The sequence below is a fragment of the Tenebrio molitor genome, chromosome 6, assembly GCF_963966145.1.
Source record: "Tenebrio molitor chromosome 6, icTenMoli1.1, whole genome shotgun sequence".
NCBI classification, from domain to species: domain Eukaryota; kingdom Metazoa; phylum Arthropoda; class Insecta; order Coleoptera; family Tenebrionidae; genus Tenebrio; species Tenebrio molitor.
Window position 1 is genome coordinate 798,971 of NC_091051.1, and position 68,869 is coordinate 867,839.

The 68,869-nt window shown below is 42.3% G+C and overlaps 7 protein-coding genes and 1 long non-coding RNA gene across 19 annotated transcripts; 6 read left to right on the forward strand and 2 right to left on the reverse strand.

The window, feature by feature from the left end:
• The first annotated feature begins 846 nt into the window (after nt 1–846).
• Nucleotides 847–5,551, forward strand: Nna1 (Nna1 carboxypeptidase). Of its 5 annotated transcripts, none has more exons than XM_069051810.1 (13): nt 849–1,218; nt 1,795–2,159; nt 2,205–2,434; nt 2,487–2,633; nt 2,687–2,942; nt 2,994–3,428; nt 3,476–3,703; nt 3,840–3,931; nt 3,977–4,157; nt 4,408–4,700; nt 4,750–4,914; nt 4,965–5,081; nt 5,147–5,551. In XM_069051810.1, the coding sequence occupies exons 1-13, from the start codon at nt 1,188–1,190 to the stop codon at nt 5,376–5,378; spliced, it is 2,772 nt and encodes a 923-aa protein (XP_068907911.1). In that variant the 5' UTR covers nt 849–1,187; the 3' UTR covers nt 5,379–5,551. The 5 variants fall into 5 exon arrangements, with proteins under 5 accessions (XP_068907908.1, XP_068907911.1, XP_068907912.1 ...); XM_069051811.1 differs by having other exon boundaries at nt 2,210–2,434; nt 2,988–3,428; XM_069051809.1 differs by having other exon boundaries at nt 850–1,218; nt 2,991–3,428.
• Nucleotides 5,552–5,650: 99 nt separating this feature from the next.
• LOC138133842 (uncharacterized) lies at nt 5,651–7,703 on the forward strand. Its single transcript, XM_069051812.1, has 7 exons — nt 5,651–5,950; nt 6,038–6,158; nt 6,209–6,276; nt 6,329–6,539; nt 6,588–6,877; nt 6,927–7,200; nt 7,540–7,703. Exons 1-7 carry the CDS (start codon nt 5,751–5,753, stop codon nt 7,654–7,656), a joined length of 1,281 nt encoding a protein of 426 aa, XP_068907913.1. The 5' UTR covers nt 5,651–5,750; the 3' UTR covers nt 7,657–7,703.
• A 302-nt stretch (nt 7,704–8,005) lies between these two features.
• LOC138133844 (uncharacterized) lies at nt 8,006–9,804 on the forward strand. The gene is made up of 6 exons (XM_069051813.1): nt 8,006–8,283; nt 8,469–8,589; nt 8,637–8,704; nt 8,755–8,965; nt 9,013–9,570; nt 9,622–9,804. Exons 1-6 carry the CDS (start codon nt 8,087–8,089, stop codon nt 9,736–9,738), a joined length of 1,272 nt encoding a protein of 423 aa, XP_068907914.1. The 5' UTR covers nt 8,006–8,086; the 3' UTR covers nt 9,739–9,804.
• Nucleotides 9,805–9,953: 149 nt separating this feature from the next.
• LOC138133845 (PHD finger protein 21A-like) lies at nt 9,954–14,963 on the forward strand. 5 transcript variants are annotated; one of them, XM_069051815.1, is made up of 8 exons: nt 9,954–10,515; nt 10,718–10,750; nt 10,807–10,872; nt 13,468–13,604; nt 13,657–13,918; nt 13,972–14,221; nt 14,276–14,382; nt 14,649–14,963. In XM_069051815.1, exons 1-8 carry the CDS (start codon nt 10,414–10,416, stop codon nt 14,811–14,813), a joined length of 1,122 nt encoding a protein of 373 aa, XP_068907916.1. In that variant the 5' UTR covers nt 9,954–10,413; the 3' UTR covers nt 14,814–14,963. The 5 variants fall into 5 exon arrangements, with proteins under 5 accessions (XP_068907916.1, XP_068907917.1, XP_068907919.1 ...); XM_069051816.1 differs by having other exon boundaries at nt 9,956–10,515; nt 14,276–14,455; XM_069051818.1 differs by having other exon boundaries at nt 9,963–10,515; nt 14,578–14,716.
• LOC138133848 (uncharacterized) lies at nt 10,900–11,748 on the reverse strand. The gene is made up of 2 exons (XR_011160545.1): nt 11,219–11,748; nt 10,900–11,164 (listed from the first exon to the last, which is right to left on the reverse strand). It is a non-coding gene; the product is annotated as an uncharacterized lncRNA (long non-coding RNA).
• A 254-nt stretch (nt 14,964–15,217) lies between the features above and the next one.
• On the forward strand, nt 15,218–16,362 carry Polr1D (RNA polymerases I and III subunit AC2 l(2)37Cg). Its single transcript, XM_069051820.1, has 3 exons — nt 15,218–15,901; nt 15,952–16,052; nt 16,103–16,362. The coding sequence occupies exons 1-3, from the start codon at nt 15,887–15,889 to the stop codon at nt 16,293–16,295; spliced, it is 309 nt and encodes a 102-aa protein (XP_068907921.1). The 5' UTR covers nt 15,218–15,886; the 3' UTR covers nt 16,296–16,362.
• Nucleotides 16,363–16,387: 25 nt separating this feature from the next.
• On the forward strand, nt 16,388–17,957 carry LOC138133846 (testis-specific serine/threonine-protein kinase 3-like). The gene has a single exon (XM_069051819.1). It carries the CDS (start codon nt 16,401–16,403, stop codon nt 17,493–17,495), a length of 1,095 nt encoding a protein of 364 aa, XP_068907920.1. The 5' UTR covers nt 16,388–16,400; the 3' UTR covers nt 17,496–17,957.
• On the reverse strand, nt 17,642–30,473 carry Liprin-beta (liprin-beta). 4 transcript variants are annotated; one of them, XM_069051806.1, is made up of 9 exons: nt 29,461–30,473; nt 29,227–29,393; nt 20,616–20,996; nt 20,480–20,563; nt 20,232–20,427; nt 19,767–19,989; nt 18,913–19,720; nt 18,734–18,862; nt 17,642–18,266 (listed from the first exon to the last, which is right to left on the reverse strand). In XM_069051806.1, exons 1-9 carry the CDS (start codon nt 29,792–29,794, stop codon nt 18,150–18,152), a joined length of 2,439 nt encoding a protein of 812 aa, XP_068907907.1. In that variant the 5' UTR covers nt 29,795–30,473; the 3' UTR covers nt 17,642–18,149. The 4 variants fall into 4 exon arrangements, with proteins under 4 accessions (XP_068907907.1, XP_068907905.1, XP_068907906.1 ...); XM_069051804.1 differs by lacking the exons at nt 29,227–29,393; nt 29,461–30,473 and adding exons at nt 21,712–22,307; nt 24,742–25,834 and having other exon boundaries at nt 20,292–20,427; XM_069051805.1 differs by lacking the exons at nt 29,227–29,393; nt 29,461–30,473 and adding exons at nt 21,712–22,307; nt 24,742–25,834 and having other exon boundaries at nt 18,766–18,862.
• Nucleotides 30,474–68,869: the final 38,396 nt, after the last annotated feature.

Here is a 68,869-nt window from a genome sequence, read left to right on the forward strand (position 1 = left end):
TGATCAAAGACATGACTTTCGATGAATACATCTTGCAAAGAATCAACTTGAGGTTCTTTTTTTTAACCGCTTATGAGAAACGATCCCTTTTTGGATATTTTTCTAGTAGTCAGGACAGAAGTTAAGTACCTATAGTCTATTTTTTTTTAAATCAGCTGTCAGTGTCAAAACTTTGTAAAATACCAGACTGTGTTACCCTAAAACCTGTACTTTCCGACCAACTGTATAACAATTCCCCCCACGTCAAAATTGAGGTTATGTCTGTCAGTCTGTCTAACGTAACATTGAAGTGGACTTTGGAACACAACGATTTTTTGTAATGAAACACAGTTGCAGTTTAAACAATGAAGAAAACATTAATTTTTTCGGAGTTGAATACATTTTGTCGTTTTAAAGCCATCACATATGATTGCAGACGTCTAACGTATCTATTTTAGAAAAGTATTTACGGAAATAAATGAGAATTTAGAAAATAGGTATTTAATACGATACATTGAATATGTTTGAAGCTTTCTCACAAATCGCCTTTTTACTAAATTCAGGGTTGTCACCTTTCAACTCTTCGCTGTACCGAATCAGGGCCATTTTTTCACTCTCTGTGCACTACAAAGGCACCTTTTCAAATTTTGTGCGTTAATTTTTCAACGCAAACGCAAATGACAGTTATGCGCAATGACAGCGCCGATGACCTTACACGGCTCGACGTTGCCAACCTATATTGTGAAATGCACTTTCAATTGCTCATACCAACTTGACAACACTTTGACAGCTGATTTAAAAAAAAAAGAACTGTATGTCTTTTAAATTCCTTCTCCGCCGCTGCTTTTCTGTCGCCCCTCCGCCGCCGCCGTTCCTAGTGCACCATCGACCCGATGTAGGCCCGTGTGTTTTGTCGAAAATGAGCGGGACGTCCCATCATAATGATAAATTATTTATAGAGTTTGGGCAAAAGTGCGAATCCGCACCGCCAATAATTCAGTTCGGGATCTCGTGCCGGGAGTTTTCCTTTCGAAAGCGAAACCGCCGCCACCGCCAAACCCCTACGAAAAAGTCAGCGCGAACGTATCGATCACGTCCATCCCCATGGAAATGAAGTGAAGTTTACCCGAGACGTCGAACTGTCAACTTTCGCAGTCGGACGCGACGGTGAGATGGAGTGCAGCTGATCGGGAGTTTTTCCGACCAAAATGGAATCGGAAAATGAAAGCACCGCCAAAGGTGAGCGAACTTGACCATTGCGATCACGACCAATCGGACGAATCGTGCACAGTTATCGAGCTTTTTGTCAATTGTTTTGGACACCTGTTTCCGAGATGTTGGCCGAAGTGGGACCTGCCAAAAAAGTCGGGGGACGGTGCCAGAGGAGGCGGATCTCTATGCAAACGTGACGAGTTCGGTGGAGGCGATTCGAAGAGAATGTGTCGACGGGACCCTCCAAGCGAATCTCTTTTTTCCACCGTTTTCGCTTTTCTGCAAGACTCTGGAAATGCGAAAAACCGGAGTCGATGCATCGAACTCCGCCTCTTCTTGGCACCGACTCGTTCATTGTTCTCTTGACCTTCAGATGCGGGGCGATGAGTTATTAGCACCCGCCGTGCCAAAAGGAAAGATAAAATAACCAGCAAAAGTGCAACACAACATTTTTTTTATTGTCACCTTGGCCTGATCATTCTTCTGGAGCTATTTCCGTCGAGCAATATCGAGTTATTAATAACAATGTCTGAATCGATACTGACTATTCTTGTTTCGCGTGCACAACTTTTGTGTGGTAAAAGAATGCAATTTCCTCTGCAGACGTCTCAGTTAAGGACCTCCAGTCTTCACTCTTCCCACCGACGCCCAAAACTTCCACCAGCTTTTTCTCGAATTTTTACATCAAGAACAACTTCGACGACGATCTCGTCGACGACGGTATCAAGAAGGAGACGACGTCGAGGGAGTTGTTCTCGTTAAATCGCGAGACGAATTTTGTACCGCAGCCCCCTCGATGGCCCACAGAGTGCCAGGTTTTGGAGGAGAAGGTCAAACATATCAGTTATCTGCCCCCCACCCCCGAACCGTACTATGTGCCCTCGGGGAAGGAACCCCAACCCAAACCCACCGGAGACGAGTGCGGCATCATCGTTTATCAATACACACCCATCAGTGCTGTTAATTATGTAAGAGTCTCCCTAGCTCCCACTGGGGTACCATTCCCAATTTAGTTTAGTAGGTCCAGTGTGGGAGGCAGCAGATACCTCCTCCCGGCTTGTCTTTGTCCCGAAGAAGACACGCTTCGCTTCGAATCCAGGTTCGAAAGCGGGAACTTGGCGCGAGCCATTCGCATCACACCAAACTTCTACGAACTGTACTTGCGTGCGGACATGTACACCAACCGCCACATGCAATGGTTCTACTTCCGGGTGACCAACATGAAGAAAAATTTCTTGTATAGGTAAACCTCCGACGACGTCTCCAGCGGTACTTTTTTAATTCTATGCAAAAAGGTTTTCTATTGTGAATTTCTCCAAAGAAGATAGTCTGTACAACGAAGGGATGCGCCCTCTGATGTACTCGACCAAAGACTCGCAACTCCACTGCATCGGCTGGAGGAGGTGCGGCGACAACGTCACCTACTACAGCAACGACAACGTGTAAGTCGCGTCGAATCCCGAGAAGACGAAAAATTCTTGTGGTGTTCCTTCAGAAACCCCGACGACCCCGAAACCCAAATGACCTACACTCTATCCTTCACCATGGAGTTCCCGCACGAAGACGACGTCGTCTACTTGGCCCACTGCTACCCTTACACTTACTCGGACTTGGAGGACTACCTCACCGAGCTGTCGAACCATCCCATCAAATCCACATTCACGACGATCCGACTCTTGTGCAAGAGCCTCGCCGGCAACAACGTCCACTACATCACCATAACCTCGCCGCCGGTTCCCGGCGAGGCCAAGGTAAGCGACGCAACACCACGACCACCGAGTGATTCACTCTTGCAGAAGAAGCGCTCCGTCGTGATAACCGCTCGGGTCCACCCCGGGGAGACCCCCTCGTCGTGGATGATGCAAGGCTTCCTCGACTTCCTCACCAGCGACTGCGGCGTCGCCAAAGAGTTGCGCGACAAGTTTATCTTCAAGCTGGTGCCGATGCTGAACCCTGACGGCGTCATCGTCGGCAACAATCGATGCTCCCTCTCGGCCAAAGACCTGAATCGCCAGTACAGGACGGTGATGAGGGACGCCTACCCCTCCATCTGGTACACCAAGCTGATGGTGAGGCGCCTCTTGGAGGAGTGCGGAGTGGCGATGTACTGCGACCTCCACGCCCACTCCAGAAAGCACAACATTTTCATCTACGGCTGCGAGAATCGCAGAGGCGCCGACAGAAAACTGCAAGAGCAGGTGTTTCCGCTGATGCTGCACAAGAACACCGCCGATAAAGTGAGCGAGGGTCTCTGTGGTGGACCGGTTTGATCGGGGTTTTGCAGTTTTCCTTCGAGAGCTGCAAGTTCAGGATCCAGAAGGCGAAAGAGGGGACTGGAAGGGTGGTGATGTGGATGATGGGCATCGCCAATAGCTACACCATGGAGTCGTCGTTCGCCGGCTCTACCCTGGGCACCAAGAACGAGACACACTTCACCACTCAAGACTTTGAACAGATGGCCAAATCCTTCTGTCAGACGTTGCTCGACTTCTACGACGACGACCCCAGAAAGGTATTGGCAAAGAATAAGTTTCACATTCCTATGTTTGTGTTTTTGACTATTTCGGCCATCTTGGCGTATTTCTACCATGTATGATCCCACCTGGTTGAATAAATTTTTTTCCTGCATTAAGAGAGTTTTATTTTAGGAGAGACTGAGAAATAAAATAATAAATAGATTAGTTAAGGAAGGATCGAACGCCGACGAGCCCACCAATATCCAGCTGAGCGACTACTCGAGGTAGGTCCCAGACTTGTTCGAACACAACTCACGTCTTTTTTTCAGCGACGAAGGCGACACCTCGAGTACCAGTTCCAACGAGGTTGGACGCGACGACGAAGAGATTTTTTACCCAGCGGTGCCGCCCCCATCGCCAATCATCTACAAGAAATTCAAACCGAAAGTGTACCGAGCCAAGACGAGAATCCTCACGAGGAGTCCCAACATCGCCAGAAAGCCGCTACCTGTAATTTAACACTCGTTTGCGTATTGGGGTGATGTAACTGTTGAGGTTTTTCGTTTTTTCCGCTTGATTAATACTGACGCTGTGACAAACGCTTTTTTTACAAAGGGATGTTACTCTTAACACTTTTTTGCCGGAATATTTTTGGACAAATAAATTGAAACACCAATTTTCGACGAGGTTTTTACTTGAACAGTTAACTCCCTCCGAATGCTGATCGAGAATTTAACAACCCTGACCCCGAGCCTTGTAGATCTGTAAAGCCACTCTAGGACTGTATCTATCTGAGAAAGAATCGAGATACAGTTCGGACAGCAGCTCCGACGACGAAGACTACAGAATTGAAAAGACCAAGACGAAGCAGCGTCGGAGACTGAAGAAGAAGAAGAAAAGTACCAAAAAGAAGCAGCCCGTATGTGCCTTGTCCGATTGTGAAATCCAGTACAAAACTGGTACCGTGCGGAGCATCTCGGTTTTTGATTTGGTACCGAACGACAAGATTCGTGCGCAGAACCAAACCAAACGGTCAAAAACGCCGCAAGCAAGGTTTCAAACAGACGAATCTTTGACGTCACCACTGAGATTTTTCTTTCAGAGTGGAAAAGAAAAACACAATCACTCAACAACTTGCTGAAGTGCAAGCGAAGCTCCTCAGTTTGAAGAATAAATTGTGGTTTGGTGTCAGCGACGGCGAGAACGTCCCAATATCGTGGGGTCGGAGTCACTTCAGCTTTCCCAACAGCAGTCCCCCTCCGGTCAAGTGAGTAATCCGATACGAGAGACAGAACTGTTCAGATTTGTCTTCTCCAGGAGTTGTCACAAAAAGCACCGGAAAAAGTCGGCCTGCAAGCCGGAAAAACCGGAGAAGAAAAACTGCTCCGGTAAAGAATCGAGAAGTAAAGGCGAAACCAAGAAGCCTTCGACCGGGTACTATAAGACAATAACGTTGAACTTCCCTGGCTATTTCGGGGGCTCCCGGTGAATTTTTTTAGATTGAGGAGACAGACAGCGGTCGAGTGGGGGCGCTGCTGTGACCAACTGAAGAAATCGAAGAGTCTCCCTGAGAACAGTTTCAAAACTGTCGACGTCAAATCGAAATTGAACGTGTTGAGTTGCGACGAGGACGACAAAGTCGATGCGAAAAAGAAGAAGAAGAAGAAGACCAAGTTCGGGAAGAAAGCCAAAACTGTTTCGCATGCGAAAATTTTCTTTAACAAAGACTGACAGTGCTTAAGCGTATCTTCGACAACACCAATCAACTCGTACTGCCGTAGATGTGATAATAAATTAATTAGTTGGCTGGTTTATAGAGCGTTGTAATATTCGTAGGCCGTGCCGTGTATTCCTGTTTTTCTCTACTACTATTGTTCCTTTTTTAATAAAATTTTTTACTGAAATTGAGCGTTTTTTAAGCCGCCCTGACAGCGCCTTAAGTCATGAATGTTATCTTTGATTGACACATAATGGGTCCGCTCTTCTGTCTCTTTCTCGAACTGTTCCACTACACCCACCACCAAACAAACACTGACGTGGACCAAACGACTAGTTACTCTATAATTATTCTATTGTAGTGTGTTCCCGTCAACTAAATCAAAAATGTCCATTGCAGAGCTCCAAAAAATTATTTCTCCAAAATTTACCGACCGAGTTGTTTTGGAGATTGTCGCCAAAAAAAGTGAGTTGAGTGACGTTATCGTCGAAACTATTCAAATCGGTGAAAGTTCGACAAAGAAAGGAGATTCGTACTTGGGTCAGATTTGTCGATTGACCATTAACGCTTCCGGAAAAAATAAAACGTAAGAATTTTGGTACTTTTTTGTGCACTCAAAATCCATATCGTTCAAAATTCATAACACTCGGAAACCCGACTCTTCGGTTTGCAGAGGTCATCAGGAACAGGTTTCTATCCCGGTCATCGCGAAATTTTTGCCAAAAAATTTGGCCAGAAGGAAAACTTACAGATCTCCGGTATTCTTCGAGAACGAAGTGATTTTCTACGAAAAAGTAATTTTCCAGGAGTTTTGAATCGACAAATAAAATTGTTGGAATTTCAGGTGTGGACAGTTCTTCAAAAATTCCAAGACTCAAAGTTTATCAAAGAGAAATTCGATAATACTCCACTGTAAAATTATTAGATCAAAATAATGATTTTTTTTATTCTTCAAACATTGCAGATTACTTTCAGCTTTTATCGACGGCTCCAACGATTACGTAGCTCTCCTGGATGTGAGTCCTCAGGGTTACGAAGCTTCAGTTCGTAGCACCAGCCTTGATGAAAATCATTCCGCCGCAATCTTACAAGTCCTTGCAGGTTTCCACGCTCTGAGTTTGGCTTTTAAAGACCAACAACCCGAATTGTTTGAAAATGCGGCCTCAACTCTCAAAGTAGAATAAATTACGGCGAATTACGAAATCTTCAAACGCGTTTTCTAGGAGACATATTTTGCCGAAGAGTACAGATCCTGGTACGCACCCTTGCAGGAAAAACTCTACATTGTAGCGTTGGACGCCCTGGAGAAGGAGTTACCCCCGATTTATCTGGAAAAATTCAAGAAATTCATCGCGAAGGATGTGTTTGGAGATATCTGTAAAGGGACTCAGGTTCGGGGACCTTTGTCCGTTGTGACTCATGGCGACGTTTGGTCCCCCAACTTCTTAATCAAATACGGCGGTGATAAAACAAAAATCGAAAATATTATCATGATCGACTATCAGCTGTCAAGGTCAAAAAATCTTGAACTTTTGATAAAATCTTTGAAACATTCTTTACAGATATACAACACTCTCAGTTGATTTGACATTCTTTTTACTCACTTGTGTCGACATTGATTTGTTGCAACGCAAGTGGGACTTTTTCATTTCGCTGTATCACGAAACTCTGGTTAAAAATTTGGAAAATTTGGGTTCTCCCCGAAACTTGATTTCCCTCGAAAATTTACACGATGATCTGAGAACCACGATGAATTGTGGTGTCGGTATAGCTATAGAGGCGGTAATTATGTCTCTTTTGGACGAACACGAAGTCGGAGATCTTGACGCAATCCAGGTTAGAAAAACAAGTGAAGCTGGGACAAGATGAATTATTTTTTTGTTCGACACTGTCAAAATTTGAGAAATTTCTCCTATGTGAACGGATTTTGATAAATGTCACCACTTGTCAAAACGAAACGTCAAGCTAATTTTAAAGATTTTAAGAGATTTGGAGCCTTTAAGGGGCTCGTCGAACAAAAAAACGTTGTATTCACCTTGTTCGTGTGTCAATTGGGCTTTTTTGGCACTCGTGGGCCTTTAAAACGCTCGTTTCACTCGCGTTTGAAACTGGCCCACTCGTGCCAAAAAAACCCAATTTACACAAGAACTCGTCAAATAAACTACTATTTTTCAGGGGGATGAAGCTGTTTCTGTCGAGACGGTTTGGGTGTTTCACCCTTTCAAGGAGCAATCCAAGAGGGAGAGATTCGCCAAAATGATAAAGTTTGTTGTGGACAGAAATTTTATTTAAAAATGTAATTACATAGTTCCAACAATAAAATAAATCCATTGCAATTATGTAAGTCTTTTGTTACAGTTTTGCCTCCTAAATTAATTCTGTGCTAAGTATTTCTTTTATCTGTGATGATTTGCAACAATCAAGTCATCAAAATCACTTTGTTTATTTTTATCTTACACGAGTGAAGACAATTACAAAAAAATTCGAAACTTGCTATTTAATGCCCGATAAGATTACATTTACACGAGTTTTGCATTCATATCATGTTTGTTCTATTATTTAATCTTGTATCAAATTCAAAATTAGATAATTTGCCGCTCGTTGCACAATCCCTACTCGAGTTGCTTTACTGACGTGGGTTTCTGTCATTGCTCGATCCCTACCAACATAAATTCCATAATATAAAACGCCGCCCTGCATTTTCCATTTGTATTCAAACACCATGTCGGTTCAAGAACTGCAACAGATTATTTCTCCAAAGTTCACTGAAAAAGTTCTTCGTGACATTGTCACCACGAAGAGTGGGCTGAGTGATGTTCAAGTGAAAAAAATCGACATGGGGACCGCCTCTAAAAAGGGCGATTCCTATCTGAGCGATATTTGCAGATTTAACCTAGAGGCCACTGGAAAAAATAAAAAGTAAGACAAAAGTAAAAAGTTAGTTTGTTTTTAAATCGTTATTATTTACATTGTTACTTAACGTCATAATCCAATCCATAAAAAAAAAGTTATCTCGGCAGCTATGCAACCAGTAATACATCGGAACTTTTAATTCATCTATTTTTTATTACACAATTATGATTTAATTTATTTGTTTTTACTAGGGGTCAAGAGGAGACCGTTTCTATTCCTGTGATAGTGAAATTCCTTCTTAAAAATTTAGGCAGGAGGAAAACGTACAGATCGGCCGAATTTTTTAAAAATGAGGCAATTTTCTATGAGAAGGTAATCGGTTCACTAAAGTTGAAACATTTAAAAAATGGTAATTTCAGGTTTGGGCACCAATGCAAAAATTCCAAGAGTCAGCGGGAATCAAGGACAAATTTGATAACATTCCACAGTATACATATCTGCAGCATTACTCCCAGAATATCACGTTTTATTTTTTAGATTGCTTGCTTGCTATATCGATGGGAGTAATGATTTCGTTGCTCTCCAAGATGTGAGCCCTGAGGGTTATAAAGGCGCTGAACGCGGGCCTGGTCTAGATTACGTCACCACTGTCGCCATTTTAAAGGTTTTGGCTGGTTTTCACGCTGTGAGTCTAGCTTTCAAGGACCAACAACCAGAAAACTTCGAAAAAGCTGCCACAGCTCTAGAAGTAAATAAAACATTTGTAGTTTACCGCTGTTAACAAGGTGCTTGCAGGAGACGTATTTTTCCGAGAGGTTGCGTCCGTGGTACAGTAATTTCCAACAGCGAGTTTTCGCAATAATCAGAGATGCAGTTGAAAAGGAACTTCCAAGAGAATATTTAGACAAGTTGAATAAATTACTAGAAAAAGATTTGTACGGGGTGTTGATCGAGTCGTGTCGGGTGAGGAACCGCTTTTCGGTGGTGACCCACGGCGACGTCTGGCCACCCAACTTCTTGATCAAATATGTGGGAGACAACCCAGAGAAGACCATAATGATCGATTTCCAGTTGGCAAGATACACGACTCTGGTTACCGATTTGTCATTTTTCTTGTACTCTTGTGTAGAGATGACTCTAGTGGAGCACCGGTGGGACGACTTGGTAGCGGAGTACCACAAAGCTCTAACAGACAGTTTGGAAAAGTTTGGTTCCAGCAAAGATTTGGTAACTCTTGAAGATCTGCAAGGAGAGCTCAAAGCGCACAGCGTCATGGGAGTGGGCATGTCGATGGAAGCTCTGATCATGGGGCAGTTGGACGACGATGACGTCAGTGACCTTGACGCCATCAAAGTCAGTTGAGACAAAAAAAAACGTGAAGTTTCGATTAATTGTGTTTTTTAGGGCGACGAAGCCGTGCCGCTTGAGACAGTGTGGCTGATTCATCCTTTCAAAGAGCAAGAAAAGCGCAAGAGGATCGCGACCATGATCAAAATGGCGGTGGATAGAAATTTTATTTGATCTAATCTGCAATCTGTCAAATTGTCAAACTATGGATATAAATAAAATAAAGTGAATAATTTCTGATTTTTTATTTTTTATAACACCCCACAAAAAAGAGTTGTCTGTTGAGATGATCGATTTGGGGGTAGTTTGTCCGCAAAGAATTTTTGAATTTTTCAGTAGTGGGGGGTGTTGCTTACGTGATTGGTCACATGAATTTGAGGGCCGTTACGTTAATGACTCTCGATAATCGGTGTGCAGTTCACTGTGTAAGTTCAAGTGCAAAATTTTGAAAAGTCGATTTGAGTGTGTGACGGTTTTACAGTTGAAATTTTGAAAATTTCCAAGTCAAGATTGTACTTTCCGAACCGTCCGAAAGTAGCCGATCGCGGTCGGACAAGTTTGAGAAATTTAATTTTTTCAAGTTGGGGGCGTTGTTTACGCTCCGAATTCGGCAAAATACTTTGAGAGAGCCACCGTGCCCCTTTGTCGAGCCCCGATCCGTCGGTCTAGCGCCGAGAGTCCGTCTCAAAGTGTAGTTTATTGAATTTTATTGTGGGTTCGTTAGCAGCGTGCGCCGCATTCGCATTTGTCGTAGCCGGCCGAGTGAATCTAGTGTGTGTGCACTTTTGTTAGATTGCGAAAGCGAATAAAATTTCTTTTTTAATTAAACGAGAAGTGAAGAGTGCCCCCATGGTCAGGAACGAGATGAAGGACCTCGAAATAAGCAAAGGGCTGAAGGATGAGATCGAAGCCAACCAGACCCAACTGAAAAATGCTATTCGTAATCATCAGGTAAGTTTGCAGTGTTTCTAACTTTTTCCACACGTTAGACCGTCGTCGCCCCTTTGCGGCTGCGGGTGCGACAAGGACGCACTGTCGATTCGGTTAAACGAGAAAACTTCCCCAAAACATTTTCGTTATGTAAAAGTGTTTGTAAATTTTCGAAAACCTCGACAGAATGCGCCTGATTTGTGTTTTTTCCGTTTTGTTTCAGAGTTTTGTCATCAAGCTGAAACAAGACCCTGACGTAAGTGGCCCGATTCAATTTATTAATAATTTAATTTAGGAAGGAATTTTTTGCAGAACGTGGACCTCCAGAAGGAGATCAACAAGGCAGAACAGGATATTATCCTGGTCGGGATTGCTCAGGTGGGTCGGGGTTTCAAAAAAATCACACACGCGATAACCTGCTTTGTTACAATAAAACAAACAATCTGTTACACATTTCAAGCGATAACAAATCCTCATCCTTTGTCCTGGTTGTTCCCAAATCCCGGTCTTGATCGCAAGTTTTATCGCAAATTCATCTCGAGTACATTCGTACTCGGAATAGATGAATTGTTAATACTTATTACAATAATAAAATGGCCGTTTAGATTCCCATGCCGTCTAGATGAAAAATATAACAAGTTTCTCCGTCCCTCTCTCCTCGCTTTATTATCTATAAATAAACTGTTTTAAAGTTGAAGCCCTCGTTCTTCAAACAATAAATTACTAATGCGCAACTTTCCCCCACAAATTCGTTCTATTGATCTCGAAATTTAAATAGTACAATCCTGATTTTTTCCTCTTCTTTTCTCGTCCACCACCCACAGGAAGAGCCGTTTGATTTTCGTGTCGGTGCGAGATTTATTGATTCGCCGCCGATGCAAAGTGTGTTCAAGATTTTACATCGAATACACACGCAGATGCACGTTTGTTATTTCAGGTCAATAAAGGTCATTATCGCGCGAAACCGTCCCGATCGGTCGACGCCAGATTTAGGTTAGGTGGAAAATCGCATCGGTTTTCCTCATCTCGTTAGAAAGTCAAGCTGGCCTTGAGGTTTTCCTTCAAAATGGCGTGCCACATGCGGAAGTCGAGCGGGTTCAACGAGTTTTTAAGTCGAGTCGATTCCGACAAATTGCTCGTGTGGGGTTAAGGTTTCCTGAAGGCCGAGTGGACCAGGCGCGACGGGCGCGGGTTCAAATCCGGGCAGAGGTCAGTTTTTTTTGCCGACGTTAGGGATGGTGGGAGCTTAGGCACCGAGATAATGGCGGAGGCGAATATTAAACGTGAAAGTAATTGTAGTACAATAATAATAATGCAGTCAGTTTTGAGAAGAAAAAAAATGCGACAGATTTTCGGGGGAAAACTTTTGTTGTATCAAAAAAATCGTGTACACCTATTATTTGCCCGTGTAATTTTGTTGTTCTGGCGTTTATTAACGTCAGACTGTGACACTTAAGTTATTAAAAAATGCCAATATCAAAAGTTTCTGAACAGGAAAAGTGGGAATTTACTGCAGTCTATGCCACGTAGACTAAATGCAGTTATAAATGCAAACAGCGCCACACCAAATATTAGTGTAATATTCAAATAAAATTATCTAAAAAGTAAGACATAACCTATCTTATAACTTTTTATCAAAATGACAGAAAAAGGCAGTTTTTAAACGATACGAAAACCTTCAAAAATTGCATACTTTATCTAATACACAGTAAATTTCGTTCACACAGTTCGATTGGCGTAAATCAAATTATTTTAACGGTTCACTTTCGTAACAAGATTTTGAAGAATGCAAAAAATTATTGTACACCGCACAAAAGATTTTATAAAAAAACTGGCAGTAGAGGTTTTTATTAGGTATTTTTAGCAAATAATAAACGTCTTGTTTTCCAAGATCTAAACTATTCTAAACTGTGATTTATGTAATTCTTAGAACTTTACAAACTTTCTCTCAACTATTTTTTATTTAACTTCAAAAAAATTATCTTGCTTAAATGTTATGAAAGTTGTCTTCTACAACCAAAAGACTTCAGTAAAATTACTAACGAATAGATTTCTCAAAATTATTTTTTATAGAACACAAAAAATAACTGATTGAAACAAAAAAAATTAATTGCTGCTTCTCATTTTTATTTCTTGGAAAATCCAAGTCAGATGTTTTTTGTTGTGTAATGTGATTCCATACGTCTTCGAATCAGGATGTCAAAAAAATCAATAGGTTGTTACCTTTGTGCCCTGTTGAATATCTTACAACATGCAGTGCCTGTAAGTGGTAAAAAGTACAAAATCGTCAGCAAAAAAATCTTAATTTTCTGTAATTCGTGGGAACAAAAAAGGTCCAAAAGAGGCTGTTTGAGGTACACCTCAATTAATGTTTTGTGTCTGATAATTTTTTAATACTTTGTCGATTATAATGTGAATTTTATCGGACAGGTAATGGATTGTGCTTGTTGCTTTAATTGCTAAATTATTGCAAATAGTTGTGAAGGTCACCAGCAGCCACCCTTGAAAAAAAAAATTACACACAAAAGAAACTAGTTATTATTATTATCATGATTGACACGTGTCAAATGTGAATCTTGACATAAAACAACTTTGATTTTTTTGAAATCATGAAACGTTTAGCTGTGGTGTAAAATCTTTCAAGAGTTTCCTTTAAATATTTTTCGAAGATAAAGCGACAAACATGTAGATATATTCGTAATGAAGTAGGTAGCAGTGTAAAACAGAGATAAAATAGCGAGATTACGTTTCCTATCTATGACTAAGTAATTAAAGTTATCAAAACGCTTTGTCAATTTAGAGTTGAAAGGAACACTGTTCTGTCAGAGTAGTCAAGAGTTGCAAAAATTAACTGGAATACTTCTTCTCGAGACTGGTTGCGTCAACGATGGTAGATATTTTTTGTAAAACATGAGAAAAAACAAATATTAATGTAAAAAAAAAGTACCGTGTTTTTATTTGTGTATTTTGCAGAAAAGCTTACTGGAACGTCTCCGTGAAGAGTACAAGGCCCACCAGAAGTCTCTCAAGGCCAACATAACCAAAACCAGCATCGAGGAGAGGAGATTCAATCTGAGCACCGCCCTCAACAGAGCCCGAAAGCAGAACATGTATTATTATTAATTTTTTGTTGTTGTGTTGTTCTGATTGGAAGATTTGCAGAGTGTCTCGTCCCACTTCTGTTTCTGTGTCGTCGATTTCCGACGACTCCGTCGAAGCCGCTTCCGTACATTCTTCCCCCGAGCACCACGCGTACAACCCCGTCGACCCTCACGACGTCACCCAAGCCGAGTTCCTCACCAACTTCGGTCTGGTCACTCACGATGTGTACAAAGAGATGCAGAACAGGCGAGTGGAGCGGAAACGGAGGAGCACAGCCAACCCCCATTTCTTGTACGGCAACAAGGGGTGGGACTTTCCACCGGTGCGTTTCAGCCTCGTTTTGTTACGTTCATCGTTGTGAATATTTTTTTGCAGAAGAGAAAACGAAACGCGTACTTGTACTCGTCGGTGTCGCCCCCCAACACGCGTCAAGCTGTCCGCAAGAAGAACGAAAGGGTGTCTCCGCCCCTTCCGGCCACCAACGGAAACAGTTCCGCCTCGTCGAAGTCGGCGTTCGTGTCTTTCCCGGCTATTCCGAATCTGCCGAGCGGGTTGACGATCGAGAGGGTGAGCCCCACGAGCTCGTCTCCGGATTCGAAGACTTGTGTCACCTGCAGGCAACCAGGTGAGGAGAGTTTTTTGTGGGTCGCGAAGAGATCGTTGAGTTGTGGTGTTTCAGGATTATTGGCGATCTGCGAGAGTTGCGCGAACGGCTTCCACGTGAGCTGCCACAACCGCCCTCTGACGCAGTCGCCCCGGCAGTGCCCCAGGTGCATCAACAAAGAGGTGCGCACCATTGGGTCCTTAAATGTGCCTTCGGGAATGAGCGTGTCGTACGTGACGCCATCCGAAGTCTCAGGTTAGGCAAAAAACAATGAATTGTGCTGTTGTCTTTATTTCTTTCTCCTCCACTACTCCGTCTAAAAACCATCCAGATTCGTTTTAAGATTAGGCTAGATCGGATGAATTTTGTTTTTCCAGAAAAACTAGAGGAAAAGAAAAAGTTGGAAAAAGTTAATAAGACACTTTCAGCTGAATTGACCCAATTGCAGGACCGGCATTCTCAGCTGACGATCTCGTTGAAAAACCAAAAGAGCGAACAGGAACAGTTGCTGATGACGCAGCAGACGACTGAAGACAAGATTAAACAGATCTTGACGTTCATCAGTCACGTTAAAAACGAGATCGTTTCAAAACCGACGCAACCTCAAACGTGAAGATTGGGGGAGAGGGTGACCATTCGTGTCCGCAAAATGGCGTCTTTGTACATAATGTTGTTCTTATCTCTATTGTTAAGACTGATGGTATATTTTGTTATAAAAGGTTTTATAAGAATTTGTAACGAATTAAACGATGTGGACCACCAACACCAAGTTATTTATATTTAATCCTTAGATCTTTACATCCTTAGATCTAAAACAATGACTATAATGTGAAATTGCCGTCAAGTCATCATGTCACGTTGCATAATCATCACTCAAAGATATTATACAAATTTACGATTTGTGTTTCATTGAAAAGATGCGATTTTTGAACAAAATTAGAGACTGACAACATTTTTTTAAGAGATAATCGTTGCGCAAGTGACAATATTCTTGGAACATATAATTTTTTGACAGTACTATTTTAGATTATTCTTTTTATTTACAAGAATTTGTATTCTTTGAATCTCTTTACAAAGTTAGTTTATTATAAAAAGGGGGCACGGTATCGAGACCAGATTTTATTTTAACATTATGGATATTTCTATCAATTTCTGTTAATTAAAATTAATTTGTCCTTGAACATTGTTCCTCCACGAAGTATGAACGATGATTGTATTACGGTTGAAGTGTCGAGTTTTTCATTTTCTCAATCGTTGCGTGATGTGAGAAGTTGAGAACTGAGAACATAAGTTCAATGTATGAGCATGACAATTATGATTTATGAGTTATGACATAAACATAACCTTACTTATGTTTTTCATCAATTTCTATATGAAAATCAACTTTCTTGAACAATAAGTGTTTTTGAACATTATGCAATTGATTAGTTATTTATGACTTCTTTATTACAGTTCAGTGAGAACTGAGAATCAACAGACAGGCAATTATTATGAGCTTAGCACAGATAGCGAGAGACTAAAAACTTTGATACCTACTTATGGAAGGGTATTTCGTACTTAACATTTCCAGAAAGTTGAGAGCACATCGTACATTGTGTCTTGTTTAGAACTAAGGACTAGTTACTACTTGCCATTGCAAAGCACATGCTTCCACTTTCCTCAATACCTCAATAACCTAACCTCAAAATGCCGATCACACAGGTAAGCGTCACATTTTCCTTGAATTTTGTACGAATTTTCGACTTTCACAGATAGTAGGAAACCAAGAGTCGAGCGAATCGTGTCGGACCTTCATTTTACAGGGCGAGGGCCACACTTTGGGCAACGCCCTACGATGGGTGATCGCCGGCAAGTAAGTCCAATCCCCCTTTCAAAAAAGCAGTTTCAGTATAAATTTTGCAGCCCCGACGTCGAATTTTGTGCGTATACCGTGGCCCATCCCATGGAGGCCACAATGCACCTCCGGATCCAAATGCGCAAAGGTCGCGCTGTGGACGCTTTGAAACGAGGATTGGAGGATTTGGTTTCTCTTTCGGACCACGTACTCGAACAGTTTTCACGGGAAAAACAAGAGTTTGACGCAATGTTTGTTTGAATTGTCTAATTAAATTGTGATATTTGACTTTGACTGAATAAATGTCATTTTTGGTATTTAATCAAAATGTTTGTGTGAAATTTCTTGTCCAATGCATAGTAAAGAATGGCGAAACCACCGGATCACACAGCCTCGGAGGAACTCACGCTGTCGAGCAGGGGTTACAGACTGTTCAAAGTCCTGGGAGAGGGTTCGTATGCCAAAGTATACTTGGCCGAGTATAGGGGCAACGCAGGCGACGACAAGAACAAGCCCAGGCAGCTAGCGTGCAAAATCGTGGATACCACCAGAGCCCCCAGAGATTTCGTGAAAAAGTTCCTCCCCCGAGAGCTCGACATCCTCGTCAAAATCAACCACCCCCACCTCATCCACGTCCACAGTATCTTTCAGCGCAAAGCCAAATACTACATCTTCATGAGATTTGCGGAAAACGGCGATCTCTTGGAGTTTATCTTGAAGAAGGGGTCCATCTCGGAGGCCCAGTCGAGAGTGTGGCTCCGCCAGTTGGCCCTCGCCGTGCAGTATCTGCACGACATGGAGATCGCTCACAGAGACTTGAAGTGCGAAAACGCCCTCATCACGAGCAACTACAATCTCAAAGTGTCCGATTTTGGATTCGCCCGATACGTGACCGACGCCTACGGCAAACGCCTGACCAGCGACACTTACTGCGGCTCGCTCTCCTACGCTGCCCCCGAGATCCTCAAGGGCTCGCCGTACCACCCCAAGATCGCCGACATCTGGTCCTTGGGGGTGATCCTCTACATAATGCTCAACAAGGCGATGCCGTTCGACGACACCAACATAAAAAGACTGCACGAACAGCAGACCAACAGACAGTGGAAGTTCCGCTCGAAAGTGGTGGACATCATCAGCGCGGAGGTGAAGAGACTGATGGGACACCTGCTCGAACCCGACACGGGGAAACGGTGGAAGATCGACCAGATCATCGCTTCCGAGTGGTTCGCCATGGATCCGCGTCTGGCGCAACTCAACCCTGCAGAACAGGCGGCGATGCTGCACGCGCAGGAAGAGCGGAAAAAGTACATCGAGAACCTGCGGAAGAAATCGTATCCCAAGCCGCTCAAAGGCGAAGGCTCGCCGAAAGATGTCAGCGTCCTGAAGAAGGAAGTGGACACTCAAGACAGAGACAAATTCGCCAATCTCAGCATTCCGAGTATGATTGTCGATGATCCATAGCGTTCGCGGGTTGATTGTGACACAGCTTTGACCGTCCATAAAACAAAAGTAATAAATAAGCGCAAAACACCTTAAATGTGTCGTCATTTTCGGACCGCTGGGGGGCGCTCGCGTCGGTCGCGATGACAGCATGATTCAAACGACCGTTCAGTTTGATAATATTTAATGTGATAATAAAAATATTCAGTTACACGTCCATGAATAAAAATACAGTAAACAAGTGGAAATTTTACATAATCAAAAAAAAGTCGGAGTGATGTTGGATGATCGGTGACAACATGAGATACAAAAAGGCGTCAACAACTTTAAACCTACTTAATACGAATTGTTTTGGTCAATTTGTTAAATATGTCTAAAATCTATACCTACTCATCAATTGGTAACAACAATATTTAAATACTGTTAATAAGTTATAAAAAAAATATAAATCCCACGATTATAATTATCAAAAAAAAAAACAAACAAACATCGGCAGCCTTTTTGGCACATTTTCACAATAATAATCTTAACAAAAAAAAGTTAGTTTGCCGACGATGCTATAATCTCAAATCGATAAACAAAAAAGAGGAATCTCATGCACTTTCCTAAGGCAAATTGTTGGGGGGGAAGACATATTTGATAAATACTTCTCCAATCGATAATACTTAAAACTTATTAAACATGTCTTTGTGGTACTGGAGAGTTTGCGATTGATGCCGGCGACGACCGTACCAACTTCTGTTCAACGTGATGAGAGACATCCTCGACCCTTAGGCTTTCCATCTTCATCATCTAGAAACAGAACCGTGAAAATGACGCGGACCGGCAGCTGATAAATGAATAATGAAAAGAGTGCAAACAGCAGCCACGACAGTACTAAAAAAGCACAGAACAAAACTAGTCATCGCACGGGATGCATCATCTACGTAGAACTAATCTACTTGTTCTAATAGATTTACCCAGCACACACACCTCGTCTGACTCTTTCCTGGAACTGTTCCTATTATCAAAATACACTAATCAACAATGAATGATTAAAATCTCAGGAATCTAGAGAGATCCGTTCGTGTAGCATGAAAGAAAACCATTATTTTGTAAACCAGAACCCTTTTTAGTCCATTAATCATGTTAAAATGAAAGCGATTTTGGGAGGGGAAAACCGTGACGGGTCTCGTTCTGGCGCGGCCCTTTTTAACAAATCATTAATATCGGCCGATCGAGCGAAACCCGTGCCATGTTAGAAAAGTTAGTACACTTACACCCATGTTAAGAGCAGAACCGTTCAGTTCACCTGACTGTTTGTCATTCAGCGGACAGACCAGATCCCCGTAGTCCGCCTCGCCTTTGCTCTTCTTCCGCTTCAGAGAAAACTGAGACTTCTTGGCCACCTGGAACACATCATTTTAACGCGACGGCAACAAACTCGTCCGATTGGCACCTTCAACTTGGACGAGGGCGTCAGCGGAATGTACCCCATGGTCGACTCCGCCTCCCTCTTCTCCTGTATGATCTCCTTGCCGAGCAGCTCGTTGAAGTGCGTCTTCAGGTGCCTCCTCAACAGGGTTTTTCCTGGCGGGATCGACAACAGCGACGCCAACAGCTCCGCCGTGAACTTCGTCTCGAAAACCATCAGCCCTCCGTGCACTCCCGCGCCCCGCAGGTTCGGCGCGTACTCGGCCAGGTCCACCGCCCTCAGCCACTCCATGACGCGGTGGGTGGTCCACAGCGAGATCTGTTTGGGGGTGGGCTTGAGGGGCTCTTCGGGCAGCGACCTCCGCTGCAGACAGCCCGGCTCGTAGTCGTTCTCCCTCAGGACTTGGATGCCGCGTCTGATGCTCGCCACGTGGAGCATCGAGGTTATGTGGAGGAGGGCCAGGTCGTCGACCGTCAGTCTGTGGAGGACGCGTCCGTCGACTCTGTTCAGCAGGAAGTTTTCCTTGTGCTGGGGCAGACCGGTGTCGTCGAGCCACCGCAACACCCACGCCGTGTCCAGCTGGCCGGCCTTGGACAAGAACGGGTCGCTCGAGCCGTTCTCTTGCGTGTCGATCAGCGCCAGCTGCAGCTTCTTCTTGTGCAGCAGGTTCTTGATGTTCAATTCCTTCTCGATGTCGGTGATCGGGGCCTCCTGGAGCTGCTGGCCCGACTTCACCCACCGCTTGGCCTCGGGAATGTATTGATCCAAGCTGAGGTCCTGCAGCCAGTCGCAGATGTTCTCGGTGTCCCACTCGGCGAAGGGTCTGTCGGGTCTGCAATCGACATCGTTGAGTGTCTCGACGCCGCCTCCATACTCACTTGACGGTCAGCTGCGGCTCGCTCCAGCCCAGTCGAGCCGCCGCCGTCGCCCGGACGCCGCCCCTCTGGAACTCGCCTATGCCCGGCAGCTCTTCCAGGTTGCCCGAACCCGAGCGCTTCATCCTGCCGAAGATCTTCTTGATTCCCTTGTTCCTGTTGAACTGGAGCGTGGGAGATTGGGGAGCGTCGCCGGAACCGTCCTCGATGATCTTCTCTGTCTCAGCTGCGCAAACAAGCAAATGAAAAAAGCGTCGCAGCTGCGACGGATCTGCCACAAGCAAGCCGGGAAAGGATTTAAGTAGATAGCTCGAGTCATTAGTAGCGGAATCGTGGGGGCCCCGATCCGACCCCGCGCTGGAGAGCGGAGTCGAGAGGGGCCCCGGGACAACGACACATCGACAAGCTTGGCGGAGAGCGCTCGGTTCGGTTAGTACGGCGTCATGCCAAGACGACTAGAGCTATCACCTAGATTGGGAACGGAGAACCCCCTGGCCCGACCCCCAATGAGTGAAGAAAGGCCCCTACCGAACGCCACACCCTTCTTCGACGGATTCGCGTTCGAGTCGACCGTGGAGATGCCGCCGCCGTTGCTGATGAATTGCTGACGCGGCAAGCTTCCGTAATGGAGATCGATCTGTCGCTTGTAGTTCGCCGGAGGAGTCTGCAACCGACCGCGTTTCAATTTTTACAAACTCATCCTCCAATCCACTCACTTTGGGCGCTTGCACTTCCTGCTCTCGCCTCGGACTGCTCCCCGTCATCGTCACGGGACTCGGAGACGGCGACATCCTCAACGCCTGCCACACAAAAAACTCACTCGAGAAAAATCGCACGGATCGGATTGATTACTTGATTGCCGGCGTGGTGGACGGGCGTCGACGTCTGAGACATCCTCGGCACCAGCGGCGGCTTCTTCACGTCCCCGTTGTTGTTGAACTGGCTCCGCAACTCCATGTTCTCGCGCTCGAGGGCCGCCTGCTGCAGCTTCAGCTCGCTCATGATCGACATCAGTTCGAGCTTCTGCGTTTCCAACGACGACCTGGACAGGACCTCGCGCTGGAACTTGTCTTCGTTGTCGGACAAGAGCTGCTTCTTCTCCATCAGCGTCTTCTCCAGCTCGGCGATCTTGTCCGTCTGCGCCTCGATCTGGTCGGTCAGCACTTGGACCTGCAGCTGGAGGCTGTCCTTTTCGTACTGCAACTTTCTGCATTTCTCGTCCTGTTCGCTCGGCTGGAAGCACACGCGGGGATCGATTAAAATGCGGAATGTGGAAGGCAAATATTGGATTTGGAAGCTGACGGTTAGTTTGTACAGGGATTTTATTAGATTTTTCGCCCGGTTATTGTCCCCTTTTTTCGGGTTAATTTGAAGGGTTATCGCGACCTATCATGCAACACGGACGTCCTGGCCGAAGGCGAATGTACAAAGCGTTTCGCAACACCCACGACGGACCCATTGCTGGTTGCATCATGTTCTATATAATCACACAAAAAAAAAACAAACACGTTGAAATGTTTTTATTGAAGCTTGCGATCGACATCTCGCAGCCGCCGGCACTTTTTCGATTTATATTTGTCCTTCTTCGCCGAGTTTTATTTCGGGAAACATCCGATTACTTTAATCCAAATAAATCCGATTCTAATATCATTTCGAAGACATTTATTACTTGCGAAAATTTGTTTTGACAATAAATATCTTTGCATTGAGACCACCCTCCCCGGAAAAATTTCATCAAGATCGGAATTTATTCCGGATTGGAGTCTACCAAAGCGCGGCATCTCAAAGGATTAAACCCTAAACAAACTACAAACTGTAATCCTAGCCGCAGCAGTGGAGCAATTTACATTTTTCCCTTGGCTCCCGACCGCATCCTTTGATAAATTAAAAATACACTGTTAGTACGAGAGACTAGGAGGTTGATTAGTACACCGCTCCTCCGGAATACCTTCTGGTAGGAGGTCCAATGGTATCCTCTCTCGCCGTAGTAACAACACGGCGGGGCCACGTGATATCCGCAACATCCCATCATCTCGTGCCTACACCTATTGCACTCCCCGTACAAGTCCGGGTGGCTGCCCCTCTCCATCAGCATCGGACTGCTGCCGTACCTTTGCGGGTCCATCCGTTCGTGCCTCCTGTGGAAGTTGTCGAAGCAGTACCCCTCGTGGGGGTTGCAGCACCAGCCCTGGCACGGCGCGAAATCGTCGAGCCGGGGCGGACTCTTGGGGACGTGCGTCGACCTAGACTTCTGGTCGCGGTCTTGTCGCGTCTGGTGACGGCGTCGGTCTAGACTCCCGGGGGCGGTTTTCTTCGAGCGGCCGATCGGCGGCTTGGTCGCCGCGGCCGCTCCCTCGTCCATCTTCGACGGTTCTTTACGGATCCATCGGAAGTCGTCGTTGCACCGGGTCGAGCTGTCCCTCAAGCTGCGGGGTTGTTCGGAGGAGGTGGTCGAAATGTCGGAGGTGGAGCCATTGTTGGGCCAGTTCGTTGTCACCTTCAAAGTGGAGTCATCTTCGGGACTCGAGTCTTCCTCCTCCAGGCCTGGACCGGTCACGCTTACAGTACCGGAGCTTCGCTAATGTCCCCGACAAGTCTTTTTTGTTTGTTTGTATTTTTACCTCGGATCTGACGCACGGATTTTTCTCCGGCAGACCGATTCCTGGTAGCGACACGCGAAAACAACCCCCGAATGCGATTGACAGGGGATTATGGGACTCTTTTCGGTTAATTCGTTCGAGATTAAAGACGAGTAGAAAGAAATCGGTCACGGAACCACCCCGACTGTGATGACCTGACGAATGTACGGCAGCATCGCCGTAAACTGATGCTATTTATGTAATAGCGGTGTCGTTGGCACCGAGCCAGACATACGTCGAATTCAGGGGTACCAAAACGACGACGACGAATCGATTAATTGACGATAATTGGGACGGATACTTCCCACGCGAACAATTTCTTCCAAGCCGCAACCTATGTATCGACGGCGAGTTAATTGAAACGAATTAGGTTCGCCGAGACGACGAACAAAGACACGAAAACAGTGTCTCGGAGGAAAACCTGGCGCACGACGCGGACACACCACGTTCGGACGACGTTCCTCGCGCTCGTTCCGATTTAATGACGGACGAGGGTAGTGAATTTTTAAGGCGGAAAAAAATCACACCGACTCGCCCCCCCACGGGGAACATTACAACGATGCAGAGATCATTCAGGAGGACGTTAACGGCCCTTATCTCGCTGCTCTAACGCAAACCGGCGCTAAGTGAAAAGTTACTCGCCGAGAAAATTTTTTCATTCGCTGGGATCTATTACTTTCAAATTGAGTTTTGATTCCGTTGTTTTCGGAGGACTTCAAAAGTGAAATTTCATTAAAATACTCTCTTCGTTTCTTCACAATTTAATTTCCTAATCAAAAACCAATCGAATTATATTTTATATGGGATTTTTTATTGTCAAAAAGGACGTAATACCACTGAAAGAACGGTTCTTTTCTTTTTCTTTTAACAATAAATTTACAGTCCATTTTTTTTTAAATCAGCTGTCAAAGTGTTGTCAAGTTGGTATGAGCAATTGAAAGTGCATTTCACAATATAGGTTGGCAACGTCGAGCCGTGCAAGGTCATCGGCGCTGTCATTACGCATAACTGTCATTTGCGTTTGCGTTGAAAAATTAACGCACAAAATTTGAAAAGGTGCCTTCGCAGTGAACAGAGAGTGAAAAAATGGCCCTGATTCGGTACTGCGAATAGTTGAAAGGTGATAACCCCGAATTGAGTAAAAAGGCGATTTGTGAGAAAGCTTCAAACATATTCAATGTATCGTATTTTCCTTCTCATTTATTTCCGTAAATACTTTTCTAAAGTAGATACGTTGGACGTCTGCAATCATATGTGATCGCTTTAAAACGACAAAATGTATTCAACCCCGAAAAAATTAATGTTTTCTTCATTGTTTAAACTGCAACTGTGTTTCATTACAAAAAATCGTTGTGTTCCACTTCAATGTACCTAAACGAAAGTACATGCTCTACAAAATACTCTTTAAATACAAGTATGTACCTACATTTCATTGAAACCTTTAACACTGACTACGTTCAACATTTCAATTACGTTAGACAGACTGACAGACATAACCTCAATTTTGACGTGGGGCCGTGGGGGTTATCCAGTTGGTGTCGAAAGCACAGGTTTTAGGGTAACACAGTCTGGTCTTTTACAAAGTTTCGACACTGACAGCTGATTTAAAAAAAATAGACATAAGTTTGGAGATTTTTACGAAAATTGTTCATCGACACCGAATTGAGGTTAGTTTTAGACGAACGTCACCTTGCTTGCATTCTTGATTTCTTGCAACTGATGTGTCAACTGACATATGAAACAATTGCAGTTTTGACAGGTCAACGGCACAAAATTGACATTTCTCGCCCGATGTAAACATCATTTCGGACAAATAAATTTGTGAACACCTGGAGACATTTCAATTAACTTTCCCTCGATCGTTAATTACCGAATAACCGGCCGCATTTTTTCCGAATTAATCACCCCTCTCGGCAGGTGTTCCATTGGTGATGTATCACCAATAATTTCCGGTATTTCGAAATTAATTCGAGAATTTTCCGACAGGAACGTCGTCCTGTTTATTTTGCTTGTGGAGCCGTTATCCTTCGATCTTGAAGGTTACAATCGTAAGCGGCCGATAAAATTCGGCCGAAACGTAAATATTTACTTCACAAATCGACATTCAAATTGGAACGAATTCCTCCGGGGCAGATTTTGAGAATCTCTGGTTGGAACGCGGCGCACATGGCCGACATGTGGCCCAATAAATGCACGCATTTAAAACACTTACGATTGTGCTTTAATTAACTGTGTTGGATGAAACATCGCCGAAAATACTCTCTTTGATCCGGATCAATTTCGAAAAGGAAATCGATCGTGGACGGAACGACATTAGCGAAACTCCCGGTGAAGAATACCTTTGTAGGACAGGGCGCTCGACGCCGTGTTCCGCTCCTCCTCGGCGATGGTCTCCAGTCCTTCCCCTATGACGTGCTCCCCTTCCGAATCGCTGGTCGACTCACTACTGGTGCCCTCATCGCTCGAACTGTACCCCAACTCGGCCCCCTCGGCGCCCCTCTGGAATCTCGCACCTTCCGTCTTGGCCTCCGCCTGTCGTCGCTCCCTCTTCAACGAGCTCGTCTGCGCCACTATCCTCTCCACGTCTTCGGCGACGGTGTCGAAATCTTTGACCGCCGATTGAAACTTCTCGTCGGCGCTGCAGCTATTTTTGGCCGCCGGTTTCCTCGCCGAGGGGCCACCGACGCTCAACGCCTGCTGTTGTTTCTCCAGAACGGCGACGACGGCGGCCACGACTGTCCCGCCGGCCCTGCACAGCTCGCGCATCTGGTCCTTCGAGCCGGATGTCACTGGGAAGACATAGCGCCAGGTCCCGGACGGTTGGCACGCTGACAGACGACGAAAAACAAACCGTTGCGCAATCGACGTGCCACAAACTTCACGCCGAATCTACTTTCTATGCAAATCGGGTTATTATGTGCGTGCGAGCCGGTCCGGAAGGGCTTTCGCTTCCACTGCTTGCAAAAGTGCACCGTTGCATCACTGCACCGTCTTTCTCGATACTTCGCGTTATCGCACACACTTAAAAACGCATCAAGATGTGGAGGCAGACGGATGCGTCCCCGTGATGGATGATGCTTTGGCCTCCGCTCGATGATCCACTTAACGGACCCTCGACCTTATCGGCGCACTCCACAGCACTGCACCCACCGCGTAGATTCGGCTTAATTGCACCGATCCGCCTGCATTCGAATCCCGCGATAAACACCGCATAAATGATGGCGTCCGCGCCCAGCAACAGTTCTTGTTAGACTTGTCTACACCCGGTACATGTGTTGGGGCCACGGCAATGACAGAAGCGACGACGTCGTCGCCATTGCCTTATGCGTACGCGCCACCGACTTAAAATAAACTCACCAATTTAGACTTAAGTAACAGTTGTTCGGTGGGAGGGAGAGGGACGACCACGCACACACGTACACACATGCGAGTTCACCCACCCCACCCGCCACCGCCGCCGCCGCAAATAGACATCGTCGCATTTGCATTTAATCGAAAATTTCGCCGGCTGTCGTCTCGCGACTGCATCTAGGCGTGGGGCGTAGCCCGGCGGATACTCGACAAAAGACGATCGAATCGATCGATCGATCAGTCAAAGACGCGGAGCTCAGGTGCGAAATTTACACCAAGGACGCGGTAGAAATAGAAAACAGGGACGCGGGGAAGAGCCCCGCCGTAAGTCAAGTTGGCGCTGACGTGTTTATTGAGATGTCGGGTCGGTCACGTGACGGATTAATAATGGCGCTCGTTGACGGGGAATTATCTTTTTTGTTTCCAACGGTGGCTGGATGCAGTTTCGTCAGGCGAGGTAAAAAAAAAGACGAGCGGCGCACCGATGCAACAGGAAGCTCGTAGAAAATGTGTTCGTGTGACGAAATGACCGATAAAAACAATCGAGATTCGGTAACGAAAAAATCGACAATCGGGTCAACTTCTGTCCGACGGTGTTGATGGAGTATAAGAAATGCAAACCAAAAAAAAAACATATTTTTGTCTCTCCTAAAGAAAAATGTTTATTTTTAACGGAAAAATATTTGATTTGAACCAGAAAATCGTCTAGGAGAGCGTGCGCGTTTTAACATTTCTAGTAGCGACACAGTATTATATCCTTTTATAGGCGAATATCAGGATAATTATACATAATGCATTTGCGTCATTCATTTCAGCCAGTCACTTTCCTTTGAGAATTACGGAGCGAAATCGCGTCTGAAAAATTCGTTTTATTCCAGTAATGGAATTGGGATTTTAATGTCAAATTTTAATTAAATTCTAAACGAATTTAGGTGAATATCTCGCGACTGCGTGTTGCTAATCTGATTATGATGTCGACTTGTACAGTCGCGGACAGAAAAAAGTAGGACAAGTCTTTTTAAGAAATTTAGCTAAAATTGAGTTGAGTAAACCGGGCTTACTATGATAAATAAATAAATATTTTAATAGTAACCGTAGAAAGAGTAAACCGACTTACATTAGCGAAAAAACATTGTCCAACTTTTTTCTGACCGCGACTGTACATTTATAAAAAAAAAATAAAAGTCATTTCAAATCCCGGTTTCTTGTCACAAATCCCAACACGATCTTTCAGAATATTCCTCATAATTCTATGATGTATGGCGGGTCTGAAAAAACAATTAAAACTCGCGGTCGTGCATCACGTGGCATTACCCCGTAAGCTCCCGTTTCTCAAATGAAAGCCCGTCGCCCTAAAAGAAAACCTAAATATAGATGCACTCCGCGAAAGACACAACAAAATGAAAACCATCACCGTCGCCCCTAATCACCGTTCCCATATGTTGCCACCCGCGTGCCAGATGCGTCCTCCCTCTGCGGGTCATTCCTTCGGTGACGATTAACTCGGCTCCTCCGTTAAAATTCCGGTCCGCAAATTCCGGGCGCGCTCGTCGTCTTTGCGGCCGAAATTCCGGGTCGCGATTAACTTTCTTTCGTCGTGCGCCGTCGAACAAATTGGGCGAAAGTGTCGCCGGCGATCTGGGGGGGTGGCCCTTTAACACTCGCCGCGCGTTCAATTCTTCGAAAGGGGGAAAAACGGACCCTCCGCGCGTTCGATATCGCTTTCGGGGTCGTGAATGATTCAGCGGGTTCCGGGTGGGTCGGCTCCGGCCTGTCAATTAACGCCGCCATCCTCGCTCCCCGAATCCGGATTGTATCTCGCTGTTTAGCCTAGATAAAGCCGGACGGGGGAAAATATGTGCGGTCCGTGCTTTTAATACGTGGCGGAATTTAATAGGCGAGCTTTTATTATATCCGTTGCGGTCGGGGACAATAAAAAAGAGAGCTTCGAGTGGTGCGTTGTGCATCTCGACGAGGGTGGCGATACGGGGGGCGGCTCGGAAGTCGACGAGATCGATCGATCGGCGAAACAACGCTGATCCGAGCTTTGACGGATGACGGTCCCGGGGGAGAACTTTTTCCGTTTTCAATTAGCGAAAGAATCCCGGAGCGATCCACTTAGACCCGTGCTCGCGATATCAGCCCCGTACAAAACTTAATTAGCGTAAATAAAGCTGAAAATGCCGCGTAATTAAGAGCCGTTTTTATTGTCGTAGAGCGAGCGCGTGTCCAATCCCGAAATAAAACCGGAGGGACGAAAGAAGGATAAAAAGACGACATCCGCGAGTGATCTATTTTACGAGGAGTCAGGCGAGTCGATATCTTTCGCTGTTTACATAATTATATCCCGGAATTAAGCGGTTTATTGGCTGCGACGAATTGATGGTGGCGGAGCGTCGATTAGAAGGCGAGAAAAACCCGCCCCCGGAAACCGCACCGATTAATTATGCACATCGCGCCGATAAAATCCGGCGTGTTTGCACCGGTTGTTTTATTAACCCGCATGAAATCCGGGCACCCCCGAGACATAAACTTTAATAATCCGGGTCTAGTTCTCACGATTAAGGCGATCATCACGATCATCCGGAGACTTATTAATAATTTTATGTGTCCCCCCGGGTTATACGTTTTTATTACCCCCGGCCGTCAAAATAAATGCGATCCGAGAGCGCCATTAAACGAACACCACTTGTTCATTAGAATAAATTTTAAGCGAGTGCGTTCTACTCCCTTTTATATTAACGGGGAAAGTGTCGTCGCCCCTCGCGTGATATTAAAGAAATTTGTAAATTCCGATTTAATAACAAAACTTGGAGACTGCGACACGTTGCCACTCGAAAATCGATCCATGCGGGAGTTGTGGACCCAGTTTTGGGAGTTTCGCACGTTTTCCCAACAAACAGAACCAATAACGGAGCAAAACAAACGAAATAATTGATTAGTCAAGGTCAAGGATTCGAGAGGGAAAAAAGCGCGCCCCAACTTTCTAGGGATATTTCTTCCTTTAATGGAAACAAATTGCAGAGAGCTTTATTAAATTTCAGACTAATTCGATAATCAAAACTCGTCAAGTGAAAATCGCGAGAAATTATCCGAGGATCTGAGCGGAAACCGCGCGATTGCCGAATCCTCAAGAAAACTGTCTTCTTGCTCCTCAAGTTGCGACAACCAAACTCGCTTTCGGAGCTAATTCGAAACCGAGAAATGCACTTCTGATAAAACTCTGCACCCAACAACTCCCACCGTTCTAGACTGGTGGCGGAAAGTTGAACCGCCCTTTGAACTCTCCCGAAAGCCTTGCATCAGCGAACTCGATTACCCACCCCCTATATTACACGAGACTCCCCATATTTTTTATTTTGTTAGTGCGCTTGTTAGACAGGGGGAAGGTTTCATCGTTCGGGTTAATGCAATTGTCAGGATTTATAGGCGTGCGGTGCGTGCATTTTTGTTTTTCTTTTTCGAATACTAACCGTGTCTGTGTCGGTCTCCTGTTTCGTCCTCGGTTGAGGCCTGGGCGGTTTCCCCGCATTAACATGAAAACCGGGCGACAGTAACGGTGGCGGCACGCTGTAACTTGAAATTAAATCCGCGCACCCGGAATTCCGCAGGACCGGAGCGAAACTTTGACTGTTCCTGGCTGGAAATTATGCAGGTTTGGGGATGGGACCCGGGTGAAAGAAGAAACGAATCGACCGCCGCCTCACCTATCAGATCCTGCTGGTACATCAAAAAGCCTTGACTCCTGTAGTCGGGGTAGGGGTAGTAGGGCTTGGGGTGCCAGTGCACGTCGTCGAGAATCTCGGGGGGCGGCGCCGACGGCTGCAACCGCGGCGGAAGGGGCGGTGGGGCATCGCCGTTCGCCGACTGAGGACTGGCGGCGTCGCGCCGCTCGATCACCACGTCCCAGCCCTTGGGCACGGTCTGCTTGTCGTCGTTGGGACGGCGGCGACGCGTCGGCGGCGTCGGTGCCGGTTTCAGGCGCAACAAGAACGTGACCTCGTCGTCGCCGTCGCCGCCTCCGGCCTCCGCACCGTCCATCGCGCACCGCGCCCGACCAAATAACTGACGGATGACTAATCTGACATGTGTTATTTTACGACCGCCGGAGATGACTTCGACACTCCGGCTTCGACATTAAAAATAATCGCGACCGACTGTACGTTTTGAAGCGGCGCCAAACCGCCTCCGAATTGGCCCAACAAGTGGGACCGCGCCGCCAACCGAAATAAATCCGCACCGAGGAGGTGCACACCGACACGCCGATGTCACCGCACTGTGAGCGGTCTATCTTTGCATCCCGCAGGAACCTATTCTTGAAATAACGGCCGAAATAAAAACGCCTTGAGGCGCCGTCACCGCCAGATTTCGAGAAATTCGGAACCAGTTTCGGATTTTACGACGACCGAATTTCATCCCCCGGAATCGATTCCGGTGTGGCGAATTTTTTAACCATCCCAGTAACGATCGAGATTTATGGAGGCTCCGGGGGAAACGTCAACGCCTGCCGAAAACGCGAGAGGTAACAAATATTCGGATCGGAGGGAGATTTCCGGGTGCCGAAGACCACTTTTATGATGGACCCGGAATCAATTCGATCACGGAGCCGACTCTGCAACCTTCACTAGAAATTCACGTTCAGCCAAAAGATGCAATAAAAGATCTAATCTACCGGAATCGGCGAGGATCGCCCAAAAACGGCAGGTTGTAATTTCCTGACTATGATTAAAAAGCACAGGATAACTTTCAAAGTTTCCATCTTAATTATGTCGAGTAAATTTAATATAGAGCTTCCTCATTTGAGACGTCGCAACTTTGAAACTGAGCTTAAAGCAGTGGTAGCTACCAATGCTCGGATCGACTCTGCTCAAAATACAACTAATTATCAAAAAAAAAAAAAAACAAAAATACAATCCTATTAGGTATTAAATTATTAACCTACCACGCGTTCAAATGAAATCCTGGGCTGAGTAGGCCTTGGAAAAAGTAAACCGTTTAGAACAGTGTAAAGTTTGAATTTCCCGCCGTTTGACACCATGACATTATTTGTTAATTTTTAAATTGAACATAATTGAACATGTTTGTTTTCCGTAAAGGGTGCCCTTGGATATTTACTTGAGAATAGGAATGTTACGTTATTCTATTTTTAATGTAAAACATTACAAAGAAAGAAAAAAGAAAGATTTTTTTGGCTCCACATTTTAGGTTAGCTGTCAACATGCTCCAATTAATCTACGCTTTAAAAAATCACAACAATTGACGCACGATAGTTTTAAAGCGCTCTGTGATTTCCATTGCGTTTGTGGAATGTTTTAAAACAATTCGCATTGTGAAATTTTGAACGTTTGAATCGATAACAATCCGTGCCGTCAAATGTTGTGTTAATTTTGATCAGCTGTTTCGCGGAAATCACCGATTCAATTCGGCCAAATTTGATTTCCTAGTAAAATGTCGAGAGATTTTATTTCCTCGACGAGACCTCTCTGCAAACAAGTCCCCGAAAGAATTCGAACCTAATCCGTCGACTCTTCGGCTCCCGAAAACGAATTAATCCGGTAACGGTACGCTTCCAATTTTTCTCGATCCGCTTCGGCGTTATTTTGAAGTTCATTTACAGTAAATCATATACAAAATGACGGAGCGCTTTCGTTAAATGAACAACTCGGTAAATTACGTTTCTGAGAGTAAACTACCCTCATAAATATGACGGTTACGCAGAGTTGAAGGGGCGGCGTCGCCTTCCGCCGCCGTAACTTCGTAAATCCGGTTCAACACAAACGCTCACACGAGAGGCCACCCGCACAAGAAATAACTCATCGGAACGCGATCGAAATCCGGATCGGTCGAGACAACAACCCCCGTGTCCCGCTCCGGTTTAATATTAATGACCGGAGGTGAGACGCGAGTTCCCGGATAGGAGACTGGCTTGACGTATCCTCCAGGAACCGGTGACTTATTCACCGACCGGAAAGCGAGACAAATGCAACCTCTTATCGGGAAGAGGACGTCGATAAATCTCCCCCGAGACGCTCATGCAAGGAGATAAAGGACAAGAATAACGACAAGCATATCTGCCATAAACCTCGACTGTGTGTGTATTTTGATTCCGGGATTGATCCGGTTCGGCGTTTTTCCGGAGAGGGGCGCGCATCTGCAAATTCTCACAGCGGAGGGCCCCCTTTCTGAATTTTACCGATTAGGAGCGCATCGTTAACTCCATTATTTAGAGAAGAGCCAGTCATGGTAGTATAAGCGATCGATGTCCGACCGAAGGGCATTCTTGTAAATTCCGGCATTCTCCCGACGTGCTCCGGGGATAAATCACTGGTTTGTTTCTTTATCTAAACTCACGGTGCCGCTTTAATCCGGTGTGAATTACTACAAGACAGGTCCCGACGGGGTCCAGCACCGCGAATGCCACGTAATAATCGCATTTTTCACGCCCGAGATCTGCGCACCTCTCCCCGATTGATTTTTATGTTAACAACTGAAGCACTTGAAGAAACGGACGGGGATGGTGATGTTGTCGTGGTGTTCAAATTTTAAACCCGAAAGAGCGTCCCCGCTTCCACATACATAATCTTCCCGGTGAAAGCTCTGGGCCTCTGGGAAAACGCGTTTCGATGTTTTACGAGCTTAAAACTCGTGTAAAGCTCAGCTCGCGTCGACAAAAACAAGACTAGTTGTTGTTATTCAAAACGCACCAATAATTAAAGCCGACGTTTTGAATAATTCCGGAGCGTCGTCGTCCGCCTGATTTATCGCCGGTTCGCAGATGCTTCAGTCGCGGAAGCTCTTCAGAGCTGTGTCATTACACCTGTGAAAATTTCACAATCGATACACATTTGAATTTAATGCAACTGAAAAAATGAACCAAAAATCATCATCTCCGATCTCGATTTATTTCTCTGGGACGTTTTTCGTAAACGACGATCTCTTAACAGTCTTAATTATCTCGCGCCCCATTTCTCTCGCCCTCCGGCTCTAAATGAATAAATAGTTGGCCGCGGTGAACCGGGACAACCCCCATTAAAATTCCGGGTGCTAGAACCGTTGCACTTCCGCTCGCACACGACTTTCCACTCGGCTCGGGGGCGGCGAAAATAATCTCGACTGGGGGGCGAGACGGGCGGCGGCTCGACGTCAAAGTGTTCACACGCACACGTTTAATCGAGTGGCAATGCCGCCCGATCCGCTTTTTATAATTAGAAGCACGGATGGCGGAGGTGCCGGGACAAGAAAAATTCTCGCTGAGGTGCAGGTGGTTTCGTTGACTGACAGTACGCAAGAAATTGCGGAACTCCGAGGATTACGACCGGATAAAGGGCGGCACGAGTCTGCCGCATTGTGCGAGATTACGCGGGGGTGGTTTCGATTAAACGGGCTGGTTTTTCTGTGGGTTCGGTTGTTTTGCTGTTGTTCGGCTTGAAAGAGGCAATGAATTGTAAAAGATTAAAAAAAGCGAAGGCGGGAAGTGGCGCGAGGGTGTAATTATTTGGGGTTTTTGTGGGGGTGGAGAGCAAAAAGAGGACACGTGGTACGGTTCGCAGGACGGGACGAAGTTGTTCGGGGCAATGCAACGATTTATTGACTAGAAAAACAGTCGAGGTAATTAGGGAGGGTTCTCGTGCCCTTTTCCAAGACGTGAAATTTTCATTTTTCGGGGTGGAAGCTTTATTACACTTGAGGCTTTCGATCATTCAGATATTTATAATTATTTAGTCATTCTCGGCAAATTCCTTCGTCATTTTCTTTTTAACTAGGTACTGATCGATTGGTTCGCAATATTCCATAAAATATAGGTTATTGAGTAACTGCAAGCGAGTCTGCAACTAATGCTCAATACACACCGATAAAATTAGATTTCCGGAAGTTATGAGTCTTAAACTTAGAACCAGATGGGAAGAAGTTAATAGGCAAGAAACTCTTGGGCGAGTTTGCGGGAAAATGTATTTAATTTTCTAGCGAGGACTCGTAGATATGGTGCATGTGCATTTCTGGATAATTTACGAAAAATAAAAAGCACACTCACTTGCTCTTATCTGGCAGCACTCTGGCGCACAAAACATGCAGTTTATAGCGATAACCTCTTTCATTAGGATTTATGAGTGCGTCGGGAGCTTTTATTACCCTTGTTTCGCTAATGCCTTTTATGTTTCACCCATTCCTTACGTGTCAGCTTTGGCGAGATCACGAAACAATCAATGATCAACCCTTTCTTCGAGGGAAAAACTATTTTAAGAGGGGACAATGGAGCGCCGGAGACGCTCCTTTTCGATGCAAACCAACTTCATTATTCTATCTCTGACGGCGTAATTTTTTCATGAATTTTAATTAATGAGGAACAAAGAAATAATGGATACCTGCTGCAGCCAGTGGAGGAGAACCTTGGCGATGGCGGGATCGGGTGGCGGTGCTGCGGGGGTGTTTTGTATGGCGGTGACGAGAGTGTTGGTGGCTTCCCTGACCCCCGGCGGCGACGACGCGAAACCATAATCCGGTGAATGAGCCGTAAGCGAGCTGGTGTTGCCTGCAATCACAACAAAAACCATAACTTGCGAAAAACCCACCCCCCGAACAAGCAAAACAACGGAGACGAGAATCGTCGCCCCCGAATTAATTCGTCGGTGATTTCATTAATAAACTTGCAAATTTATTCCGGAACTCCGGTCGAGGAGAACTCACTGTTCACGTTATTGATGGCGTGTCCGTCTCTGAGTTGGCCCGAGTGGCACATGTTGAGCCACCACCAGCGCGTCATTCGGCCGCCTCCTCAGTCGCACCGCATGACGGATGTCTTCTGCTGGGGGCGGCCGTCTCCCCCCGTTCACCCCTTGTATTTGGAACGCATCGCGACCCGAGGAAGGCCCCGGCCCTCTCTCCTCTCGCGTTTCGATGACAAGACGCGTTTCCGGGAGAGTGCGCCGGAAATTAAATTTCGTGATCGGGTTTTCTCCGCGGATGGAGCACACCTGTTGAAGAGAGGATTGGGCGACAGACTGGCCGACACAGACTCCGGTTCGCCGAGATCCGGAGCTGGGGGTGCGCGCGCCTCCGCTAAACCACCGGAGTTTGATAAACACGCCGGAGCCGGTGCGTTTCCCCCGACCGGTACAAATAATTGACGAGATCGGATAAATGACACCGGTGTCGGGGCACGAGTTCTCGCCTGCGTCAGAGATAACGAAGATAACAAAACTGACCTGATATGATGCCGTCCATTTGCATTAGCGCCTGTTCCAAAAGTTTACTCGCTTCGGTTTGGGGGGACAGGCCGGGGACGTTTTCGTTCGCTTGTTCCGCTTTGCCCATTTTCACTAATTAACACTAAATAGCTACGTAATTAACGGGAAAGTTTGTCATTGAGGTTAGTCACACCATTTACGACGACGACAAGGCGATTTGAATTTTGCGCGATTTTTCGATGCGACGCCGTTCTTCTCGTGTATATCGACGCCTAATTATCTACAGAAGAAATAAACACTCGATAGTTTACAACTTTTATAAACTTAACCAACATCCGTCTTTGTTTACCATTGACGGATCGTCGACTGAATAATCCAGATGGCGCTCTGTTATAAGCACCTGGTCGGTAAAACAGATAACAATTATCAGATTTTCTCTTTTTTTTTTTAAATTCCACTCTAAAGCTGGATTAACATCATTGTGTGCATCCGTTGAGAAAGTTTGAAAAGTGGAGTAGTATCATATCAATATCAGTTAGAAAAAAGCGTCGTCCGCGTTGATAATAACAAGTCGTGCCAATCGATGTAAAATGGCCACCAGAGGCACTTGGATCGCGAATGAATGAAAACTGTAATACCTACGGAAGGTTCAAAACTTGAATTAATATCAACATCAACAGGACTAACAGGAGGATATTAATGTGTTAGTGTTATTAATGACTCTATCACCAGATGATAGAGAATTGTACTATTTAAAACCAGGAAGAAATAATGTCTTACTCAACGAAAACAAATTTAAACCAGTTTTTAAATATCAATAGAGAATATCAAGACAACAGAAAGAGTGGAGCAATACGAGTCATTCTTATGATCCATATAATAATAAACGATGAACCGTTCCAATACAAATACATTTATTCAGAGATCAGGTATTTTTCATTTTCACTTCCTTCTTGTCGCGGGACGTTACAACGCACTGTTGCCAAATGGTCACCTCCGTGATTGCCACATCTGCAACGGCTACGTATAAAATTCTCGCTTCGAAATGAAATGACAAAAATATTCGCTGGCTTTCCGATTAATAGAACTCGGACGCTTAAAAAGTTCGTCGTGTGGACAGTTAATGGCAAAAAGCCGACACCTTGCTAAATCGATTGGTCATGTGTAGGTGAACTTCCAAAAAAAAAAGTTCAAAAATTGCCGTGTGCAAAAGGGCGTTATTCAAAATTTTCGAGTTACGTAGCTTATCGGATAGCCGATGTTCAAGTATTTTTTTGGTAGAAACTTTGTAATATTCTCTGTAGCCGTTTGGTTGTAAAAAAATAAACAATTTTCAAAGAAGCAAAAAATCCATATTTTTGGCTCCCACAGCAAAAATAGGCTCACTGGCCGGAACTTTTACTATACCTGAATTCAACTCTTCCTATACAATAACTGACAGCAATTTGGTTCGAATCGGCGACAAAAAATTTTCGGAAAAAAACCACGTACCCCCCCCTTCTATCTAATTTTCACTTCGGAAAATCATTTAAACGCCCATAGCTCCCTTATTAAGCCACATATGGCAACGAATTTTGCACCGTTGGATTACTCTTGTCAAGGCGCTTCTTCTGAGCCGAAAAAAATTTACCTGGATTTTTCCGTTTTAGAGAAATTCGCAAAAAAACAAAAAATCCATATTTTTGGCTCCCACAGCAAAAAATAGGCTCACTGGCCGGAACTTTTACTATACCTCAATTCAACTCTTCCTATACAATAACTGACAGCAATTTGGTTCGAATCGGCGACAAAAAATTTTCGGAAAAAAACCACGTACCCCCCCCCCCCTTCTGTCTAATTTTCACTTCGGAAAATCATTTAAACGCCCATAGCTCCCTTATTAAGCCACATATGGCAACGAATTTTGCACCGTTGGATTACTCTTGTCAAGGCGCTTCTTCTGAGCCGAAAAAAATTTACCTGGATTTTTCCGTTTTAGAGAAAAAATAGGCTCACTGGCCGGAACTTTTACTATACCTGAATTCAACTCTTCCTATACAATAACTGACAGCAATTTGGTTCGAATCGGCGACAAAAAATTTTCGGAAAAAAACCACGTACCCCCCCCCCTTCTGTCTAATTTTCACTTCGGAAAATCATTTAAACGCCCATAGCTCCCTTATTAAGCCACATATGGCAATGAATTTTGCACCATTGGATAACTCTTGTCAAGGCGCTTCTTCTGAGCCGAATAAAATTTACCTGGATTTTTCCGTTTTAGAGAAATTCGCAAAAAAACAAAAAATCCATATTTTTGGCTCCCACAGCAAAAAATAGGCTCACTGGCCGGAACTTTTACTATACCTGAATTCAACTCTTCCTATACAATAACTGACAGCAATTTGGTTCGAATCGGCGACAAAAAATTTTTGGAAAAAACCACGTACCCCCCCCTTCTATCTAATTTTCACTTCGGAAAATTATTTAAACGCCCATAGCTCCCTTATTAAGCCACATATGGCAATGAATTTTGCACCGTTGGATTGCTCTTGTCAAGGCGCTTCTTCGGAGCCGAAAAAAATTTACCTGGATTTTTCCGTTTTAGAGAAATTCGCAAAAAACCAAAAAATCCATATTTTTGGCTCCCACAGCAAAAAATGGGTTCAATGGGTGGAACTTTTACTATACCTGAATTCAACTCTTCCTATACAATAACTGACAGCAATTTGGTTCGAATCGGCGACAAAAAATTTTCGGAAAAAAACCACGTACCCCCCCCTTCTGTCTAATTTTCACTTCGGAAAATCATTTAAACGCCCATAGCTCCCTTATTAAGCCACATATGGCAACGAATTTTGCACCATTGGATTACTCTTGTCAAGGCGTTTCTTCTGAGCCGAAAAAAATTTACCTGGATTTTTCCGTTTTAGAGAAATTCGCAAAAAACCAAAAAATCCATATTTTTGGCTCCCACAGCAAAAAATAGGCTCACTGGCCGGAACTTTTACTATACCTGAATTCAACTCTTCCTATACAATAACTGACAGCAATTTGGTTCGAATCGGCGACAAAAAATTTTCGGAAAAAAACCACGTACCCCCCCCTTCTGTCTAATTTTCACTTCGGAAAATCATTTAAACGCCCATAGCTCCCTTATTAAGCCACATATGGCAACGAATTTTGCACCGTTGGATTACTCTTATCAAGGCGCTTCTTCTGAGCCGAAAAAAATTTACCTGGATTTTTCCGTTTTAGAGAAATTCGCAAAAAACCAAAAAATCCATATTTTTGGCTCCCACAGCAAAAAATGGGTTCAATGGGTGGAACTTTTACTATACCTGAATTCAACTCTTCCTATACAATAACTGACAGCAATTTGGTTCGAATCGGCGACAAAAAATTTTCGGAAAAAAACCACGTACCCCCCCCTTCTGTCTAATTTTCACTTCGGAAAATCATTTAAACGCCCATAGCTCCCTTATTAAGCCACATATGGCAACGAATTTTGCACCATTGGATTACTCTTGTCAAGGCGTTTCTTCTGAGCCGAAAAAAATGTACCTGGATTTTTCCGTTTTAGAGAAATTCGCAAAAAACCAAAAAATCCATATTTTTGGCTCCCACAGCAAAAAATAGGCTCACTGGCCGGAACTTTTACTATACCTGAATTCAACTCTTCCTATACAATAACTGACAGCAATTTGGTTCGAATCGGCGACAAAAAATTTTCGGAAAAAAACCACGTACCCCCCCCTTCTATCTAATTTTCACTTCGGAAAATCATTTAAACGCCCATAGCTCCCTTATTAAGCCACATATGGCAATGAATTTTGCACCATTGGATAACTCTTGTCAAGGCGCTTCTTCTGAGCCGAAAAAAATTTACCTGGATTTTTCCGTTTTAGAGAAATTCGCAAAAAACCAAAAAATCCATATTTTTGGCTCCCACAGCAAAAAATGGGTTCAATGGGTGGAACTTTTACTATACCTGAATTCAACTCATCCTATACAATAACTGACAGCAATTTGGTTCGAATCGGCGACAAAAAATTTTCGGAAAAAAACCACGTACCCCCCCCTTCTATCTAATTTTCACTTCGGAAAATCATTTAAACGCCCATAGCTCCCTTATTAAGCCACATATGGCAATGAATTTTGCACCATTGGATAACTCTTGTCAAGGCGCTTCTTCTGAGCCGAAAAAAATTTACCTGGATTTTTCCGTTTTAGAGAAATTCGCAAAAAACCAAAAAATCCATATTTTTGGCTCCCACAGCAAAAAATGGGTTCAATGGGTGGAACTTTTACTATACCTGAATTCAACTCATCCTATACAATAACTGACAGCAATTTGGTTCGAATCGGCGACAAAAAATTTTCGGAAAAAAACCACGTACCCCCCCCTTCTATCTAATTTTCACTTCGGAAAATCATTTAAACGCCCATAGCTCCCTTATTAAGCCACATATGGCAATGAATTTTGCACCGTTGGATTGCTCTTGTCAAGGCGCTTCTTCGGAGCCGAAAAAAATTTACCTGGATTTTTCCGTTTTAGAGAAATTCGCAAAAAACCAAAAAATCCATATTTTTGGCTCCCACAGCAAAAAATGGGTTCAATGGGTGGAACTTTTACTATACCTGAATTCAACTCATCCTATACAATAACTGACAGCAATTTGGTTCGAATCGGCGACAAAAAATTTTCGGAAAAAAACCACGTACCCCCCCCTTCTATCTAATTTTCACTTCGGAAAATCATTTAAACGCCCATAGCTCCCTTATTAAGCCACATATGGCAATGAATTTTGCACCATTGGATAACTCTTGTCAAGGCGCTTCTTCTGAGCCGAAAAAAATTTACCTGGATTTTTCCGTTTTAGAGAAATTCGCAAAAAACCAAAAAATCCATATTTTTGGCTCCTACAGCAAAAAATAGGCTCACTGGCCGGAACTTTTACTATACCTGAATTCAACTCTTCCTATACAATAACTGACAGCAATTTGGTTCGAATCGGCGACAAAAAATTTTCGGAAAAAAACCACGTACCCCCCCTTCTGTCTAATTTTCACTTCGGAAAATCATTTAAACGCCCATAGCTCCCTTATTAAGCCACATATGGCAATGAATTTTGCACCTTTGGATAACTCTTGTCAAGGCGCTTCTTCTGAGCCGAAAAAAATTTACCTGGATTTTTCCGTTTTAGAGAAATTTGCAAAAAACCAAAAAATCCATATTTTTGGCTCCCACAGCAACAAATAGGCTCACTGGCCGGAACTTTTACTATACCTGAATTCAACTCTTCCTATACAATAACTGACAGCAATTTGGTTCGAATCGGCGACAAAAAATTTTCGGAAAAAAACCACGTACCCCCCCCTTCTATCTAATTTTCACTTCGGAAAATCATTTAAACGCCCATTGCTCCTTTATTAAGCCACATATGGCAACGAATTTTGCACCATTGGATTACTCTTGTCAAGGCGCTTCTTCTGAGCCGAAAAAAATTTACCTGGATTTTTCCGTTTTAGAGAAATTCGCAAAAAACCAAAAAATCCATATTTTTGGCTCCCACAGCAAAAAATGGGTTCAATGGGTGGAACTTTTACTATACCTGAATTCAACTCATCCTATACAATAACTGACAGCAATTTGGTTCGAATCGGCGACAAAAAATTTTTGGAAAAAAACCACGTACCCCCCCCTTCTATCTAATTTTCACTTCGGAAAATCATTTAAACGCCCATAACTCCCTTATTAAGCCACATATGGCAATGAATTTTGCACCGTTGGATTGCTCTTGTCAAGGCGCTTCTTCGGAGCCGAAAAAAATTTACCTGGATTTTTCCGTTTTAGAGAAATTCGCAAAAAAACAAAAAATCCATATTTTTGGCTCCCACAGCAAAAAATGGGTTCAATGGGTGGAACTTTTACTATACCTGAATTCAACTCATCCTATACAATAACTGACAGCAATTTGGTTCGAATCGGCTACAAAAAATTTTCGGAAAAAAACCACGTACCCCCCCCTTCTATCTAATTTTCACTTCGGAAAATCATTTAAACGCCCATAGCTCCCTTATTAAGCCACATATGGCAATGAATTTTGCACCATTGGATAACTCTTGTCAAGGCGCTTCTTCTGAGCCGAAAAAAATTTACCTGGATTTTTCCGTTTTAGAGAAATTCGCAAAAAAACAAAAAATCCATATTTTTGGCTCCCACAGCAAAAAATAGGCTCACTGGCCGGAACTTTTACTATACCTGAATTCAACTCTTCCTATACAATAACTGACAGCAATTTGGTTCGAATCGGCGACAAAAAATTTTTGGAAAAAAACCACGTACCCCCCCCTTCTATCTAATTTTCACTTCGGAAAATCATTTAAACGCTCATAGCTCCCTTATTAAGCCACATATGGCAATGAATTTTGCACCGTTGGATTGCTCTTGTCAAGGCGCTTCTTCGGAGCCGAAAAAAATTTACCTGGATTTTTCCGTTTTAGAGAAATTCGCAAAAAACCAAAAAATCCATATTTTTGGCTCCCACAGCAAAAAATGGGTTCAATGGGTGGAACTTTTACTATACCTGAATTCAACTCATCCTATACAATAACTGACAGCAATTTGGTTCGAATCGGCTACAAAAAATTTTCGGAAAAAAACCACGTACCCCCCCCTTCTATCTAATTTTCACTTCGGAAAATCATTTAAACGCCCATAGCTCCCTTATTAAGCCACATATGGCAATGAATTTTGCACCATTGGATAACTCTTGTCAAGGCGCTTCTTCTGAGCCGAAAAAAATTTACCTGGATTTTTCCGTTTTAGAGAAATTCGCAAAAAACCAAAAAATCCATATTTTTGGCTCCCACAGCAAAAAATAGGCTCACTGGCCGGAACTTTTACTATACCTGAATTCAACTCTTCCTATACAATAACTGACAGCAATTTGGTTCGAATCGGCGACAAAAAATTTTCGGAAAAAAACCACGTACCCCCCCCTTCTGTCTAATTTTCACTTCGAAAAATCATTTAAACGCCCATAGCTCCCTTATTAAGCCACATATGGCAACGAATTTTGCACCGTTGGATTACTCTTGTCAAGGCGCTTCTTCTGAGCCGAAAAAAATTTACCTGGATTTTTCCGTTTTAGAGAAATTCGCAAAAAACCAAAAAATCCATATTTTTGGCTCCCACAGCAACAAATAGGCTCACTGGCCGGAACTTTTACTATACCTGAATTCAACTCTTCCTATACAATAACTGACAGCAATTTGGTTCGAATCGGCGACAAAAAATTTTCGGAAAAAAACCACGTACCCCCCCCTTCTGTCTAATTTTCACTTCGGAAAATCATTTAAACGCCCATAGCTCCCTTATTAAGCCACATATGGCAACGAATTTTGCACCGTTGGATTACTCTTGTCAAGGCGCTTCTTCTGAGCCGAAAAAAATTTACCTGGATTTTTCCGTTTTAGAGAAATTCGCAAAAAACCAAAAAATCCATATTTTTAGCTCCCACAGCAAAAAATGGGTTCAATGGGTGGAACTTTTACTATACCTGAATTCAACTCATCCTATACAATAACTGACAGCAATTTGGTTCGAATCGGCGACAAAAAATTTTCGGAAAAAAACCACGTACCCCCCCCTTCTGTCTAATTTTCACTTCGGAAAATCATTTAAACGCCCATAGCTCCCTTATTAAGCCACATATGGCAACGAATTTTTCACCGTTGGATTACTCTTGTCAAGGCGCTTCTTCTGAGCCGAAAAAAATTTACCTGGATTTTTCCGTTTTAGAGAAATTCGCAAAAAACCAAAAAATCCATATTTTTGGCTCCCACAGCAAAAAATAGGCTCACTGGCCGGAACTTTTACTATACCTGAATTCAACTCTTCCTATACAATAACTGACAGCAATTTGGTTCGAATCGGCGACAAAAAATTTTCGGAAAAAAACCACGTACCCCCCCCTTCTGTCTAATTTTCACTTCGGAAAATCATTTAAACGCCCATAGCTCCCTTATTAAGCCACATATGGCAATGAATTTTGCACCTTTGGATAACTCTTGTCAAGGCGCTTCTTCTGAGCCGAAAAAAATTTACCTGGATTTTTCCGTTTTAGAGAAATTCGCAAAAAACCAAAAAATCCATATTTTTGGCTCCCACAGCAAAAAATAGGCTCACTGGCCGGAACTTTTACTATACCTGAATTCAACTCTTCCTATACAATAACTGACAGCAATTTGGTTCGAATCGGCGACAAAAAATTTTCGGAAAAAAACCACGTACCCCCCCCTTCTGTCTAATTTTCACTTCGGAAAATCATTTAAACGCCCATAGCTACCTTATTAAGCCACATATGGCAACGAATTTTGCACCGTTGGATTACTCTTGTCAAGGCGCTTCTTCTGAGCCGAAAAAAATTTACCTGGATTTTTCCGTTTTAGAGAAATTCGCAAAAAACCAAAAAATCCATATTTTTGGCTCCCACAGCAAAAAATAGGCTCACTGGCCGGAACTTTTACTATACCTGAATTCAACTCTTCCTATACAATAACTGACAGCAATTTGGTTCGAATCGGCGACAAAAAATTTTCGGAAAAAAACCACGTACCCCCCCCTTCTGTCTAATTTTCACTTCGGAAAATCATTTAAACGCCCATAGCTCCCTTATTAAGCCACATATGGCAACGAATTTTGCACCGTTGGATTACTCTTGTCAAGGCGCTTCTTCTGAGCCGAAAAAAATTTACCTGGATTTTTCCGTTTTAGAGAAATTCGCAAAAAACCAAAAAATCCATATTTTTGGCTCCCACAGCAAAAAATAGGCTCACTGGCCGGAACTTTTACTATACCTGAATTCAACTCTTCCTATACAATAACTGACAGCAATTTGGTTCGAATCGGCGACAAAAAATTTTCGGAAAAAAACCACGTACCCCCCCCTTCTGTCTAATTTTCACTTCGGAAAATCATTTAAACGCCCATAGCTCCCTTATTAAGCCACATATGGCAACGAATTTTGCACCATTGGATTACTCTTGTCAAGGCGCTTCTTCTGAGCCGAAAAAAATTTACCTGGATTTTTCCGTTTTAGAGAAATTCGCAAAAAACCAAAAAATCCATATTTTTAGCTCCCACAGCAAAAAATGGGTTCAATGGGTGGAACTTTTACTATACCTGAATTCAACTCATCCTATACAATAACTGACAGCAATTTGGTTCGAATCGGCGACAAAAAATTTTCGGAAAAAAACCACGTACCCCCCCCTTCTGTCTAATTTTCACTTCGGAAAATCATTTAAACGCCCATAGCTCCCTTATTAAGCCACATATGGCAACGAATTTTTCACCGTTGGATTACTCTTGTCAAGGCGCTTCTTCTGAGCCGAAAAAAATTTACCTGGATTTTTCCGTTTTAGAGAAATTCGCAAAAAACCAAAAAATCCATATTTTTGGCTCCCACAGCAAAAAATAGGCTCACTGGCCGGAACTTTTACTATACCTGAATTCAACTCTTCCTATACAATAACTGACAGCAATTTGGTTCGAATCGGCGACAAAAAATTTTCGGAAAAAAACCACGTACCCCCCCCTTCTGTCTAATTTTCACTTCGGAAAATCATTTAAACGCCCATAGCTCCCTTATTAAGCCACATATGGCAATGAATTTTGCACCTTTGGATAACTCTTGTCAAGGCGCTTCTTCTGAGCCGAAAAAAATTTACCTGGATTTTTCCGTTTTAGAGAAATTCGCAAAAAACCAAAAAATCCATATTTTTGGCTCCCACAGCAAAAAATAGGCTCACTGGCCGGAACTTTTACTATACCTGAATTCAACTCTTCCTATACAATAACTGACAGCAATTTGGTTCGAATCGGCGACAAAAAATTTTCGGAAAAAAACCACGTACCCCCCCCTTCTGTCTAATTTTCACTTCGGAAAATCATTTAAACGCCCATAGCTACCTTATTAAGCCACATATGGCAACGAATTTTGCACCGTTGGATTACTCTTGTCAAGGCGCTTCTTCTGAGCCGAAAAAAATTTACCTGGATTTTTCCGTTTTAGAGAAATTCGCAAAAAACCAAAAAATCCATATTTTTGGCTCCCACAGCAAAAAATAGGCTCACTGGCCGGAACTTTTACTATACCTGAATTCAACTCTTCCTATACAATAACTGACAGCAATTTGGTTCGAATCGGCGACAAAAAATTTTCGGAAAAAAACCACGTACCCCCCCCTTCTGTCTAATTTTCACTTCGGAAAATCATTTAAACGCCCATAGCTCCCTTATTAAGCCACATATGGCAACGAATTTTGCACCGTTGGATTACTCTTGTCAAGGCGCTTCTTCTGAGCCGAAAAAAATTTACCTGGATTTTTCCGTTTTAGAGAAATTCGCAAAAAACCAAAAAATCCATATTTTTGGCTCCCACAGCAAAAAATAGGCTCACTGGCCGGAACTTTTACTATACCTGAATTCAACTCTTCCTATACAATAACTGACAGCAATTTGGTTCGAATCGGCGACAAAAAATTTTCGGAAAAAAACCACGTACCCCCCCCTTCTGTCTAATTTTCACTTCGGAAAATCATTTAAACGCCCATAGCTACCTTATTAAGCCACATATGGCAACGAATTTTGCACCATTGGATTACTCTTGTCAAGGCGCTTCTTCTGAGCCGAAAAAAATTTACCTGGATTTTTCCGTTTTAGAGAAATTCGCAAAAAACCAAAAAATCCATATTTTTGGCTCCCACAGCAAAAAATAGGCTCACTGGCCGGAACTTTTACTATACCTGAATTCAACTCTTCCGATACAATAACTGACAGCAATTTGGTTCGAATCGGCGACAAAAAATTTTCGGAAAAAAACCACGTACCCCCCCCTTCTGTCTAATTTTCACTTCGGAAAATCATTTAAACGCCCATAGCTCCCTTATTAAGCCACATATGGCAACGAATTTTGCACCGTTGGATTACTCTTGTCAAGGCGCTTCTTCTGAGCCGAAAAAAATTTACCTGGATTTTTCCGTTTTAGAGAAATTCGCAAAAAACCAAAAAATCCATATTTTTGGCTCCCACAGCAAAAAATAGGCTCACTGGCCGGAACTTTTACTATACCTGAATTCAACTCTTCCTATACAATAACTGACAGCAATTTGGTTCGAATCGGCGACAAAAAATTTTCGGAAAAAAACCACGTACCCCCCCCTTCTGTCTAATTTTCACTTCGGAAAATCATTTAAACGCCCATAGCTCCCTTATTAAGCCACATATGGCAACGAATTTTGCACCATTGGATTACTCTTGTCAAGGCGCTTCTTCTGAGCCGAAAAAAATTTACCTGGATTTTTCCGTTTTAGAGAAATTCGCAAAAAACCAAAAAATCCATATTTTTGGCTCCCACAGCAAAAAATAGGCTCACTGGCCGGAACTTTTACTATACCTGAATTCAACTCTTCCGATACAATAACTGACAGCAATTTGGTTCGAATCGGCGACAAAAAATTTTCGGAAAAAAACCACGTACCCCCCCCTTCTGTCTAATTTTCACTTCGGAAAATCATTTAAACGCCCATAGCTCCCTTATTAAGCCACATATGGCAACGAATTTTGCACCGTTGGATTACTCTTGTCAAGGCGCTTCTTCTGAGCCGAAAAAAATTTACCTGGATTTTTCCGTTTTAGAGAAATTCGCAAAAAACCAAAAAATCCATATTTTTGGCTCCCACAGCAAAAAATAGGCTCACTGGCCGGAACTTTTACTATACCTGAATTCAACTCTTCCTATACAATAACTGACAGCAATTTGGTTCGAATCGGCGACAAAAAATTTTCGGAAAAAAACCACGTACCCCCCCCTTCTGTCTAATTTTCACTTCGGAAAATCATTTAAACGCCCATAGCTCCCTTATTAAGCCACATATGGCAACGAATTTTGCACCGTTGGATTACTCTTGTCAAGGCGCTTCTTCTGAGCCGAAAAAAATTTACCTGGATTTTTCCGTTTTAGAGAAATTCGCAAAAAACCAAAAAATCCATATTTTTGGCTCCCACAGCAAAAAATAGGCTCACTGGCCGGAACTTTTACTATACCTGAATTCAACTCTTCCTATACAATAACTGACAGCAATTTGGTTCGAATCGGCGACAAAAAATTTTCGGAAAAAAACCACGTACCCCCCCCTTCTGTCTAATTTTCACTTCGGAAAATCATTTAAACGCCCATAGCTCCCTTATTAAGCCACATATGGCAACGAATTTTGCACCGTTGGATTACTCTTGTCAAGGCGCTTCTTCTGAGCCGAAAAAAATTTACCTGGATTTTTCCGTTTTAGAGAAATTCGCAGAAAACCAAAAAATCCATATTTTTGGCTCCCACAGCAAAAAATAGGCTCACTGGCCGGAACTTTTACTATACCTGAATTCAACTCTTCCTATACAATAACTGACAGCAATTTGGTTCGAATCGGCGACAAAAAATTTTCGGAAAAAAACCACGTACCCCCCCCTTCTGTCTAATTTTCACTTCGGAAAATCATTTAAACGCCCATAGCTCCCTTATTAAGCCACATATGGCAACGAATTTTGCACCGTTGGATTACTCTTGTCAAGGCGCTTCTTCTGAGCCGAAAAAAATTTACCTGGATTTTTCCGTTTTAGAGAAATTCGCAAAAAACCAAAAAATCCATATTTTTGGCTCCCACAGCAAAAAATAGGCTCACTGGCCGGAACTTTTACTATACCTGAATTCAACTCTTCCTATACAATAACTGACAGCAATTTGGTTCGAATCGGCGACAAAAAATTTTCGGAAAAAAACCACGTACCCCCCCCTTCTGTCTAATTTTCACTTCGGAAAATCATTTAAACGCCCATAGCTCCCTTATTAAGCCACATATGGCAACGAATTTTGCACCGTTGGATTACTCTTGTCAAGGCGCTTCTTCTGAGCCGAAAAAAATTTACCTGGATTTTTCCGTTTTAGAGAAATTCGCAAAAAACCAAAAAATCCATATTTTTGGCTCCCACAGCAAAAAATAGGCTCACTGGCCGGAACTTTTACTATACCTGAATTCAACTCTTCCGATACAATAACTGACAGCAATTTGGTTCGAATCGGCGACAAAAAATTTTCGGAAAAAAACCACGTACCCCCCCCTTCTGTCTAATTTTCACTTCGGAAAATCATTTAAACGCCCATAGCTCCCTTATTAAGCCACATATGGCAACGAATTTTGCACCGTTGGATTACTCTTGTCAAGGCGCTTCTTCTGAGCCGAAAAAAATTTACCTGGATTTTTCCGTTTTAGAGAAATTCGCAGAAAACCAAAAAATCCATATTTTTGGCTCCCACAGCAAAAAATAGGCTCACTGGCCGGAACTTTTACTATACCTGAATTCAACTCTTCCTATACAATAACTGACAGCAATTTGGTTCGAATCGGCGACAAAAAATTTTCGGAAAAAAACCACGTACCCCCCCCTTCTGTCTAATTTTCACTTCGGAAAATCATTTAAACGCCCATAGCTCCCTTATTAAGCCACATATGGCAATGAATTTTGCACCTTTGGATAACTCTTGTCAAGGCGCTTCTTCTGAGCCGAAAAAAATTTACCTGGATTTTTCCGTTTTAGAGAAATTCGCAAAAAACCAAAAAATCCATATTTTTGGCTCCCACAGCAAAAAATAGGCTCACTGGCCGGAACTTTTACTATACCTGAATTCAACTCTTCCTATACAATAACTGACAGCAATTTGGTTCGAATCGGCGACAAAAAATTTTCGGAAAAAAACCACGTACCCCCCCCTTCTGTCTAATTTTCACTTCGGAAAATCATTTAAACGCCCATAGCTCCCTTATTAAGCCACATATGGCAATGAATTTTGCACCTTTGGATAACTCTTGTCAAGGCGCTTCTTCTGAGCCGAAAAAAATTTACCTGGATTTTTCCGTTTTAGAGAAATTCGCAAAAAACCAAAAAATCCATATTTTTGGCTCCCACAGCAAAAAATAGGCTCACTGGCCGGAACTTTTACTATACCTGAATTCAACTCTTCCTATACAATAACTGACAGCAATTTGGTTCGAATCGGCGACAAAAAATTTTCGGAAAAAAACCACGTACCCCCCCCTTCTGTCTAATTTTCACTTCGGAAAATCATTTAAACGCCCATAGCTCCCTTATTAAGCCACATATGGCAACGAATTTTGCACCGTTGGATTACTCTTGTCAAGGCGCTTCTTCTGAGCCGAAAAAAATTTACCTGGATTTTTCCGTTTTAGAGAAATTCGCAAAAAACCAAAAAATCCATATTTTTGGCTCCCACAGCAAAAAATAGGCTCACTGGCCGGAACTTTTACTATACCTGAATTCAACTCTTCCTATACAATAACTGACAGCAATTTGGTTCGAATCGGCGACAAAAAATTTTCGGAAAAAAACCACGTACCCCCCCCTTCTGTTTAATTTTCACTTCGGAAAATCATTTAAACGCCCATAGCTCCCTTATTAAGCCACATATGGCAACGAATTTTGCACCGTTGGATTACTCTTGTCAAGGCGCTTCTTCTGAGCCGAAAAAAATTTACCTGGATTTTTCCGTTTTAGAGAAATTCGCAAAAAACCAAAAAATCCATATTTTTGGCTCCCACAGCAAAAAATAGGCTCACTGGCCGGAACTTTTACTATACCTGAATTCAACTCTTCCTATACAATAACTGACAGCAATTTGGTTCGAATCGGCGACAAAAAATTTTCGGAAAAAAACCACGTACCCCCCCCTTCTGTCTAATTTTCACTTCGGAAAATCATTTAAACGCCCATAGCTCCCTTATTAAGCCACATATGGCAACGAATTTTGCACCGTTGGATTACTCTTGTCAAGGCGCTTCTTCTGAGCCGAAAAAAATTTACCTGGATTTTTCCGTTTTAGAGAAATTCGCAGAAAACCAAAAAATCCATATTTTTGGCTCCCACAGCAAAAAATAGGCTCACTGGCCGGAACTTTTACTATACCTGAATTCAACTCTTCCTATACAATAACTGACAGCAATTTGGTTCGAATCGGCGACAAAAAATTTTCGGAAAAAAACCACGTACCCCCCCCTTCTGTCTAATTTTCACTTCGGAAAATCATTTAAACGCCCATAGCTCCCTTATTAAGCCACATATGGCAACGAATTTTGCACCGTTGGATTACTCTTGTCAAGGCGCTTCTTCTGAGCCGAAAAAAATTTACCTGGATTTTTCCGTTTTAGAGAAATTCGCAAAAAACCAAAAAATCCATATTTTTGGCTCCCACAGCAAAAAATAGGCTCACTGGCCGGAACTTTTACTATACCTGAATTCAACTCTTCCTATACAATAACTGACAGCAATTTGGTTCGAATCGGCGACAAAAAATTTTCGGAAAAAAACCACGTACCCCCCCCTTCTGTCTAATTTTCACTTCGGAAAATCATTTAAACGCCCATAGCTCCCTTATTAAGCCACATATGGCAACGAATTTTGCACCGTTGGATTACTCTTGTCAAGGCGCTTCTTCTGAGCCGAAAAAAATTTACCTGGATTTTTCCGTTTTAGAGAAATTCGCAAAAAACCAAAAAATCCATATTTTTGGCTCCCACAGCAAAAAATAGGCTCACTGGCCGGAACTTTTACTATACCTGAATTCAACTCTTCCTATACAATAACTGACAGCAATTTGGTTCGAATCGGCGACAAAAAATTTTCGGAAAAAAACCACGTACCCCCCCCTTCTGTCTAATTTTCACTTCGGAAAATCATTTAAACGCCCATAGCTCCCTTATTAAGCCACATATGGCAACGAATTTTGCACCGTTGGATTACTCTTGTCAAGGCGCTTCTTCTGAGCCGAAAAAAATTTACCTGGATTTTTCCGTTTTAGAGAAATTCGCAGAAAACCAAAAAATCCATATTTTTGGCTCCCACAGCAAAAAATAGGCTCACTGGCCGGAACTTTTACTATACCTGAATTCAACTCTTCCTATACAATAACTGACAGCAATTTGGTTCGAATCGGCGACAAAAAATTTTCGGAAAAAAACCACGTACCCCCCCCTTCTGTCTAATTTTCACTTCGGAAAATCATTTAAACGCCCATAGCTCCCTTATTAAGCCACATATGGCAACGAATTTTGCACCGTTGGATTACTCTTGTCAAGGCGCTTCTTCTGAGCCGAAAAAAATTTACCTGGATTTTTCCGTTTTAGAGAAATTCGCAGAAAACCAAAAAATCCATATTTTTGGCTCCCACAGCAAAAAATAGGCTCACTGGCCGGAACTTTTACTATACCTGAATTCAACTCTTCCTATACAATAACTGACAGCAATTTGGTTCGAATCGGCGACAAAAAATTTTCGGAAAAAAACCACGTACCCCCCCCTTCTGTCTAATTTTCACTTCGGAAAATCATTTAAACGCCCATAGCTCCCTTATTAAGCCACATATGGCAACGAATTTTGCACCGTTGGATTACTCTTGTCAAGGCGCTTCTTCTGAGCCGAAAAAAATTTACCTGGATTTTTCCGTTTTAGAGAAATTCGCAAAAAACCAAAAAATCCATATTTTTGGCTCCCACAGCAAAAAATAGGCTCACTGGCCGGAACTTTTACTATACCTGAATTCAACTCTTCCTATACAATAACTGACAGCAATTTGGTTCGAATCGGCGACAAAAAATTTTCGGAAAAAAACCACGTACCCCCCCCTTCTGTCTAATTTTCACTTCGGAAAATCATTTAAACGCCCATAGCTCCCTTATTAAGCCACATATGGCAACGAATTTTGCACCGTTGGATTACTCTTGTCAAGGCGCTTCTTCTGAGCCGAAAAAAATTTACCTGGATTTTTCCGTTTTAGAGAAATTCGCAAAAAACCAAAAAATCCATATTTTTGGCTCCCACAGCAAAAAATAGGCTCACTGGCCGGAACTTTTACTATACCTGAATTCAACTCTTCCTATACAATAACTGACAGCAATTTGGTTCGAATCGGCGACAAAAAATGTTCGGAAAAAAACCACGTACCCCCCCCTTCTGTCTAATTTTCACTTCGGAAAATCATTTAAACGCCCATAGCTCCCTTATTAAGCCACATATGGCAACGAATTTTGCACCGTTGGATTACTCTTGTCAAGGCGCTTCTTCTGAGCCGAAAAAAATTTACCTGGATTTTTCCGTTTTAGAGAAATTCGCAGAAAACCAAAAAATCCATATTTTTGGCTCCCACAGCAAAAAATAGGCTCACTGGCCGGAACTTTTACTATACCTGAATTCAACTCTTCCTATACAATAACTGACAGCAATTTGGTTCGAATCGGCGACAAAAAATTTTCGGAAAAAAACCACGTACCCCCCCCTTCTGTCTAATTTTCACTTCGGAAAATCATTTAAACGCCCATAGCTCCCTTATTAAGCCACATATGACAACGAATTTTGCACCGTTGGATTACTCTTGTCAAGGCGCTTCTTCTGAGCCGAAAAAAATTTACCTGGATTTTTCCGTTTTAGAGAAATTCGCAAAAAACCAAAAAATCCATATTTTTGGCTCCCACAGCAAAAAATAGGCTCACTGGCCGGAACTTTTACTATACCTGAATTCAACTCTTCCTATACAATAACTGACAGCAATTTGGTTCGAATCGGCGACAAAAAATTTTCGGAAAAAAACCACGTACCCCCCCCTTCTGTCTAATTTTCACTTCGGAAAATCATTTAAACGCCCATAGCTCCCTTATTAAGCCACATATGGCAATGAATTTTGCACCTTTGGATAACTCTTGTCAAGGCGCTTCTTCTGAGCCGAAAAAAATTTACCTGGATTTTTCCGTTTTAGAGAAATTCGCAAAAAACCAAAAAATCCATATTTTTGGCTCCCACAGCAAAAAATAGGCTCACTGGCCGGAACTTTTACTATACCTGAATTCAACTCTTCCTATACAATAACTGACAGCAATTTGGTTCGAATCGGCGACAAAAAATTTTCGGAAAAAAACCACGTACCCCCCCCTTCTGTCTAATTTTCACTTCGGAAAATCATTTAAACGCCCATAGCTCCCTTATTAAGCCACATATGGCAACGAATTTTGCACCGTTGGATTACTCTTGTCAAGGCGCTTCTTCTGAGCCGAAAAAAATTTACCTGGATTTTTCCGTTTTAGAGAAATTCGCAAAAAACCAAAAAATCCATATTTTTGGCTCCCACAGCAAAAAATAGGCTCACTGGCCGGAACTTTTACTATACCTGAATTCAACTCTTCCTATACAATAACTGACAGCAATTTGGTTCGAATCGGCGACAAAAAATTTTCGGAAAAAAACCACGTACCCCCCCTTCTGTTTAATTTTCACTTCGGAAAATCATTTAAACGCCCATAGCTCCCTTATTAAGCCACATATGGCAACGAATTTTGCACCGTTGGATTACTCTTGTCAAGGCGCTTCTTCTGAGCCGAAAAAAATTTACCTGGATTTTTCCGTTTTAGAGAAATTCGCAAAAAACCAAAAAATCCATATTTTTGGCTCCCACAGCAAAAAATAGGCTCACTGGCCGGAACTTTTACTATACCTGAATTCAACTCTTCCTATACAATAACTGACAGCAATTTGGTTCGAATCGGCGACAAAAAATTTTCGGAAAAAAACCACGTACCCCCCCCTTCTGTCTAATTTTCACTTCGGAAAATCATTTAAACGCCCATAGCTCCCTTATTAAGCCACATATGGCAACGAATTTTGCACCGTTGGATTACTCTTGTCAAGGCGCTTCTTCTGAGCCGAAAAAAATTTACCTGGATTTTTCCGTTTTAGAGAAATTCGCAGAAAACCAAAAAATCCATATTTTTGGCTCCCACAGCAAAAAATAGGCTCACTGGCCGGAACTTTTACTATACCTGAATTCAACTCTTCCTATACAATAACTGACAGCAATTTGGTTCGAATCGGCGACAAAAAATTTTCGGAAAAAAACCACGTACCCCCCCCTTCTGTCTAATTTTCACTTCGGAAAATCATTTAAACGCCCATAGCTCCCTTATTAAGCCACATATGGCAACGAATTTTGCACCGTTGGATTACTCTTGTCAAGGCGCTTCTTCTGAGCCGAAAAAAATTTACCTGGATTTTTCCGTTTTAGAGAAATTCGCAAAAAACCAAAAAATCCATATTTTTGGCTCCCACAGCAAAAAATAGGCTCACTGGCCGGAACTTTTACTATACCTGAATTCAACTCTTCCTATACAATAACTGACAGCAATTTGGTTCGAATCGGCGACAAAAAATTTTCGGAAAAAAACCACGTACCCCCCCCTTCTGTCTAATTTTCACTTCGGAAAATCATTTAAACGCCCATAGCTCCCTTATTAAGCCACATATGGCAACGAATTTTGCACCGTTGGATTACTCTTGTCAAGGCGCTTCTTCTGAGCCGAAAAAAATTTACCTGGATTTTTCCGTTTTAGAGAAATTCGCAAAAAAACAAAAAATCCATATTTTTGGCTCCCACAGCAAAAAATAGGCTCACTGGCCGGAACTTTTACTATACCTGAATTCAACTCTTCCTATACAATAACTGACAGCAATTTGGTTCGAATCGGCGACAAAAAATTTTCGGAAAAAAACCACGTACCCCCCCCTTCTGTCTAATTTTCACTTCGGAAAATCATTTAAACGCCCATAGCTCCCTTATTAAGCCACATATGGCAATGAATTTTGCACCTTTGGATAACTCTTGTCAAGGCGCTTCTTCTGAGCCGAAAAAAATTTACCTGGATTTTTCCGTTTTAGAGAAATTCGCAAAAAACCAAAAAATCCATATTTTTGGCTCCCACAGCAAAAAATAGGCTCACTGGCCGGAACTTTTACTATACCTGAATTCAACTCTTCCTATACAATAACTGACAGCAATTTGGTTCGAATCGGCGACAAAAAATTTTCGGAAAAAAACCACGTACCCCCCCCTTCTGTCTAATTTTCACTTCGGAAAATCATTTAAACGCCCATAGCTCCCTTATTAAGCCACATATGGCAACGAATTTTGCACCGTTGGATTACTCTTGTCAAGGCGCTTCTTCTGAGCCGAAAAAAATTTACCTGGATTTTTCCGTTTTAGAGAAATTCGCAAAAAACCAAAAAATCCATATTTTTGGCTCCCACAGCAAAAAATAGGCTCACTGGCCGGAACTTTTACTATACCTGAATTCAACTCTTCCTATACAATAACTGACAGCAATTTGGTTCGAATCGGCGACAAAAAATGTTCGGAAAAAAACCACGTACCCCCCCCTTCTGTCTAATTTTCACTTCGGAAAATCATTTAAACGCCCATAGCTCCCTTATTAAGCCACATATGGCAACGAATTTTGCACCGTTGGATTACTCTTGTCAAGGCGCTTCTTCTGAGCCGAAAAAAATTTACCTGGATTTTTCCGTTTTAGAGAAATTCGCAGAAAACCAAAAAATCCATATTTTTGGCTCCCACAGCAAAAAATAGGCTCACTGGCCGGAACTTTTACTATACCTGAATTCAACTCTTCCTATACAATAACTGACAGCAATTTGGTTCGAATCGGCGACAAAAAATTTTCGGAAAAAAACCACGTACCCCCCCCTTCTGTCTAATTTTCACTTCGGAAAATCATTTAAACGCCCATAGCTCCCTTATTAAGCCACATATGGCAACGAATTTTGCACCGTTGGATTACTCTTGTCAAGGCGCTTCTTCTGAGCCGAAAAAAATTTACCTGGATTTTTCCGTTTTAGAGAAATTCGCAAAAAACCAAAAAATCCATATTTTTGGCTCCCACAGCAAAAAATAGGCTCACTGGCCGGAACTTTTACTATACCTGAATTCAACTCTTCCTATACAATAACTGACAGCAATTTGGTTCGAATCGGCGACAAAAAATTTTCGGAAAAAAACCACGTACCCCCCCTTCTGTTTAATTTTCACTTCGGAAAATCATTTAAACGCCCATAGCTCCCTTATTAAGCCACATATGGCAACGAATTTTGCACCGTTGGATTACTCTTGTCAAGGCGCTTCTTCTGAGCCGAAAAAAATTTACCTGGATTTTTCCGTTTTAGAGAAATTCGCAAAAAACCAAAAAATCCATATTTTTGGCTCCCACAGCAAAAAATAGGCTCACTGGCCGGAACTTTTACTATACCTGAATTCAACTCTTCCTATACAATAACTGACAGCAATTTGGTTCGAATCGGCGACAAAAAATTTTCGGAAAAAAACCACGTACCCCCCCCTTCTGTCTAATTTTCACTTCGGAAAATCATTTAAACGCCCATAGCTCCCTTATTAAGCCACATATGGCAACGAATTTTGCACCGTTGGATTACTCTTGTCAAGGCGCTTCTTCTGAGCCGAAAAAAATTTACCTGGATTTTTCCGTTTTAGAGAAATTCGCAAAAAACCAAAAAATCCATATTTTTGGCTCCCACAGCAAAAAATAGGCTCACTGGCCGGAACTTTTACTATACCTGAATTCAACTCTTCCTATACAATAACTGACAGCAATTTGGTTCGAATCGGCGACAAAAAATTTTCGGAAAAAAACCACGTACCCCCCCTTCTGTTTAATTTTCACTTCGGAAAATCATTTAAACGCCCATAGCTCCCTTATTAAGCCACATATGGCAACGAATTTTGCACCGTTGGATTACTCTTGTCAAGGCGCTTCTTCTGAGCCGAAAAAAATTTACCTGGATTTTTCCGTTTTAGAGAAATTCGCAAAAAACCAAAAAATCCATATTTTTGGCTCCCACAGCAAAAAATAGGCTCACTGGCCGGAACTTTTACTATACCTGAATTCAACTCTTCCTATACAATAACTGACAGCAATTTGGTTCGAATCGGCGACAAAAAATTTTCGGAAAAAAACCACGTACCCCCCCCTTCTGTCTAATTTTCACTTCGGAAAATCATTTAAACGCCCATAGCTCCCTTATTAAGCCACATATGGCAACGAATTTTGCACCGTTGGATTACTCTTGTCAAGGCGCTTCTTCTGAGCCGAAAAAAATTTACCTGGATTTTTCCGTTTTAGAGAAATTCGCAGAAAACCAAAAAATCCATATTTTTGGCTCCCACAGCAAAAAATAGGCTCACTGGCCGGAACTTTTACTATACCTGAATTCAACTCTTCCTATACAATAACTGACAGCAATTTGGTTCGAATCGGCGACAAAAAATTTTCGGAAAAAAACCACGTACCCCCCCCTTCTGTCTAATTTTCACTTCGGAAAATCATTTAAACGCCCATAGCTCCCTTATTAAGCCACATATGGCAACGAATTTTGCACCGTTGGATTACTCTTGTCAAGGCGCTTCTTCTGAGCCGAAAAAAATTTACCTGGATTTTTCCGTTTTAGAGAAATTCGCAAAAAACCAAAAAATCCATATTTTTGGCTCCCACAGCAAAAAATAGGCTCACTGGCCGGAACTTTTACTATACCTGAATTCAACTCTTCCTATACAATAACTGACAGCAATTTGGTTCGAATCGGCGACAAAAAATTTTCGGAAAAAAACCACGTACCCCCCCCTTCTGTCTAATTTTCACTTCGGAAAATCATTTAAACGCCCATAGCTCCCTTATTAAGCCACATATGGCAACGAATTTTGCACCGTTGGATTACTCTTGTCAAGGCGCTTCTTCTGAGCCGAAAAAAATTTACCTGGATTTTTCCGTTTTAGAGAAATTCGCAAAAAACCAAAAAGTCCATATTTTTGGCTCCCACAGCAAAAAATAGGCTCACTGGCCGGAACTTTTACTATACCTGAATTCAACTCTTCCTATACAATAACTGACAGCAATTTGGTTCGAATCGGCGACAAAAAATTTTCGGAAAAAAACCACGTACCCCCCCCCTTCTGTCTAATTTTCACTTCGGAAAATCATTTAAACGCCCATAGCTCCCTTATTAAGCCACATATGGCAACGAATTTTGCACCGTTGGATTACTCTTGTCAAGGCGCTTCTTCTGAGCCGAAAAAAATTTACCTGGATTTTTCCGTTTTAGAGAAATTCGCAAAAAACCAAAAAATCCATATTTTTGGCTCCCACAGCAAAAAATAGGCTCACTGGCCGGAACTTTTACTATACCTGAATTCAACTCTTCCTATACAATAACTGACAGCAATTTGGTTCGAATCGGCGACAAAAAATTTTCGGAAAAAAACCACGTACCCCCCCCTTCTGTCTAATTTTCACTTCGGAAAATCATTTAAACGCCCATAGCTCCCTTATTAAGCCACATATGGCAACGAATTTTGCACCGTTGGATTACTCTTGTCAAGGCGCTTCTTCTGAGCCGAAAAAAATTTACCTGGATTTTTCCGTTTTAGAGAAATTCGCAAAAAACCAAAAAATCCATATTTTTGGCTCCCACAGCAAAAAATAGGCTCACTGGCCGGAACTTTTACTATACCTGAATTCAACTCTTCCTATACAATAACTGACAGCAATTTGGTTCGAATCGGCGACAAAAAATTTTCGGAAAAAAACCACGTACCCCCCCCTTCTGTCTAATTTTCACTTCGGAAAATCATTTAAACGCCCATAGCTCCCTTATTAAGCCACATATGGCAACGAATTTTGCACCGTTGGATTACTCTTGTCAAGGCGCTTCTTCTGAGCCGAAAAAAATTTACCTGGATTTTTCCGTTTTAGAGAAATTCGCAAAAAACCAAAAAGTCCATATTTTTGGCTCCCACAGCAAAAAATAGGCTCACTGGCCGGAACTTTTACTATACCTGAATTCAACTCTTCCTATACAATAACTGACAGCAATTTGGTTCGAATCGGCGACAAAAAATTTTCGGAAAAAAACCACGTACCCCCCCCCTTCTGTCTAATTTTCACTTCGGAAAATCATTTAAACGCCCATAGCTCCCTTATTAAGCCACATATGGCAACGAATTTTGCACCGTTGGATTACTCTTGTCAAGGCGCTTCTTCTGAGCCGAAAAAAATTTACCTGGATTTTTCCGTTTTAGAGAAATTCGCAGAAAACCAAAAAATCCATATTTTTGGCTCCCACAGCAAAAAATAGGCTCACTGGCCGGAACTTTTACTATACCTGAATTCAACTCTTCCTATACAATAACTGACAGCAATTTGGTTCGAATCGGCGACAAAAAATTTTCGGAAAAAAACCACGTACCCCCCCCTTCTGTCTAATTTTCACTTCGGAAAATCATTTAAACGCCCATAGCTCCCTTATTAAGCCACATATGGCAACGAATTTTGCACCGTTGGATTACTCTTGTCAAGGCGCTTCTTCTGAGCCGAAAAAAATTTACCTGGATTTTTCCGTTTTAGAGAAATTCGCAAAAAACCAAAAAATCCATATTTTTGGCTCCCACAGCAAAAAATAGGCTCACTGGCCGGAACTTTTACTATACCTGAATTCAACTCTTCCTATACAATAAACTGACAGCAATTTGGTTCGAATCGGCGACAAAAAATTTTCGGAAAAAAACCACGTACCCCCCCCTTCTGTCTAATTTTCACTTCGGAAAATCATTTAAACGCCCATAGCTCCCTTATTAAGCCACATATGGCAACGAATTTTGCACCATTGGATTACTCTTGTCAAGGCGCTTCTTCTGAGCCGAAAAAAATTTACCTGGATTTTTCCGTTTTAGAGAAATTCGCAAAAAACCAAAAAATCCATATTTTTGGCTCCCACAGCAAAAAATAGGCTCACTGGCCGGAACTTTTACTATACCTGAATTCAACTCTTCCTATACAATAACTGACAGCAATTTGGTTCGAATCGGCGACAAAAAATTTTCGGAAAAAAACCACGTACCCCCCCCTTCTGTCTAATTTTCACTTCGGAAAATCATTTAAACGCCCATAGCTCCCTTATTAAGCCACATATGGCAATGAATTTTGCACCGTTGGATTACTCTTGTCAAGGCGCTTCTTCTGAGCCGAAAAAAATTTACCTGGATTTTTCCGTTTTAGAGATTTTCGCAAAAAACCAAAAAATCCATATTTTTGGCTCCCACAGCAAAAAATAGGCTCACTGGCCGGAACTTTTACTATACCTGAATTCAACTCTTCCTATGCAATAACTGACAGCAATTTGGTTCGAATCGGCGACAAAAAATTTTCGGAAAAAAACCACGTACCCCCCCCTTCTGTCTAATTTTCACTTCGGAAAATCATTTAAACGCCCATAGCTCCCTTATTAAGCCACATATGGCAACGAATTTTTCACCGTTGGATTACTCTTGTCAAGGCGCTTCTTCTGAGCCGAAAAAAATTTACCTGGATTTTTCCGTTTTAGAGAAATTCGCAAAAAACCAAAAAATCCATATTTTTGGCTCCCACAGCAAAAAATAGGCTCACTGGCCGGAACTTTTACTATACCTGAATTCAACTCTTCCTATACAATAACTGACAGCAATTTGGTTCGAATCGGCGACAAAAAATTTTCGGAAAAAAACCACGTACCCCCCCCTTCTATCTAATTTTCACTTCAGAAAATCATTTAAACGCTCATAGCTCCCTTATTAAGCCACATATGGCAACGAATTTTGCACCATTGGATTACTCTTGTCAAGGCGCTTCTTCTGAGCCGAAAAAAATTTACCTGGATTTTTCCGTTTTAGAGAAATTCGCAAAAAACCAAAAAATCCATATTTTTGGCTCCCACAGCAAAAAATAGGCTCACTGGCCGGAACTTTTACTATACCTGAATTCAACTCTTCCTATACAATAACTGACAGCAATTTGGTTCGAATCGGCGACAAAAAATTTTCGGAAAAAAACCACGTACCCCCCCCTTCTATCTAATTTTCACTTCAGAAAATCATTTAAACGCCCATAGCTCCCTTATTAAGCCACATATGGCAACGAATTTTGCACCATTGGATTACTCTTGTCAAGGCGCTTCTTCTGAGCCGAAAAAAATTTACCTGGATTTTTCCGTTTTAGAGAAATTCGCAAAAAACCAAAAAATCCATATTTTTGGCTCCCACAGCAAAAAATAGGCTCACTGGCCGGAACTTTTACTATACCTGAATTCAACTCTTCCTATACAATAACTGACAGCAATTTGGTTCGAATCGGCGACAAAAAATTTTCGGAAAAAAACCACGTACCCCCCCCTTCTGTCTAATTTTCACTTCAGAAAATCATTTAAACGCCCATAGCTCCCTTATTAAGCCACATATGGCAACGAATTTTGCACCATTGGATTACTCTTGTCAAGGCGCTTCTTCTGAGCCGAAAAAAATTTACCTGGATTTTTCCGTTTTAGAGAAATTCGCAAAAAACCAAAAAATCCATATTTTTGGCTCCCACAGCAAAAAATAGGCTCACTGGCCGGAACTTTTACTATACCTGAATTCAACTCTTCCTATGCAATAACTGACAGCAATTTGGTTCGAATCGGCGACAAAAAATTTTCGGAAAAAAACCACGTACCCCCCCCTTCTGTCTAATTTTCACTTCGGAAAATCATTTAAACGCCCATAGCTCCCTTATTAAGCCACATATGGCAACGAATTTTTCACCGTTGGATTACTCTTGTCAAGGCGCTTCTTCTGAGCCGAAAAAAATTTACCTGGATTTTTCCGTTTTAGAGAAATTCGCAAAAAACCAAAAAATCCATATTTTTGGCTCCCACAGCAAAAAATAGGCTCACTGGCCGGAACTTTTACTATACCTGAATTCAACTCTTCCTATACAATAACTGACAGCAATTTGGTTCGAATCGGCGACAAAAAATTTTCGGAAAAAAACCACGTACCCCCCCCTTCTGTCTAATTTTCACTTCGGAAAATCATTTAAACGCCCATAGCTCCCTTATTAAGCCACATATGGCAACGAATTTTGCACCATTGGATTACTCTTGTCAAGGCGCTTCTTCTGAGCCGAAAAAAATTTACCTGGATTTTTCCGTTTTAGAGAAATTCGCAAAAAACCAAAAAATCCATATTTTTGGCTCCCACAGCAAAAAATAGGCTCACTGGCCGGAACTTTTACTATACCTGAATTCAACTCTTCCTATACAATAACTGACAGCAATTTGGTTCGAATCGGCGACAAAAAATTAAAAAAAAAAAACCACGTACCCCCCCCTTCTATCTAATTTTCACTTCGGAAAATCATTTAAACGCCCATTGCTCCCTTATTAAGCCACATATGGCAACGAATTTTGCACCATTGGATTACTCTTGTCAAGGCGCTTCTTCTGAGCCGAAAAAAATTTACCTGGATTTTTCCGTTTTAGAGAAATTCGCAAAAAACCAAAAAATCCATATTTTTGGCTCCCACAGCAAAAAATAGGCTCACTGGCCGGAACTTTTACTATACCTGAATTCAACTCTTCCTATACAATAACTGACAGCAATTTGGTTCGAATCGGCGACAAAAAATTTTAGGAAAAAAACCACGTACCCCCCCCTTCTGTCTAATTTTCACTTCGGAAAATCATTTAAACGCCCATAGCTCCCTTATTAAGCCACATATGGCAACGAATTTTGCACCATTGGATTACTCTTGTCAAGGCGCTTCTTCTGAGCCGAAAAAAATTTACCTGGATTTTTCCGTTTTAGAGAAATTCGCAAAAAACCAAAAAATCCATATTTTTGGCTCCCACAGCAAAAAATAGGCTCACTGGCCGGAACTTTTACTATACCTGAATTCAACTCTTCCTATACAATAACTGACAGCAATTTGGTTCGAATCGGCGACAAAAAATTTTCGGAAAAAAACCACGTACCCCCCCCTTCTATCTAATTTTCACTTCAGAAAATCATTTAAACGCCCATAGCTCCCTTATTAAGCCACATATGGCAACGAATTTTGCACCATTGGATTACTCTTGTCAAGGCGCTTCTTCTGAGCCGAAAAAAATTTACCTGGATTTTTCCGTTTTAGAGAAATTCGCAAAAAACCAAAAAATCCATATTTTTGGCTCCCACAGCAAAAAATAGGCTCACTGGCCGGAACTTTTACTATACCTGAATTCAACTCTTCCTATACAATAACTGACAGCAATTTGGTTCGAATCGGCGACAAAAAATTTTCGGAAAAAAACCACGTACCCCCCCCTTCTGTCTAATTTTCACTTCAGAAAATCATTTAAACGCCCATAGCTCCCTTATTAAGCCACATATGGCAACGAATTTTGCACCATTGGATTACTCTTGTCAAGGCGCTTCTTCTGAGCCGAAAAAAATTTACCTGGATTTTTCCGTTTTAGAGAAATTCGCAAAAAACCAAAAAATCCATATTTTTGGCTCCCACAGCAAAAAATAGGCTCACTGGCCGGAACTTTTACTATACCTGAATTCAACTCTTCCTATGCAATAACTGACAGCAATTTGGTTCGAATCGGCGACAAAAAATTTTCGGAAAAAAACCACGTACCCCCCCCTTCTGTCTAATTTTCACTTCGGAAAATCATTTAAACGCCCATAGCTCCCTTATTAAGCCACATATGGCAACGAATTTTTCACCGTTGGATTACTCTTGTCAAGGCGCTTCTTCTGAGCCGAAAAAAATTTACCTGGATTTTTCCGTTTTAGAGAAATTCGCAAAAAACCAAAAAATCCATATTTTTGGCTCCCACAGCAAAAAATAGGCTCACTGGCCGGAACTTTTACTATACCTGAATTCAACTCTTCCTATACAATAACTGACAGCAATTTGGTTCGAATCGGCGACAAAAAATTTTCGGAAAAAAACCACGTACCCCCCCCTTCTGTCTAATTTTCACTTCGGAAAATCATTTAAACGCCCATAGCTCCCTTATTAAGCCACATATGGCAACGAATTTTGCACCATTGGATTACTCTTGTCAAGGCGCTTCTTCTGAGCCGAAAAAAATTTACCTGGATTTTTCCGTTTTAGAGAAATTCGCAAAAAACCAAAAAATCCATATTTTTGGCTCCCACAGCAAAAAATAGGCTCACTGGCCGGAACTTTTACTATACCTGAATTCAACTCTTCCTATACAATAACTGACAGCAATTTGGTTCGAATCGGCGACAAAAAATTTAAAAAAAAAAACCACGTACCCCTCCCTTCTATCTAATTTTCACTTCGGAAAATCATTTAAACGCCCATAGCTCCCTTATTAAGCCACATATGGCAACGAATTTTGCACCATTGGATTACTCTTGTCAAGGCGCTTCTTCTGAGCCGAAAAAAATTTACCTGGATTTTTCCGTTTTAGAGAAATTCGCAAAAAACCAAAAAATCCATATTTTTGGCTCCCACAGCAAAAAATAGGCTCACTGGCCGGAACTTTTACTATACCTGAATTCAACTCTTCCTATACAATAACTGACAGCAATTTGGTTCGAATCGGCGACAAAAAATTTTCGGAAAAAAACCACGTACCCCCCCCTTCTATCTAATTTTCACTTCAGAAAATCATTTAAACGCCCATAGCTCCCTTATTAAGCCACATATGGCAACGAATTTTGCACCATTGGATTACTCTTGTCAAGGCGCTTCTTCTGAGCCGAAAAAAATTTACCTGGATTTTTCCGTTTTAGAGAAATTCGCAAAAAACCAAAAAATCCATATTTTTGGCTCCCACAGCAAAAAATAGGCTCACTGGCCGGAACTTTTACTATACCTGAATTCAACTCTTCCTATACAATAACTGACAGCAATTTGGTTCGAATCGGCGACAAAAAATTTTCGGAAAAAAACCACGTACCCCCCCCTTCTATCTAATTTTCACTTCAGAAAATCATTTAAACGCCCATAGCTCCCTTATTAAGCCACATATGGCAACGAATTTTGCACCGTTGGATTACTCTTGTCAAGGCGCTTCTTCTGAGCCGAAAAGAATTTACCTGGATTTTTCCGTTTTAGAGAAATTCGCAAAAAACCAAAAAATCCATATTTTTGGCTCCCACAGCAAAAAATAGGCTCACTGGCCGGAACTTTTACTATACCTGAATTCAACTCTTCCTATACAATAACTGACAGCAATTTGGTTCGAATCGGCGACAAAAAATTTTCGGAAAAAAACCACGTACCCCCCCCTTCTATCTAATTTTCACTTCAGAAAATCATTTAAACGCCCATAGCTCCCTTATTAAGCCACATATGGCAACGAATTTTGCACCATTGGATTACTCTTGTCAAGGCGCTTCTTCTGAGCCGAAAAAAATTTACCTGGATTTTTCCGTTTTAGAGAAATTCGCAAAAAACCAAAAAATCCATATTTTTGGCTCCCACAGCAAAAAATAGGCTCACTGGCCGGAACTTTTACTATACCTGAATTCAACTCTTCCTATGCAATAACTGACAGCAATTTGGTTCGAATCGGCGACAAAAAATTTTCGGAAAAAAACCACGTACCCCCCCCTTCTGTCTAATTTTCACTTCGGAAAATCATTTAAACGCCCATAGCTCCCTTATTAAGCCACATATGGCAACGAATTTTTCACCGTTGGATTACTCTTGTCAAGGCGCTTCTTCTGAGCCGAAAAAAATTTACCTGGATTTTTCCGTTTTAGAGAAATTCGCAAAAAACCAAAAAATCCATATTTTTGGCTCCCACAGCAAAAAATAGGCTCACTGGCCGGAACTTTTACTATACCTGAATTCAACTCTTCCTATACAATAACTGACAGCAATTTGGTTCGAATCGGCGACAAAAAATTTTCGGAAAAAAACCACGTACCCCCCCCTTCTGTCTAATTTTCACTTCGGAAAATCATTTAAACGCCCATAGCTCCCTTATTAAGCCACATATGGCAACGAATTTTGCACCATTGGATTACTCTTGTCAAGGCGCTTCTTCTGAGCCGAAAAAAATTTACCTGGATTTTTCCGTTTTAGAGAAATTCGCAAAAAACCAAAAAATCCATATTTTTGGCTCCCACAGCAAAAAATAGGCTCACTGGCCGGAACTTTTACTATACCTGAATTCAACTCTTCCTATACAATAACTGACAGCAATTTGGTTCGAATCGGCGACAAAAAATTTTCGGAAAAAAACCACGTACCCCCCCCTTCTGTCTAATTTTCACTTCGGAAAATCATTTAAACGCCCATAGCTCCCTTATTAAGCCACATATGGCAACGAATTTTGCACCATTGGATTACTCTTGTCAAGGCGCTTCTTCTGAGCCGAAAAAAATTTACCTGGATTTTTCCGTTTTAGAGAAATTCGCAAAAAACCAAAAAATCCATATTTTTGGCTCCCACAGCAAAAAATAGGCTCACTGGCCGGAACTTTTACTATACCTGAATTCAACTCTTCCTATACAATAACTGACAGCAATTTGGTTCGAATCGGCGACAAAAAATTTTCGGAAAAAAACCACGTACCCCCCCTTCTGTCTAATTTTCACTTCGGAAAATCATTTAAACGCCCATAGCTCCCTTATTAAGCCACATATGGCAACGAATTTTGCACCGTTGGATTACTCTTGCCAAGGCGCTTCTTCTGAGCCGAAAAAAATTTACCTGGATTTTTCCGTTTTAGAGAAATTCGCAAAAAACCAAAAAATCCATATTTTTGGCTCCCACAGCAAAAAATAGGCTCACTGGCCGGAACTTTTACTATACCTGAATTCAACTCTTCCTATACAATAACTGACAGCAATTTGGTTCGAATCGGCGACAAAAAATTTTCGGAAAAAAACCACGTACCCCCCCCTTCTGTCTAATTTTCACTTCGGAAAATCATTTAAACGCCCATAGCTCCCTTATTAAGCCACATATGGCAACGAATTTTGCACCATTGGATTACTCTTGTCAAGGCGCTTCTTCTGAGCCGAAAAAAATTTACCTGGATTTTTCCGTTTTAGAGAAATTCGCAAAAAACCAAAAAATCCATATTTTTGGCTCCCACAGCAAAAAATAGGCTCACTGGCCGGAACTTTTACTATACCTGAATTCAACTCTTCCTATACAATAACTGACAGCAATTTGGTTCGAATCGGCGACAAAAAATTTTCGGAAAAAAACCACGTACCCCCCCCTTCTATCTAATTTTCACTTCAGAAAATCATTTAAACGCCCATAGCTCCCTTATTAAGCCACATATGGCAACGAATTTTGCACCATTACTCTTGTCAAGGCGCTTCTTCTGAGCCGAAAAAAATTTACCTGGATTTTTCCGTTTTAGAGAAATTCGCAAAAAACCAAAAAATCCATATTTTTGGCTCCCACAGCAAAAAATAGGCTCACTGGCCGGAACTTTTACTATACCTGAATTCAACTCTTCCTATACAATAACTGACAGCAATTTGGTTCGAATCGGCGACAAAAAATTTTCGGAAAAAAACCACGTACCCCCCCCTTCTATCTAATTTTCACTTCAGAAAATCATTTAAACGCCCATAGCTCCCTTATTAAGCCACATATGGCAACGAATTTTGCACCATTACTCTTGTCAAGGCGCTTCTTCTGAGCCGAAAAAAATTTACCTGGATTTTTCCGTTTTAGAGAAATTCGCAAAAAACCAAAAAATCCATATTTTTGGCTCCCACAGCAAAAAATAGGCTCACTGGCCGGAACTTTTACTATACCTGAATTCAACTCTTCCTATACAATAACTGACAGCAATTTGGTTCGAATCGGCGACAAAAAATTTTCGGAAAAAAACCACGTACCCCCCCCTTCTATCTAATTTTCACTTCGGAAAATCATTTAAACGCCCATTGCTCCCTTATTAAGCCACATATGGCAACGAATTTTGCACCATTGGATTACTCTTGTCAAGGCGCTTCTTCTGAGCCGAAAAAAATTTACCTGGATTTTTCCGTTTTAGAGAAATTCGCAAAAAACCAAAAAATCCATATTTTTGGCTCCCACAGCAAAAAATAGGCTCACTGGCCGGAACTTTTACTATACCTGAATTCAACTCTTCCTATACAATAACTGACAGCAATTTGGTTCGAATCGGCGACAAAAAATTTTCGGAAAAAAACCACGTACCCCCCCCTTCTGTCTAATTTTCACTTCGGAAAATCATTTAAACGCCCATAGCTCCCTTATTAAGCCACATATGGCAACGAATTTTGCACCGTTGGATTACTCTTGTCAAGGCGCTTCTTCTGAGCCGAAAAAAATTTACCTGGATTTTTCCGTTTTAGAGAAATTCGCAAAAAACCAAAAAATCCATATTTTTGGCTCCCACAGCAAAAAATAGGCTCACTGGCCGGAACTTTTACTATACCTGAATTCAACTCTTCCTATACAATAACTGACAGCAATTTGGTTCGAATCGGCGACAAAAAATTTTCGGAAAAAAACCACGTACCCCCCCCTTCTGTCTAATTTTCACTTCGGAAAATCATTTAAACGCCCATAGCTCCCTTATTAAGCCACATATGGCAACGAATTTTGCACCATTGGATTACTCTTGTCAAGGCGCTTCTTCTGAGCCGAAAAAAATTTACCTGGATTTTTCCGTTTTAGAGAAATTCGCAAAAAACCAAAAAATCCATATTTTTGGCTCCCACAGCAAAAAATAGGCTCACTGGCCGGAACTTTTACTATACCTGAATTCAACTCTTCCTATACAATAACTGACAGCAATTTGGTTCGAATCGGCGACAAAAAATTTTCGGAAAAAAACCACGTACCCCCCCCTTCTGTCTAATTTTCACTTCGGAAAATCATTTAAACGCCCATTGCTCCCTTATTAAGCCACATATGGCAACGAATTTTGCACCATTGGATTACTCTTGTCAAGGCGCTTCTTCTGAGCCGAAAAAAATTTACCTGGATTTTTCCGTTTTAGAGAAATTCGCAAAAAACCAAAAAATCCATATTTTTGGCTCCCACAGCAAAAAATAGGCTCACTGGCCGGAACTTTTACTATACCTGAATTCAACTCTTCCTATACAATAACTGACAGCAATTTGGTTCGAATCGGCGACAAAAAATTTTCGGAAAAAAA

What these genes read in the sequence shown, in the direction of transcription:
- Nna1 (XM_069051807.1), top strand. Translation starts at nt 1,188, where the DNA reads ATGGAATCGGAAAATGAAAGCACCGCCAAAG. An exon ending in AAATGAAAGCACCGCCAAAG is followed by an intron (nt 1,219 to 1,794) that starts GTGAGCGAACTT and finishes TTTCCTCTGCAG; the next exon opens with ACGTCTCAGTTAAGGACCTC. An exon ending in CAGCTGAGCGACTACTCGAG is followed by an intron (nt 3,932 to 3,976) that starts GTAGGTCCCAGA and finishes TCTTTTTTTCAG; the next exon opens with CGACGAAGGCGACACCTCGA.
- LOC138133842 (XM_069051812.1), top strand. Translation starts at nt 5,751, where the DNA reads ATGTCCATTGCAGAGCTCCAAAAAATTATTTCTCCAAAATTTACCGAC. An exon ending in AAATTCGATAATACTCCACT is followed by an intron (nt 6,277 to 6,328) that starts GTAAAATTATTA and finishes CAAACATTGCAG; the next exon opens with ATTACTTTCAGCTTTTATCG. An exon ending in ATGCGGCCTCAACTCTCAAA is followed by an intron (nt 6,540 to 6,587) that starts GTAGAATAAATT and finishes CGCGTTTTCTAG; the next exon opens with GAGACATATTTTGCCGAAGA.
- LOC138133844 (XM_069051813.1), top strand. Translation starts at nt 8,087, where the DNA reads ATGTCGGTTCAAGAACTGCAACAGATTATTTCTCCAAAGTTCACTGAA. An exon ending in AGGCAATTTTCTATGAGAAG is followed by an intron (nt 8,590 to 8,636) that starts GTAATCGGTTCA and finishes TGGTAATTTCAG; the next exon opens with GTTTGGGCACCAATGCAAAA. An exon ending in AAGCTGCCACAGCTCTAGAA is followed by an intron (nt 8,966 to 9,012) that starts GTAAATAAAACA and finishes AGGTGCTTGCAG; the next exon opens with GAGACGTATTTTTCCGAGAG.
- LOC138133845 (XM_069051814.1), top strand. Translation starts at nt 10,414, where the DNA reads ATGGTCAGGAACGAGATGAAGGACCTCGAAATAAGCAAAGGGCTGAAG. An exon ending in AGGGGTGGGACTTTCCACCG is followed by an intron (nt 13,919 to 13,971) that starts GTGCGTTTCAGC and finishes ATTTTTTTGCAG; the next exon opens with AAGAGAAAACGAAACGCGTA. An exon ending in GACGCCATCCGAAGTCTCAG is followed by an intron (nt 14,456 to 14,577) that starts GTTAGGCAAAAA and finishes TTGTTTTTCCAG; the next exon opens with AAAAACTAGAGGAAAAGAAA.
- Polr1D (XM_069051820.1), top strand. An exon ending in CGATGGGTGATCGCCGGCAA is followed by an intron (nt 16,053 to 16,102) that starts GTAAGTCCAATC and finishes TAAATTTTGCAG; the next exon opens with CCCCGACGTCGAATTTTGTG.
- LOC138133846 (XM_069051819.1), top strand. Translation starts at nt 16,401, where the DNA reads ATGGCGAAACCACCGGATCACACAGCCTCGGAGGAACTCACGCTGTCG.
- Liprin-beta (XM_069051803.1), bottom strand. Translation starts at nt 25,168, where the DNA reads ATGCGCGAGCTGTGCAGGGCCGGCGGGACAGTCGTGGCCGCCGTCGTC. An exon ending in TCCACCACGCCGGCAATCAA is followed by an intron (nt 20,564 to 20,615) that starts GTAATCAATCCG and finishes TTTGTGTGGCAG; the next exon opens with GCGTTGAGGATGTCGCCGTC. An exon ending in AGGAAGTGCAAGCGCCCAAA is followed by an intron (nt 20,428 to 20,479) that starts GTGAGTGGATTG and finishes GGTCGGTTGCAG; the next exon opens with ACTCCTCCGGCGAACTACAA.